The sequence below is a fragment of the Alexandromys fortis genome, unplaced genomic scaffold (genome assembly GCF_014885135.2).
Source record: "Alexandromys fortis isolate MF-2015 unplaced genomic scaffold, M_Fortis_MF-2015_v1.1 scaffold_87, whole genome shotgun sequence".
Taxonomy (NCBI): domain Eukaryota; kingdom Metazoa; phylum Chordata; class Mammalia; order Rodentia; family Cricetidae; genus Alexandromys; species Alexandromys fortis.
In genome coordinates, this window is record NW_026067971.1 from 4,479,921 (window position 1) to 4,552,009 (window position 72,089).

Here is a 72,089-nt window from a genome sequence, read left to right on the forward strand (position 1 = left end):
TGTTTTTGTCATGCTTGACAGGGAAAAAAACGTCCTCAATGGCTATCTGGACATCATGCTAAAGCTTAACCAAAGCAGACAGGTTCATGCACGGCTGCAAGTCAGCTGGGAAAACAATAACAGTCAAGAGGGAGTGAGAGAGGCAACATCTGGAGTTGCCCAGATGCTTCTGCACGACATGCCTCTTTCTGTCATGGCTGTTTCTTGTTTTTGCTATAGCCCTGCACCATAATGCCTGCAGGAGATTAAACTGAAGACAGCCCCCAATACTCTAACCACTGGATGACTGTCCAAAAGCTGTGAATCAAGGGGAGAGGGGCACGATCTTTGAACAACACACATATTCTTTCCCCGGATGTAGGAAGTAGCGTTAGTTGATTGAATGACAAGAAGATGAAATAGATAGTTCTACCTTGCTAGAATTCCCTAGATAATCCTAAATTTAAATGTTCTCTAAGAAGAGGGTATTGAAGAAAACAAAGAAAACCTTTTTAGTGTGACAATGTGCATATAAATCACATCTATGTGGTCTTATATAATAAAGATTTAGCTGAGCAAGCTTTGGGCTAAAAAAAACCCTGGCATCCATGAGAAAGGAGAGAATAAATTGTTTTTTTTTTTGGGAGGGGAGTGCGGACTGTGGGGTCATTTCTAATCCGAGAGGTCAGGGCCTGCTCCAGAGGAGTGGCAGATACAATGTCAAAGTGACATGCTGAACCTCTTTGCAGACAAAGGCAGTGCTCAAGAGACTGTAGCAGGACGTCTCGGGGCACCTTGTCAACTGTACTGCTCTGCAGACAAAAGCAGCGAGCAGCTCTCTCCAGCATGGAGATCTGGACCTGGAGGAATGAGCAAGCGGGGCTCCCAGGAAAATGCTGCATCTGAGAAGAGCCAGATAGGAGAAGCGTCTGGGAGACTGCACGGCTGCTCTTAGCTTTTCACGCTCCTTCTGCATCTGTTTGCCTAACGAAGACATTATCAGTAGTGGGGCAAATTTCCTGTCCCCTTGTGGACATCTTAACTAATGAGAACAGGAGTCGAGAAAAACCTGTTAAACTGGAGAGAGAGAGAGAGAGAGAGAGAGAGAGAGAGAGAGAGAGAGAGAGACCAGGAAAGGGATAACTTGAAAGTAGCAGAAGTAGAATATGCTATCAGAGAGAGTTCCTAACTCTCCAAAAAAACAAAGCTTTCCAGTCCCACATTGCTGTTAAGTTCACCGCAATGATGGATAACTGCAGATAGTTTAAATATAAGAAACATGCATATTGTTTGATTTGAAGTATTTATTTCTGGTGTGGTCATCACTAAAACTATAGGTTATTAGTTTATTAATTTTAGGAGGCAAAGAAAAATGACTACGAAAAGTAAAATTCTCTTTTTAACCTTATAAATTACTCAAAATGGATTTTTAAAATAAGTAAATGGCTTTGAATTATTTAATCAAAATCATTAACCAGCCCTTTCAGATAACAGAAGTCAGTCTAACACATGCAATCAGCCAATATAGGGAATTCATTAACATTTACCTGCGGAGAAGTGGCTGGATCCAGTGCCTTGGTGGCTTCAGCAGATGTTGAATCCCCTCTGTGAACACAGCAGGAAGTAAAAGTCTGACAGCTGCCCAAGAGGAACTCTTTCAACCCCCTTCCTCCTGAGCTTGGCTTCTTTGCCTAGAAGCACATTCAGGTTTATTGGAGTTGAAATTCTGCTGCCCCGCCAGCCAGTCAGGGTCTGAAGTGACAGATGAGAATTTGGAGGTTGGCACCGAGGGCTATTTCAGGCTGTCATCGTTTTTGTTGCAGATTCCTGGATCTCTCTCCCTCGGTGCTGCTGAGCTTTGCAGGCAGAGCAGACCCAGAGGGAGAGAGCTAATTCTGCTACGCTCGGAGTGAACAGCCCTCCCCTAAGCTCTTGTTCTCATAGGCTCCTAACTTGGCCAGAACGTAAGCTCTTGGCTCCTCATGCATTTTTTTTTCTTTTTTCAAACGATCTGAGAGATCCTATGATTGGGGTCCCTTGGGGTGGGGGTGGGGTGCGACTTTAAGAGGCTGCAAAGAGACTCCCCAGAGTTGTTTATTCCCAGGGTGACTGGGAAGTCGGGGTTGAAGGAGAGGAGGACTCTTGTAGCAGATGCATTTTTTATACGCTCGATTGGAAACTGTCCTCCTAGATGCAGCCTGAATGTTAATAGCCAAGCGTTCCGGCTACTTAATGCTGTGCAAGCAGCTCTGGAAATTTAGGCTGCGTGCTCGTCCCCAGCCATCACCTCCTGTAAGTCCACGATGGTAAATAAAGCTAGGTGGACAAGAAGAGGTCTTCCTGGGAGATAGACCTTAGCTGTGCTTACTTTGGACTTTGCATTGTGGTGTTTATTTGTTGAGACAGGGTCTCACTATGGAGCCCTGGCTAATCGGGAACTCACAGAGATTTGTCTGCCTCTGCCTCCAAGGGTTAAGGTAATAATAATACACCAGAAGGCCTGGTCCTGTGTCCTGGCTCTTTATTTATGTGTCTGACTATTTTAGTTATTTTGTCTATATTTATGGCACATTTATTGTAGGTCTGGCCCTATGCTAACGGCTGTCTATGCTTCACGCCTCTTGATTCTGACAGGTCTTCGGAGGTCTCACTATGTTCCTGTTGAAAGGTAGTTCAGCATAATGGATATACCAATAGGCTTGAAGTCCAGGGAGCTTGGGTTTGCAGCTCGACTTCCTCTCACCCTAACTGTGTAGACCTGGGAATGGAGTCATGACATCTCTATGCTTCAGCTTCCTTATCCATAAGATGAGGCTACAGATGCAGATCATAGGATCAGGTAATTGTTCCGAGTTTAAATAATTTAATGCAAATAAAAGACACAAACCTACTCCCATGTAGTGGTCACTCAACAAGCGTTCACTGTTCTGGTTTACGTCAGACAACACAAAGCTTGGGAAGGCTTGTGCTTTCTCCAGGGCCTCCAACTGTAACCAGTGAAGAGGGATTCCCGGCTTCACACCTGTGTTAGTCAACCGAGAAAGCAACTGCGGCATCCCCTGCAGGTGGGGGTGCTGCTCTAGTCTCTAGATGTCCAGAGAAATGCTTTGGATGCTGTGCTTCTTCATTAAAGTTAGATGAGGAGTTGTAACTGAACTTGGGATTTCTGAATGCATGACAGAGTCATCAGGAAAATAAACTCATAAAAACCAAAGCAAAGCAAACAAACAAAGCTCTTAGCTACAATGTGAGCAGACGCCTCAGCCAGTTCTCTCCAAGGACCCCAGAAACATTTGCCTTATTTATTTTCAGAACACTGAGAGAGAAAGGTAACAAAATTTATCTCTGTTTTGCAGTGAGGAAGTCTGGGAGCAGAGGAAGTCCGGCAGTTTGCCCGAGAGCCTGCACAGCTGGGAAGGGGCACACGTGTCCCGGATCAGGATTATTGCTCCTAATGGAAGGCTTAAGGATATGACGCCCTGGTGCCTAGACAATGGGATCTTTTTCCTCAGCCCAGGCCTGGAGTGTGAGCCGCTCAGCAGAGGAAGGAGAAGGGGTGGCTGTGTTAGTCTCTGTTTCTTCCCCTTTCTGTTCACATCTCTCTGGTCTTAGCGGTGTAGACAGCCCCGGCACCATTTTGCAATAGTGTCCTGAGGGACCTGGGAGAGGTGAGACCATTCAGGCTATATCGAAAAGCACTCCTGAGGATTTGACTTTGTTGGTTAAAGAATTTTCTCAGACACTTCAAATATTAACTTATTTGAATTAGCATCTCCCATTTGTTTAAGGTATCTTTATGAGATCAGTTATAGGCAATGGGATTAATCCAATGAGAATAAAGAGAAAGTTTTAGCTAGAGAGCATTAAGAAACTTTCGACCAACTCAAATTTTTTTCTAATTCTAAATTTGACATATTTTGAAAAAATGATAAAAATGAATTTCCTTACGGACAGATTGTTTAAGGCAAACTGGAATTATGCTTTAAGTGTAATTTGTATATGAAGAGAGCTATTTTAGCTTATAAAACTTGAGGGATTTGACTCAGTTTTGTGACTGGAAAGATCTACTGTTCAGTTATAAGAAATTCAGAACACTGTAATATATACAAACTCTTACAATTGAGGTCGAAGGAAAAATGACTGAAAACAATTGAAAAGGGTGTGGAGTCCACGCTGTCTTTAAAGTACGGCTTTGTTTTGGGAATGTTCACTGGCAGACAGCCAAGCTTTCATTGTTTCTGACACTCATTTCTAAAACCGTTTACAGTTTTCCAAGCAGAGGACAATGAACCTACAACAATACCCACCTCACAGATGGAGCCGGAAGCCAGACACAGAAAACATGCCCAATCTCTATAGGAAGCGTCAGAACTTTGACAAAGTAGGCTTTAGGACCGCATATGCCATGTCACCAGGATGTCAACATTGGCCAGGAGACCTGACACAGGCCAACATCTAGTATTCTGTTCAACTGTCAGGGTGAAGCTGGGTATTCTCTTCCCACCTCTTGACCCACTCTGGTCTCTGAGGGGGGCTAAAACCCTATTTTAGGGGAAAGATTGAAGAACACATTTCAGCAAAGGGTTTCATTCCATAACCATGGTTTCTGGATCTGTAAATTTTACAAACCACAAATCAGAAAGAACATTCATAAAATGTGTCATTATTGAGTAGGCATAGTCCTCAGTTCTTCCTCAATCTCTGTGGGTGTCTTTCTCCTGTATGGATGCAAGTCATTAGAGTGAGTTTGTCATAATTTAGTGATGACTAATTTTACCCAGACTCCATTTGTGAAGACCCACTTTCAAGTAAGGTCTTATTAATAGGTTCCAGAGTCAGAGGTTGGAGCACATATTGGGGGGGGTTACAATTCAAGCATAGTCTGCCTTCTGCCCCCCCAATTCACCTCTTTCCCACTTGCCGCGGCAATTCCTGCCACTTCAATATCCTTAATATGTTTCATTTTAATCTCATTTTAAGAATTATTTATTTTATTTTATGTGTATGAGTGTTCTACCTGCACATTTGTATGTGGAACACACACATGCCTGGTGTTCACAGAAGTCAGAAGAGGGCATTGGATTCCCTGGAACTGGAGTTACAGATGGCTGCGAGTCACTGTGTGAGGCTGGGAACTGAACAGCTGCTCTTAACCACTGAGCCACCTCTCCAGGCTCTTTAATATATTTTAAACACTCAGTCCATTTGCTATCAATTTCAAGTCTCTCATCTCACAGAAATATTACCAATTCAAAAACCTCCAACCCTACCCACCTGAGACATTTAGATTAGGGGTATGGAAGGTTTATTCCTGAACAAAAGATATTACCTGCTTTCCAAAATATGATGAAATAAGGAGACATCCTTATTCTGAGAGGGAGAATGGGAGGAACAAAAGGATCATCTGTCCCAAGCAAGTTCAAAACTCAGCAGGACCAAGTGCTGCTCCTTGGCCAGATGGCCTTCAATGGCTCTGTGCTCTGGCCTCTGGACCGCAAAGACATCTTATGCTCCCTGGGCCTACAGAGGTCCCAGCACCCTACGCCACCTTTGAAGCTGCCAGGACTACCATAACAAACATGGCTGCCCAGCTATCTTAAAACAACAAACTTATTTTTGTCATAGTTCTAGAACTCTTGAGATCCAGGTATTGGTCTAGGTAGAGCCCCTTCTTGGTTTGTGGAGATCTGCCCTGTTCTTCAGTTCTCACATGGTCTTTGTTCTATGTGTCAGTGTTATAATCTTCCTTTAAGGAGAGCAGCCACTTTGGATTAGGAATTTTACCTTACTTACCTAACTCCTCATAGAGTTGAATTCTGAGGTGTCTGAACACAGAGATTTTGGGAGGGGACAAACTGATCTCAGCGGGAGTCACTCCCCTTTTCCTTGACATCAGACATGTTGGCAGCTATAAGGAACCTTGGAGGCCCCATAGCCTTCCTTTTGTCTTATGTCTGTCCCTTTCTTCCCAGGCCAGTATATCTGCTGATGTCACAGTCTTAAGAGCTTGCTGATTCTTTGTGTGGGATTCATGGGGCCCAAGTAAGTCCCTTACAAGCTGTGTATAGGATGCACCCATCTGGGCTTCTGATTTCTGCTGAGGAGGTTGTCCAGGTTCCCTGGCCAGGGTCAGCACTCTGTCTCCACTGTGAATGCAGTTGCCCTGCATCTGCCCCGTTCTCTCGAATCTCGTATTTTGCTGAGACTTTTCCAAATCACCAAGTTGCTTAACGGTTTTTGCTCTGTTTATATCTTCCCTCTCACTTCTCACTATAAACAGCAAATGGAAATCAGGCCACACTTCCCACGCCTTGTTTGGAAATATCCTCAGTTAAATAGTGAGGTTTATCACTTAGAAGCCCTGCTTTCTACCCAGCAGTAGAACACAATGTAGATTTCTGATGCCTTCTAGCAAGCCTGGCTTTTCCTCCAGGGTTCAATAACATCATGCTTTTCTTTTTTAGCTCTCCTCAGAAGCACACTGATATTTCTGTAAACATTTGGGTCATAATACAATGTAGCCAAGATAACTAAGAGGACAGATTTTCCTAGGGCTCTAATTCTTTCTGTTTTGAGCCCTTGGTAGACTCTTTAAGGTCCATTGTTAGGTCTCAAAGAAGTTCAGGACAAATGGTGAACTGAGGGGCCTACTTAACATATCACAGCAGACCCTGGCCACCTGGCTCTCAGCAGAATGTTCCTGCTAAAATCCTGACTTCTCTGAGCACTTCTCACCCTACCCCCACCCCCAACCTCTCCAGCCCCTGAGCTTTCCTTTCACCAGCTTCTCCTTACTATATAACTCCAGCCATTTCAGCTATAGTTCCTTAGGTTCTCTTGGTGCTCTTGACTTCCGGTCACCTCCCTTACCTTCTCTTCTCTCTCTCTTCACTACCTCTTTCTCTCTCCCCTACTCTCGTTCCTCTCGTGGTCCATCTATTCTGTTGGCCATGTTCAGTCTGGACTCTTCCAGATGTCTTTGACTATTGTAAGGAGGGCCGCTTGATGGTTCATGGCTGCTCAGTCCCAAAATAATCACACAGAAACTATATTATCTGTCTCCAGCAGCAGCTCCATGGCTTCTCCTTACTCTGCCCCCTTTCTTCCAGCATTCAGCTTAGTTTTCCCCACCTAGCTAAGTTCTGCCCTGCTATAGGTCCAAAGCAATACTTTATTAACCAATGGTATTCACAGCATACAGAGGGGAATCTCACATCACCTGACTGTTCTCTGTCTCATATCTATAATAAAAGCCTTCTCAATCCTACCTAGGAGTGGTCATGTCCTCATTTTCATTCATTCGTATTTTTTTTTAAATAATCCTTCAAGGTCTTCTATGCTTTTCTTATGTTTCCCAAAGCCACTCTAATATCTTTTGAAATTTATGTTGGTAGCTCCTGTGGCGATGTGAATGATAATGGTTCCCTTAGTCACATGTTTGAATACTTGGAGCCTGGTATTGGGTGAAACTGTTTGGGAAGGATTAAGAAGTACGGCCTTGGTGGAAGAGGTATGTCTCTGGGGGCTGGCTTTCAGGTTTCAAAATGCTCTGCATTCCTACTGTGCTCTCTGCTTTCTGTTTGAGGAAGGGTATGTCAGCTCTCCGCTGCTGCTCCAATGCTGTGCCTGCTGCCTAATGCCATGCTCCCTGCCATGATGGTGCTGGACTCTTTAACTGAGAGCCCCAGATGATCCATTCCTTTGATAAGTTACCTTGGTCATGGTGTTTATCACAGAGGCAGAAAAGTACCTAAGATAGTCCACTGTTGTCATTACCAAAGTCAATTTAGCTTGAAAGGCTGAGTAACATCACCATAAGTTTGCCTGGCTTCAAAACTTAAGAAGTTACTTTTGTTTTGTTATGAATCCTGGAGGCTAAATGTAAAAATTTCAAAGCTGTGCTGCTCCCAAGGGTTCCATGGAGTCTTCCGCTACCCCGTCCTTCCTGGCGGCTCCCGGTGGTCTTCTGTGCTGCTCCCAAGGGTTCCATGGAGTCTTCCGCTACCCCGTCCTTCCTGGCGGCTCCCGGTGGTCTTCTGTGCTGCTCCCAAGGGTTCCATGGAGTCTTCCGCTACCCCGTCCTTCCTGGCGGCTCCCGGTGGTCTTCTGTGCTGCTCCCAAGGGTTCCATGGAGTCTTCCGCTACCCCGTCCTTCCTGGCGGCTCCCGGTGGTCTTCTGCAAGCCTTGTTTTCGCAGCGGTGCCAATTCTGTCTCCACGTGGCCTGTTCCCTCTGGGTCTCCTCTAAATCTCTGTGTCCTTTTGATTAGAAATATTTCCTTTTATTTATATGTATGAGGGTATGTCTGTGTGAGTGTGTGCCACATTTGTGCAGTGTCCTTGGAAGCCAGAAGAGGTTGTCAGTCCCCCTGAAGCTGAAGTTACAGGTCACTGTCAGCTGCCCGAGAATGAGCGCCTCGCGCCTCTGAAAGAGCAGGAAGTGGTTTGAACTCTTGAGCCATCTCCCTGTCCTTGTTTTCCTCACCTTTTCAGAGGATGCCAGCCTCTGAATTTAGGGTTTACCCTAATCTAGTAAAACCCCATCTTTGTTTGACAATATCTACAAAATTTTATTTCCATATCAGGCCACATTCGCAAGCCCAGGAACTGCGGCCTGAACACGTATTTTGAGGACACAGCTTAACCTACTACACGATGGGCTGAAAAATCTAACTTTGAAACCTGGCTGCTCTAAATAACAAAGTAAATGATTTATAACACCCTTGCCTTAGTCCCCTGCTCTTGCTCTTGTAACCAAGTCCCTGGCAAGAAGCTGGAGAAGGGAGGGAAGGAAGGTCTATTTTGGCTCAGGTTTGAAGGGTACGGTCCATCATGGTGGGGAGGACATGTGACGGGAACATGAAGTGACCGGACACATGTGTCTATAGTGTGTGGGAGGGACTGGCTCTTAGCTCCCAACCCCTGAGATGGTGCCTCACACATTCATGGTGAATCTTCCTTTCTCATTCGACTTTTCTGGAAACACTCCCACAGCCATGCTCAGAAGTGTGTTTCCATGGTGATTATAAATCTGGCCGAACTGACAAAGAAGGTCAACCGTCTTATATAAACACACAAGCTGCCGTGCCAGCCAGCAGGCCTTTTGGATAGTAAGCTCACTTTCTTGTTTCCTACGATATTCCTGGGAGGTGGTGCCAAGGCTGAAGTCCACAGCTGTGAAGGAATTATCAGTTATGGCTCAGTCTTTATTTTTCAGTTTAGCACTTAGCAAAATGCCAACTGTTAGTTGTATTTGCAGCTAGATTTGAATCTCTACTTTTGGGTCAGTTTGAGCCTTGTGTTACACATTACTGCATGAACTTGGACTGGTCTGAAAGTTGACTGGGATGGTCGTTTAGGAGGAGGCAAGAATTCCTTGGAAAGGTTCCTTGTAAGTGAGCAGGAAGTTAAACAGACACAATTAGCTCCTTAAGGTCATTGCTAGAGTAACTGGTTGTTTAATTCTCCTACATATGACCCAGCCCTAACTCTCGGAGGACTGGCTCCCTGCATCCTTGAAAGAAGGATTCTCCACATAAACAGGACAGCTGTTTTAATGGAATCTCTCGAGGACTTTCAGACATGTGGGACCCGGTGTTGGTTTACACATGACTGAGTGTAGCAGAAACACAGCAAACTTCTGCATGCGGGTGACATAACTGAGTGTAACAGAAACATAGCCAACTACTGCATGCGGGCGACTCCAGAGCTCTTGGAGCCATTTTGGCATTGAAGCTCCATTCTGAGCTTTAACAAGGTCCATCTGTGGATGGGAGGACATGGTGTCAGTGCTGGTGGAGGAATCACTGACTGGCAGTGGCAGAACACAGTGGAGGCAGAGTTCCTGAGGAGGCTGACAGTGGACAGTGAAGGAAACGGTGTCCATTGGAACTGGTGCTGTCTGGAAAGCACTGTGGGACTTGTCAGGTGGGGGTGATGCCTGTTAGTAGGTGGCCCGCGGGGTACCAGACTCATGATCCCCAGAGTGAGTGCAGCGAGAAACCACAAGACACCTCTGAGGGCGTACAAAAAATGATGGTTGAGCGTGACTTGAGGTGGAGGGCTAAAAGCTGAGGAAAACATAAAATTTAACGCAGATTTCCCTTCATGGAATGGCTTAAGGTCATTCTCAGTTGCGTCAAAGTCCACAGCTGCTTTCCTGATGATATTTTGCACCTGTGTGTGAGTGGATTTTTACTAAGTTCTGTTTCTTTTGTTTTCACCGAACTCCTCTATTACAATAGCAAGAAACCATTTCTATCTGAAAGTTTTGGTGACATTTGGTTCAGAACATTCTCTGTCAAATCCACTGCCAGCTTATATCAGTGCAGCCCAGAGACTTATGCAAAGGCATGGATTCCCAGCACCTTGATTTAGAACCTGGGCAATGCTACCTTGAAGGGTATTTGGAGTTGAAGTACAATGTCAGCCACTTTCTTGTCTTTTAGTCCCGGTGACTGCCCTATAAGGAAGGACATCAAAGAGGCCATTGGCTATGGCCAGGTGTGCCAGCTCCCTAGTTGAACCACACAGCATCCCCAAGGGCATGCCCTAGTCATTGTTTTTCTCTGGAAGACATTTAGTAGAAAATGATGAAGCACAGCTAACTTCGCATCCTTCTTCTAATGCTCCTGACCTCTGTGACCTTAGGCAGCTTACACAACTTCCCTGTGCCTAGATGCCTCCGTCTGGCAAATGTGGAGGGTGATGATTTCCAGCCCTTGGCAACTGAGAAGGGAAGGGATGGTATTCCCATAGAGTTCTGCCTGATATGTTATTATAACAAGTCATGAGAACGACAATGGCCATCAGTCAGGAGGCCAAACCTTGCTGGACACTGTCACAGAGGTAATAGGATATAGAACGCCTCCTCTTTTCACACAAATGCCTGGTGCACTCTGCGAGGGAACACTGCTTTCAGGAAGATGAGATGAAATACATCCTTTTTGGCCAGGCTCTGCAGTTGCAGCTGCTCACACAATCCAGGGAGCACCACGCGGTCTCTTCTGAGACAGAACCTCATCGAGTTTGGGAGGGGGTGTTAGCTGTGTGCTGGCAACACAGGCAACAGGAGCTCCATAACTCCCCCCTTGCTCTGAGTTTATGGGACGGACTTACCTATCTAGCCTCATTTATCAACTCACCCGGTGTTTCAACCGTTGGTTCAAGGGAGACGCTGCCGAATTTCACTGTCTCTGTGCATGTGGATAGCAGGGCGTGTTAGACCCATGGAGACAGACGGTTACAGCCTTCTCATGGGTGAGGTCATTATGCTGTTATTAGCCAAACGCTTCCCTCCTCCAAGTCCGTCTGGTGTTTTCTTAGCTGCAGTGTTGGTTCCCACAGCACACTGTTTTAAATAGCAGAAGGCTGCTTGCAGCAGGAACTGGCTCCAGTGAGCGTGGGTTTTTAGGCCTGAGAGAGCTAGGGTGTATAGAGAGTTTTTGCTGGCTTAGCACACGTGGCTTCCCTGCAAATGTTAGGGAAGCTACTTGGTGGCATATGTACTGGCACTAGATGGCTCTTGGCAAGGAGACCAAATGAATGGTTTATGGTGTATCGGGTATTCTAGTGTTTTCCAGAAGTTTATTTTCATCTTTAGTCCCTAAGGGGCTTATGGAACATTTTCCCCAAGTGTACTCCAACTCCTGCCTGATGACATTTGAGGACCTTATCCATCTCAGGTTTATTTTGAAATGCCTGCTCTTCTCCCACCCACTCCTGCCTTTTTGACTAAGAAGCATCAGCAATGAAATGAAATATGTCTCAGGCTTTAGAAATAGAAGATTTAGGCTGGTAACATACATAGTCCAGCTGCTGAAGGTACTTCCTTCACAAGACAGGCAACCCGAGAACTCTCTGGAACTCAGCTCAGGTTGGGGTGGATAGAGGGGACAGTTCCCACAAAATTGTCCTCCGAGATCCACCCTCATGCTATTGCACAAGTACGTACGTACACACACACACACACACACACACACACACACACACACGCAAAACAACCATGCAAATATACAAACATCCACAATAATAATATGTAAAAGTTCCACATTAAAAAGGTCTTTGAAAACACAGTTTGCTGTGGTATCAATTGGCAAGTGAAACTTCTGGTGGGAGAAACTGAGTCACACGTGTCATTCACAGTTCTACAAACTCTTATGAAGGAACAATGCAGAGAAAGATTTTTAAAAAGATCCCAATTGCTTTTCCCCAGGAAACAAAATCAACTTTCTGTAACTACAATCTCTTCTCGTCTCGGCTGAGACTTGGAAATGAGAGGTAGACAGCAGAGAAGACGACTGGGACAGAGTTTAAAGAAATAGAAAGTCTTGGTTACCCGGCCGGCGATCCACAGTGTGTGTGGGGTCTGAGTGGAGTCCCGAGCCTTTCTCGGGGCAAGCTTTTAAGCGCAGAACCACATCTTAGGAAGTCATACTTCAGTTAGCAAGAACAGCCGGGCAAAAGTGGAACCACAGAAGTCAAAGGCAAGGTTAGTACATTCAGGGACCTTCCCAGAACTATGGGCTTGGATGGGTTAGGTCTTTGTTCTCATTTTGGCAAGTTGCTGCTGCTTACGTGCTGGGTTCTAAGGCCTGAAGGGTACCTCCACTATGGTGTCAGTTGTGCTAAGGTCTGGGTTGTGTTATAGAAACAATGAAGGGCAAATGTGTCTTGCAATGCTCCATCACTGCTACCTAGTCCCTGGTGAGAATCCTATCATCTCCCATCCCAGTCTACTCTGGGCTCATGTTCACGAATGCAATTGCTCTTGAGGGGCTGGGAGGTCGTGTGAACTCATGCAGAGGGCCAGAAAGAAGACCACACACACACACACACACACACACACACACACACACACACGGGGTGGGGGGCTATGATAACTGGCAGCCGGCACTGGCCTTCGTGTCAGGGAAGCATGAAGGAGCTCACAGGACTTGGGAATTAGGAAGACGTAGACTGTCTGAAGATGTCAGCTGCCATCATCTTTTGTGGTCATGTTGTCATGGAGAAATCACAGTCTGAGGCTGTGAGGTAATTTTACTGTTCTAAGTGAAGTCAGAATCTGAAAAATCAGTGTGGTGGCTTGAGAGAAAATGACCCTCAAAAGGAGAGACACTATTAGGAGGCGTGACCTTGTGGGAGGAAGTGTGCCACTGTGTGGGTGGGATTTGAGGTTCCCTATTCTCAGGATACCACCTAGTCAGACAGTTGACTTCCTGTCGCCTGTAAGACGTAGCTCTCTCGGCTCCAGGACAGTCAGCTGCCATGCCCCCATCATGATCATAATGGACTGAACCTCTGAAACTGAAGGCCAGCCTCTCCGTTAAATGTTTTCTTTGTAAGAGTCGCTGTGGTTGTGGTGTCTCTTCACGGCAATAGGATCCTTAACTAAGACATTCAGCTATTCAGTTATTGACAGATCCACTCTGGGCCAAAGAAGACAGACCTTAGAGCTGAGGAGGGTCACTGAATGCTGATTTTTGACCACAGTTCCAGGTGCTCTTCCCCACCCCAGATCTAACACATCTGCATGATGTACTGTTCACATTTGTGTGACACAATACCTCCCAAAGACAACGTGAAGAAGGAAGGGAAGGTTTCTTTTGGCCAATAGTTGGGTGCAGTCAGTCACGGTGGGGAGATCCTGCCAGAAGGAGTGTGAGGCAGGGTTAGGATCGAAACCAGCCCCTCACATATGCTAAGCCACAGCCCTCTAAAGTGGATGCAAGGGTCTTTAAAATTTTTGCAGTATCAATCAGTCTTTGTGTGTGCAAGGACTAAAACATTAGTTTAGAACCAAACGTAACAAATCTGAGGAGTTATGGCAGGTAGCCGGCTTCATCATAGCCTTGGTTCTGGAACACAGCAGACAGGGAATTCACTCCACATGCCCTCTCACAGGTAACATCACAGGTAACAACACGCTTCAGCTCAGACATGAGGCTAAGGCATGTTACAGATGGCAGTGTTTCTATTGTGTGTGCAAGGCTTCCTGCTCTTCCTAGTGTATCATGTTCCTTAGCATGTAAGTGCTGTGTCCTAATGTATCATGTTCCTTAGCATGTAAGTGCTGTGTCCTAGTGTATCATGTTCCTTAGCATGTAAGTGCTGTATTTTAGTGTATCATTACTGTTTGAGTTGTTGACTTGAGTTTCACACACACAAAAAAAATCCTTAAATGAATTTCAGGTTGAAATTAAGGCAGAACTTCCAAAATTTTCCTTCTCTAAAAAAGTAATTTTTATTTTTAAAAAGTAAAACATAATTACATCATCTCCCCTTTTTCTCTTTCCCTCTGACCCTTCCTATGCCTCCCCACCCCACCCCTGCCTCCCTCTCATACCCATGGCTGTTTTTCTTTGTCACTGTTACATATAAATGCATAACTACATAAATCACCCTGCTGATTTTGTATAGTGCTGCTTGTGTGTATGATTTCAGGGCTGACCACGTGGTTCAGAATAAACAATTAAGGGGTTCATCCTCGGGAAAGAGGAACTTGCTCTCTCTCAGCAGTCCTTAGCTGCCTGTATTCCAGCAATTTCTAAAATGGTCCTAAGTATACACTTTGCCATTTAGTAGTATGTATTCATGTGAAGTAGTATTCTCAGCACAGGTGACTGTAAAATCAAAGTGAGAATAACCTCTGAAAAACATTGGCAATACTCTATGTCCTGCAGTACCAGATATTCAGCTGAGATTTAATTATTTATGTAAAATAGAGAAGCACACCTATTTCATTACTATGCAAATACTCTCATATTTAATACACGGTAAAATATGCATATCAAAATTATTTTGAATTTATTTATGATTTAATTATTTAATTTAATTATTATTAAATGTTTGACTAATATAGTTATTATATTTTATCTTTTATTTTATATATTATATTTTATTTTTTGCTTATTTAGTTTGTGTGTGTATGTTTGTGGGTGTGCAGCTGTGTTCAGAGGCTCAGTGGTCAACATCAGGGGCCTACTACCTTGTGTTTTGAGATGAGGCCTCTCACTGAGTCCTCGGGCTCACCAACTAGGCTAGGCTGGCTGGCCACCAAGCCCCAGGATCTTCCTGTCTCTGCCTCCCCAGTAGTAGAATTACAACCACACACTGCCATGCCTGGCTTTTATGTGGGGGGTTAAATTCAGATCTTAATGCTTAATTGACCACTACTTCACTGACTGATCCGTCTCCCCACTTCTGCTTGCCTATTCTATAGCCCGTATATGAGGGTTATGTAAAATTCCCTCATGTTGAAGTCAGGCCTGAGGAAGCTCAGATCCCTGTCTTAGGTAAGGGCTCTACAACTCAGCACACCTGCCAAGACATTCTTTCTGATAAAGCGCTGAGATACCCAGCAGAGAGTAGGGCTGTGTCAGTATTTGTCTGCATTTGAGAGTTGGCTCAGGAGAAGCAGTTCATCCATTGGCCACTTCACTTTCCAGTCCAAACCGTGGCAGGTGTCACAGCCGGATGTCATCCCTCTTTCCCCTTGGCTTCCCCACTTTCTGTCCCATGTCATGGTCCTCTGTACAGGCGGCCTCCCTTCCATACTAAATGCTTTCAATCAGTGATTTTCTCTTACAGTCAAGTCCCCTGAGGTGGACCAAGATGACGGAGGCGGAGAGTCAAAGGCTGTGTTCAGGATCAGTGAAAACTTAATACAACTCAGGACCCTTGCTTTAATGTGTTAAACATCCCCAGGTTTTTAAAAGGGTCTGAAATCGTAAAAGGACCAAGGATGGGTAATTGTGACTTACATAAACAAACATGCTTCACATGCCCTCCCATGCACAGGCCAGCATGTGTGCAAGTGGCCACAAGAGGGGAGTATGAGCCTCTGTCTTTCGGAAGGAGTAGGCTGGACTGCTGAGTCATTCATTCTTCCACCTGAGTGGAGGGAGAAAGGCCCTTCCTTCCCTGTATCCATAGCACCCTCCCAGCTAAGGACGAGCAGGGCCTGACCTCTGCGCTCAGAGAGAATATGACCTTCAATTCTTCACTGTGCAGGCCAGCCTAATCCTGACAGGAAAATTGATTTACAAAGAGCTTGAAGGACGTGCAGTTCTTGTCCTAGTTTCTCTGTTATTTTCCATTTGTATTCAGCCAGAATCCTGAGGAGAATCTCCTGTCTCTGGAACCTGAGCTATGACTTAGCATCTTCAATCCAGAAACATTTTTTCTTTTGGGGAACAACACAGGGTTTAAGTAAAGTTTTTTTTATTCCCTTTGTATTCCACGCAGACTGCATCTGGGATGAAATGAAAACACGTTTCACATACTACCACCACCACATCTACCACCACCTCCACCTCCACCACCACCTCCGCCACCACCACCACCTCCACTGCCTCCACCGCCACCACCACCTCCACCACCACCTCCACCACCACCACCTCCACCACCACCACCTCCACCACCACCACCTCCACTGCCTCCACCGCCACCACCAAGGCTCCCTCCGGTGGTCACTCATGGCTGCAGGTGTATTGTTCCGCCCTGGTAAGTCCATGGACTCCTGAGGTGGCCTGGCCTTACTCTGATGGAAGCCCCATCCTCCTTCCTCCGGAGCATCAGTGTACTGGGTTTAGAAAAACAGCAGTCCTTCTGCTCCTGTGAATGGTTCAAATCATTGGCCTAGTCTAGAAAACATGTCAGAAAGGAGCAAGACACAGGCCAACGAGACAATACTTTGTAGCTGCTTACTGGGTCACCAGGCTTTAGTCATGAGTTTCTTGTATTGGTGAAGGGCTGAGGGCAGGGGTGTCTGGGATCAGGTGGTCTTGCCCTTGTCTGCCATCTCTATTTTGGTACTGAGTCCCCCCCTGGGGCCATGATGGAAACAAGTCACGATGAACCTCCTATCTCCCCAGGTCAGGAAAGAGCCTTTCTTGGAGCCCTTACTCATTGTCGCAACACAGTTTCTTTCTACTGAAAAGGGGGAAAGCTGGAAGAGCACCGGAGATGACTTGGAGATGCAGGTGGAATGACGGTGGGTAGGGCTGCTCCTTTATTCAGTCTCAGCCAGACAGAGTCTCCTCCTAACGTGGGAAACACACCAGACATGTCTCTGCCTCAGGACTTTCCCACTTGCCCCTTGAACACTCTATCAGACTTGGTATAAACACAGACCTGATTTTTTCTCACTACTTTTTTCTGGTTTTGGGGAGAATATTCTTCTCTAGTGAGACCCCCAACCTCATTTAAATCTGTGATTTCCTTGAGACCAAGATCTTTTTTTTTTTTTTAACCTTATCTCAGGGTTTAGCAAATTATGACCTAGAGCCATCTGTATCTTCAATTAAAGGTTTCCTAGAACAAAGACATGTTTCTATATTTAGACCTTAGAGATGACTGCAGAGCTGGAAGACTGTTTGGTCCACAAAGCCTAAAATATTTTCCCACTCTGTTTGTAGTAAATTCCCAGTGTCATCCCGCTCAGTTTTCTCTTGGCTTCAATTATCACACATACACACACACACACACACACTGGAGATATTTGTATAACTGCAATCATTTCTATCCCCTTACCTAAATAATTCATTTACTTTTTGAGACAGCGTTTTATGTAGCCCAGTCCGGCCTCAAATTTATTGTGTAGCTGAGGCTGACCTTGAACTCCAGATCCTCCTGTCTCTGCATCCCAAGTGTTGGGATTATAGGAGCGTACTTCTGTGTTTCACTATTTTTACCTTTTCAAGAAATTTCTGCTAAGTCGGGGATTTTTGTTCATTCCTTGGGATATTACAGGGAGCAGCCGTGCCAGGCTGTATCTGCTGAATGGGTACATGCTGACCGGGTGAGTGTCATTTCAGCACAGCCCCAGCTTTGGAGAGGGGGAGGGTGTGTCTCACAGAGCACATGCTCTTGTCCTCCTGTGTGATTGCTGTCACCCTGCTCTCAGCGGGAAGCACGCTCAGACAGCTTCCGCTCAGCCATATATACCTGCTTACCCCTGCCGGACAGACACCTACATAGACCCAAAATTATCCCTAGAGGAAAGGACTTTTTCACGAAAGTAAACATCTTCTTAGCCCTGAAACGTTTGGCTTTTGTTAGGGAAGGGCTATTTTCATGTTCAGACAGAGGAATGCCTATTTTTACACTGCATCCAGACAAGACTTAATTATTGAGCCAAGTGGGCAGGTGTGTTTCCACACGGTGTCTCTATTTCGCAGGAAGGAACAAGCTCACCTTTTGTCTAAGGGCAGGGTTCCTTGATCCTTTCACACACTGATGAAATGGTTTCATCTGGTTAGAACTCTTAATCGCATTAGCAAGACCAGGCTGAGTGGTTCCTTGTCTGTGTAAAACATCTGCACAGTCCCTGCAAAAGCTCGGAAGGCAGAGAATACCCAATCAAACTCTGTCGGTTTTATTTCTCTTTATTATATTTTATTGACACCCTAGTTGTAGTTTTAAAAGCCTAGGTATGTCACCCACCACAGGTGGGTGCCTTTAGACAGAAGATGAGTGCATTCCTTCCTGTGAAATGGAGACACAGGGTGGGAACACACCGCCCACTTAGCTCAATAGTTAGTATTTAAACATTAATAATCGTTTATTTAATTTTGTTTCTATGAATGTGTAACTGTGGTGTATGTGCATAGTGTATGCACAGGCAAACACAATATGCACAAGGGATGGTGTACATGTCTGCACGTAAATGGGGAGGCAGAGGAAGGTGTGCAGTGTCCTCCTTCATCACCCTCTGCCTGATAACTTGGAGGCATAGTCTTGCTGAACATGGCGCTTGCTGGTTCTGGTTACATTGGCAAGCAGAAGGCCCCCTTAACCTTTCTGTCATCGTCTCCCATAAGTGCTGAAGTTACAGGCACGCAGAGCCTTAGACAGCTTGTTGTGTGGGTGCTGCTATTTGCACACAGGTCCTCAGGCTTGGGCAGTGAGGGCTCTTAACCACCGAGCCAGCTCTTACCGGCACAAGAAGATAGATTCTGAGACTGAGAATGAACTTTGTGAAGTATGACCCATTAGGGTCCTTCCAGGACAGCTGGGTCTCAATGAAGGTGGTTTGGTGATGTTTTTGACCATTTTGACTGGGAAGATCCTGCTAGCGTCTCTGCGGACAGAGACCTCTACCTAGGCTGAATTCCCCTCTTACCGCTCCTACCCTGTGCCCAAGACCTTGCTGAGAAACGTTGCCCCGTGATAGAGCCAGTGCTTCCCTTTCAAGCCACTTGCTCTCTCGTTGCTATTATGATGCTATCACAGGGTTGTGGTGACAGTGACCACAAAGCCCTGTGAGCTCCTGCAGTGCCAGTCCCAGTAAGGGATTCTTATCACTGTGTGTTACTCAGAGCTGTGTCTACAGACTGCACGGCTGGACATCAAAACTGCACTTGCAAATGGCTTAGGAGGCAGAGCACCCGCATGTCAGCTGACCTTCAGTGAGCCCAGAGTGGGTCACAGAACACATGGCTGCAGAAATCCACTATGGCATCCTCTGTTCAAATGCTCTTCCCTCTTATTCACATGGCCTATGCTCTTGTGAGCCTCAAGTTGTGACACCCCCTCTCATTGTACTCCAAAGGCTGTGGGATACACCTGTCCCTTCTCCCCTTTCCTCTGTGTGGTGCCCAACTCCACCCCATCTCTCCCCACAGTGCTAACGAGCTCCTAGCAAATTAAACAGCATAGTCATTTATACGATATTGTGTTTACTTCCTGCCTGACCCCACTAGAAGGCCAACTTCTCCAGATGAGGAGTTTTTGTCTGTTTTGTTACTAATGTCTCAAGAACCTAATGGCGCCTGGCTCCTCATAAGCATGAGCTAAGCAGGGACCAAGACCCGGGGCTGGGACTATGAAGAGGGAAGGTGGAAGACATCACCAAGTTGGTTCAGAAGGAACACAGTCCTGGTGCTGACCGGACACATTGCACTTTGTCATCTTTTCTAAGAATTGCCTTGCTGACAAGGGTCCGGAGTGTGGGCACATGTCTGGACATAGGGAGCTCTTTCCAAGTGGGGTCGAGGGTGCGTGCGTGCGTTACAGACACGGCAGGAAGAAGGGAAGGCACTGCACTCGTTTGGCTAAGAAACTTCCTGGCACTCATTTTACTTCTTATGCCCCCCACCTTCATGGGCTCACCTTGCGGACAGGCACCGGCAGCATGCCATTTGGCTTTATTTTTATAGTCAGACAAAGACGAGAAACTCAAGATATCTCTAGATACAACCTTAAATACCACTAAGGGCCACAGAGAGACAAAACAATGTTTTTACCAGACAAGGACAAAGATGACTCATCAGACAAAACAATTCCACTTCCACCCCCTCCACCCATCCCATGGTTCACGGTTGTTGAGTTGTTTTAATTTTATATTGCAAAGCTCTCTTGCTGAATTAGAAGGCAGAATAGGAAGACTGTTCAGAAGAAGAAACAGAATCGAGCTGTCTTGTGCTCTTCGTCTCTGTCTACAGGGTGTTGTGTGTGTAGGTCTGGACTTTGGCTCTGTTTTGGGCTAGGGAGAAGGTGCAAGACCGCCCGGGTTAAAAGCTGTTCTCTGTCACCCACTGGCTATGTGACTTGAGGAAAGTTACTGAATTTATAAAATCCAATTTCCCGCCTGCAAATGTAGCACGAGATTGTCATGAGACGAAAGTGAACGCTCACTCACGGAAAGCCTGTGGTAGGAAGGGCTGGAAGGCTGTGTTCTCTTCAGTGGCCACAGGAACTGCATAGACTAAAAAGCTGACCCTGTGACTTACTTGCTGGAGAACTTCGGGGCAAGAGACTTCACTAAGTTTCACTTTCCGTATTCTTCTAGGCAGGGTCTCCTCTCTCAGCTTCCTTACTTTTGAAAGAGGTCAGTGCCTTGCTGAACTGCCAGGCGCCTCCGAGTGGAAGAGTTTAGAGTTGAGGCTTAGGAGAGCCTGGGTGCCCACAGTGAGCCAGGAAGGCAGCCCCCATCCTTCTTCCTTTCATCCTAGTGGATTGATTGTTCATAACACAAAACAAGCCCCAGAACCATCTTTACGTGTGCAGTCAGTGGTGTTAAAAACATTCAGGTGCCCAGCCCTCAGCAGCAATCTTCAGGACCCAGGAAGCAGAAGGTCTCCACACTGTAAGTGGTGAAGCAAACACCTGTGGTATTGAGTCCTCAGTACAGTTTGGGTCAGGAGCATAAGACTGCATCTTTCTGTGTGTGTTGGCTTATCTCATAGCACAGTGCCCCCAAGGTTTATCCATGCCATAGTGTTTCTCAGAATTCCTTCCCCTTTTAAGGGTAAATTATAAATAATTCCATTGTAGGTGTCTAGCACATTTTGCTTGTCAGTTCACCCGCTGATGGACACTTGGGTTGTTACTAAATGTTAAATATTGTGAATAATGTCACCATGTGCAAGTTTTAAAAACTCTCTTAAATTATTTTGGTTATTTGTTCGTAAATGGGATAGGTCCACCATACAGTGGTTCTATTTTAACTTTCTGAGTGGCTCCCATTCCATTTGCTACAGTAGCAGTGCCTTTCCACATTCACACCACCCAAGAATTGAAATTCTCCTTGAATCTTAGCATTTTCTGCTTTAAAAATATAACAGATATAATAATAAACAGGACATGGTAATTTCTGTGTCACTCACTTCCAATTACAGTTGCTACTCAACAGCAACCATGGCTACTTGCAGATATATCTTCTAGGGAGTGCTAGAAGATAAAAATCACCAAAATCATGACTAGTGATGCCTATTTCTTCTTTCTTCAACCATCAAACTAATGATTTGTGGCTGGGTCTGCTCTCCTGCTGGGAATTATTTTCTGGGTTTACTTGCAGCTGTGTATCCCTGACTAAGAGCTGTGTATCCCTGACTCTCAGCTGTAGATCACTGAATCCCAGCTGCAATGCAATGCCATTAGTTACCAAAGCACTTTGAGTTTGTGCTTATGTACCATTTTGCATGGTTAGAAACACAAGTACTACTGTGATCATCTACATAGCTGACTCTTAGAATTTAAGCATATTCAGTTCATGGAGAGATGATGTATAGACTTTAAAGCATCAGGGACTCTATGAAATTTTGGAGTAAAATGTTCTGTGTTAAATGCTAGTAATATTATACCAGGAAGTTTTATGCTCAAGACTCAACTGGGTGGTGGTGGTGCATGTCTTTAATCCCAGTACTCAGGGAGGCAGAGGCACATGAATCTCCATGAGTTTAAAGTGTGAGTTCCAGGGTGAGTTCCAGGACAGCCAGAGATACACAGAGCAACCTTGTCTTGAAAAACAGAAACAAAAATAACAGCAACAACAAAAAGACTCATGTACTGCTTTTTTTTTTTTTTTTTTTACAGGAAATGTCTTTCTGTCTCCCTGTCTCTTCTCCTCCTCCCCCCTCTGGCTATGAGGCTATGGTAGTAGTTAGTTATTTACAAGTTATTAGATCATATCCAATCCCATAGCAGTGGATCCAAATCACCCTTTGTTGGTTTAAAATGCAGTTAATGGATATTAGTACATTTGGGGGTTAGCATGGTAATAGAACTTGAAAGATGAAGGTTTGTGTTGCAATTCTATGCCCCAAAGGAAGGGAATTAAAGGTGAGTCTTTTTTCCCCCAGCATAGTCATAGCCCAAGAATGATCTAATCTTCTGAACTAGGACTTTGACTCATCACGGTCTATGTAGAAAAAGGATGTTCTCATCCGGTCAGCTTGGCTTCATAAAGATTCCATGAGAAACCACATGCCCTGCACTTTTCTTTGGTAAACACTCACCCTGATGCTAGGGTTGCTGAGAAGACCCAGGAAGTCAGGAGAAATAGGTTCTTCTGTGGGAAGCTGTGTCCAACATTGCTATACTTGATGTTCTAGCTTACAGAGCACTTTGGGAGCTTGGCAGGGTGAATGCCCATGCATCCTTTGGTTTCTAGATTAATATATAAAATAGTTTCTGAATTGCTAAAGTTGAGATCAGATCTGAGATCAGATCATTGACTATCACGTAAGCCATGGGGGAGATTCAGTCTGAAGTACACTATCCCTGGATTCATGTGAGTTCTCTGTGAATTATGTTTTATAAGTACTGATTTTAGTCCCTATGTATGTTCATGTATATATATGTTCAGGGGCACATGTGTGTACATGTATGCCAGCATGTGTATGTACATGAGCAGAAGGACAACTTTGGATGACACCAAATTCAGGAAGCTTGAGATAGGATCTTTTATTGACCTGGAGCTGATGAATTCTCCTGTCTCTGCCTCCATAGCACTGGAGTTGCAAGCCCGTCACACCACTCCTGTCTCTTTATGTGACTTCTCGGGACTGGGGCTAGGTCTTCAAACTTTCAATGCAAGTGTTTTATTGACAGAGCCAGCCCCTCAGCCCAATCAGCACTACTTTTTGAAGGAACACAACATATAATTGTAATCCAAGTTTATTTTCAAACTGATAGATAATTCAAAATAAGTTATTGTAGGTAAAACTATGAAATTTCCTAACATTTGACTCAATTGATACATTGTACTAATTTCTAAAGTTCTAAGGGACCATAACTTATAAAATATAACATAATAGGAAGGGGTTAATTTAAGATGTAAGAGTTAGTTAATAAGAAGCCCAAGCTAATAGACCAAAAAGTAGGTAATTAATATTAAGCCTCAGAGTGGTTATTATATAAGTGACTTTAAGAATAGGAGGGTGGAGAAAACCCTGTCCAGGAAACTATTGTTGTTACATATTGATGGTGGGAAACCCCCTCAAGCACAATGCTACTGTTTGTGGGAACATAGGGACCCAAGACTTCCGAGGCTTGCTGCGTTCTTCTTCCTTGTATCATTGGGTGATGTCCAGTGATACCAAAGGCTATCACCCCAAATGGGGCTTACGGCTTTTTGGCTGCTGACCCTTTTCTTCCTGCATAACAGACTGAGAGGTACCATGTTACAAACAGAACCATTTGGTTCCCAGGATGCTTCTGGTCACCAATGCTCAACAAGCCAGATGTGCAGACTCCAGATGTTGCTTGCCTTTCTACAAGGGCACGACAGGAATAGTCGTTGGAAGAACTACCTTGGCGAGATTAATTCTGTATCTAACCCACGACAAGAATTGCCTGATGGTGGGCTTGTTTTCCCCCACCAACCCTGCCTCTCCAGCTTAGACTCTACTGTCATGGGACTCTTTTGCTTCATTGGACACAGGTGATCCAGTCATTCTGTGATATATGGGTGATTTAGATGATTTCCTAAGCTACTGTCTGTCTGTTTGGCACTCTGGGGGGTGGGGGTGGGGGAATGAGCCACGTGGACAGAATCCATCAGCATCGTAGAAGCCTCCCTGCTGGAGTAGAATTCTTGACCTGTATCCGGAGACACAGTGACACAGCTAAGAGAATGGGAATGCTAGCAGGGGTGAACGTCACTGTCTGAACAGTTTGCTGTTGGAGCCCAGTGATGTCCCGAGGTAGTTCATGTGGGGTGGGGAAGGTAGTTGCTGCTCTGCCGAGCATGTTTTAGAGGTAAGATAGTCTGGGAAGTCATTGCGCAGATCACAAGTTCCAAGGGACCAAGCGGAGGAGTTCCATCTCTAGGATGAGCTTAATTTACAGCTCCATGTCCATGCTCTCTGCCTTGCAGTGGCCGTCAGCAATCTTCAGCAGGGCACTGTAGTACTTATTTGACACTCAGATGACACTTGTCGGACAGGTTTGGTTTTCTTTCTCTTCTCATTGTCTTCATAGTTTTGAAGCTTGTCATCAAAAGGTTTATTTGTTCCACCAGTATTTGTTGGTAAACATCATTTCCCTAAAGGTTATTATTAAGTCTAGTGTACTAGGAAAAAAAATCCTGAATTCAAACCACAGAAGGCAGTGGGAGGGGTCAGGGAGGGGGTGGCCTTTGTTCTCCCAGGCAGCAGTTAGCCTGGGGAATGGAAGGGTGCAAGCCAGGCACTGTTGCAGACCCTCGGCCTCCACCCCAAGTTCCTGCACTCTGTGTCTCCTAGGGCAGAAGCAGGGGAAGCTCCAGAGGACCTCTTTTCCTCAACTGGATACAGGGCAGATCTAGTCAGCACCTTTAAAATTGTTTAGACACTTCTATACTTAGAGAAAGAATCTTAGTATGTAGAGCAGGCTGGCCTTAACTTCATGATTCTCTTGCCCCACTGAGTGCTGGGATTACAGGGGACTGTTCCCATGCCCGACTAAAGTCACATCATAGAAATATGGTATCAGAATTGCTTTCTTTGTTATGAAATTGCAATGCTAGTATAGCTCGTTCCACTGAGGCAGAATGGAGTTGTTGGGTTTGCCTTAGAAGTCATTTAGAAGGAGCAGTTTGCTCAGGGATCAGGGAATCTTTTATATGCTGAGGACTTTGTACATCCTAGGCCATACAAGACATAGAATTACATGTATGCCTAAGTAATATTATTATTATTATTATTATTATTTTACCCAGGACTCGGATAAACAAAATAGGTCTACCCCAGCTCCAGATCAGCGGGCAAATGCACCACCTTTCCGAATACTCATGCCTGTTCCTTCTTCCTCGAGATTCTGCCCTATTCTGATATTCTGAACTGTTGAATGATTTTTGGTGGTCATCAGTCACCCTGTGTAGACATTTTTCTTTTGCAAATACTTTTCTGATGGGATCTGTATTCATAGACAAGCAGTGTGGACCCCTTACTGCTCAAGTCCAGCCTCTTCACCAGAGCACAATATATCTCCTCTTCCGGTGACTGAGGCCTGGGTCTCTGTGGTGTCTAGGCAGGGCCTCTGGGTAATTACAGCATTGGCCTGTGGTCTTTTTCCAGGAAGTGCCAAGTACTGCTTGCCCTAGTGTGTTCTAGCTGTTAAGGGACAACAGGAAACAGATGCCAAATAAGGACATCAGGAAGCAGCTGCTAGTGTCCTGGAATAAGAACAAGCTAGACAGGTTCCTGCTTAGCACTTCTACTGCCCCCTAAGTCTTCTGGAAGCTCAAGGTTGGGAGAGACGTGTGCATCACTGCGGTGAGGCCCGACTGGATTGAACATGTACCTACAGTGTTGGACTCCTGCTAATGCCGTACTCTGACCCCGGAAGTGCTTCTTCAGTTCCTCTGAACTCCTTCTTAAGAGAGAGAGAGTCTCTGCATTTACAATTTATTTGAGAGAACAGTAGCTTTGTTAGCTTCCTGCCAGAAAGGATCTCTAAAACTATAACACAATATCTAGAATTAAGCTTACTGATTGCAGAAATTCAACTCTGCTGTGTAACATGAAAGCAGAAGGAAAGGAGCGGGTGGAACAGGGTCTTTTCCGGTGTCGTCGCATCTGTTTCTCCCGGCTCCCTGTTCCGTTTTCTCAGACAAGTGGAACTTCGTTAAAATGTGAAGGCAGCTTTAGCCACGGAGCATTATGTGACCATTAAAAATTCTGAGTTAGAGCTCATCCCAGTAATTTTTGGGGGGGGGTTGGTAAATGAATGTCAGATGGGGACAGGGAAAGGCAGACAGCGTCTACCGTACCGAGCACTGAACATCGGTTCATAAACTAACTCAGCCCTGGCGAGTGGGAGCGCATATCACATACATTCCCTCCACCTGCCCCAGTGGCTACTCTGTCCCCTTGGTCACAGGCTAGCCGAGTCACTGGCGGCTGAGGCTGGCTGATGGCAGCTTGTCAGGTCATTTTGTCAGGCTGGTTGCTTGGCACAGCTGGGTTTGATGTTGACCCTTTTGACCCAAAGCCTCCTGCTGCTTCTCATTCTCTGTTTTCCGATATGCCGTTTTTTCCTGATAATTGAAACATTTTTCTATTATGCCAGCTCTTTCCCCTCACCTCAGGTACTGTGTACCAGAACCTTAGGATGTGGTCATATTTGGAGACGGTACCTTTGTAGGTGCAATTGTCCAATATCTAGAGACCTATTCAGGAAGGGACCAAAACTGCTCTTGGGGATGAGCCGAGGACACAGAAGTACCCTGGGGAGAGACGTGACGGCAGAGAAAGAGATGAACCCACAACACAAGATCCCCAAGAGCTGCTGGGGACCTGGGATGCACCAACCTCAGGCTACAGTGAGAGCCAACTGTGCTGCTGCTCCCCCTTTGTTCCAGACTTCTCAGTTCCAGGACAGCAAGCTGGTAAAATCCAGGCCACACACCTAGTGCCCATCTATGCGGTGTCTCTTGGAAATGGTCTCTGCCCAGCTGGCTGACGGTTTGCTATTATCCATTTGTTTGTGCATATTCCAGCTATGGCCCCTTCTCTTGTGGCTATCAGACATCCACCCTGAGGGACCACGCTCGGTAATTACTCTTTAAGGTTCACCGGAATGTGGGTGACAACAGGCAGCTCTATGTTTATAGTTAAATCTCATGTCCATCTAGGTGCTAACCAGGCCCACCCCACTTAGCAACCGAGGGAGGTGAGATTGAGTTCATCTGTAGACTAATCAGGAAAGGTTATAAAGACAAATTAAAACATGGACAGAAGCCATGGACAGAGCTGTTTCATAGAAGAGGTAAGATGTCAGGGTCCAGCCTCAATGGGGTTTGCATGTTCCAAGGTAGAGGAGTGTGGATTAGAAATGCCAAGCAGACAACAGAGATACAAAGGAAATAGAGACAAAGAATAGAACTGGAAGGGCAATCCAGTGAATATTAAATTCACCTGTATTTATTTTCCATATGATTACGTACCCCAATCCAAAAAAAGGTGTGTGTGTGTGTGTGTGTGTGTGTGTGTGTGTGAGTGAAGAGGCCAAAAGACTTCTTTAACATGATAAAAAGAACAAACAGGGCAATTACCTCTTCAATACCTGAAGAATCAAGCAGCTATTCCCTGAGTTAGTTAAGTATTCTGTTGTTTAGACAGGACTTGAGTTGACCACACCTTAGGCCAAGTATCCTGTAGGCAGCCACTCCCTGGGTCAAACCTCCTGTCACAACCTTGAAGAGGCAGAACAGCGTCTGAACTCTCTGACCTTTGGTCAAGGTGGAACGGATCCCCCTCTGTGGGTCATCTTAATACCCCAAACACCAAGTAACCACACCCTAGGTCAAGATAGTGCTAGGTGCTAGTGGTGCACCTTAAACCAAACCTCTTTTCAATAGCCTTGAAGGAGCAAGAATAGGCCTGAACTCTGGCCTCCAGTCAAAATGGAACGGACCCACGCATTTCTCTGGGCTCCTACTAGAGACATTTGATGTCACTAGGAGCAAGGAAAGGATGCTGCAATCACACCACAGTGAAAAACTATTTCAAACCCAACTCCAAGTTGTAAATGTCTAGTCCTGCCAGTGACTGGAGAGACAGTTCAGCCCTTAAAAGCACCTGTCACTCTTGCAGAGGACCTTCCCACATAGCAGCTCACATCCATCCATAACTCCATTTCTAGGGGATCTAACACCCTCTCTTGACCTCTATTGATCTTATGTACATCCATGGCTCATGTACATACATTTAGGCAGAATGCTTATACACATAAAATAAATATATCTGAAAATTAAAAAAAGCATTTATTACCATGAAATATCAAAAAGATTGTAGACTGATGGATTAACATATTATGGTAGGTTCAAGCATTTTGAAAATAATTTGGCATTAATTCCTAAACTGAAAGTTCATTGATTTACTTTATGAGAAATAATTCTATGTTTAGGCTTATTCTGTGTTAGAGGGGAGAGGGAGAGCGACAGAGAGAGAGGAGGAGAGAATTAATATAAAGAAGACAGAGAAAAAAGAAAAGAAAACCTCGCACTGTTCATGTACCTTTATGTTAATCTCATAGAGACATTCTGTGATGGTCCGCTCTGTCCCTTTAAGAGACAAAGCACACCCACTCCTTCTCCCACCCATTGAGGCAAGCTGATCTTCAGCTTCCAGCCTGAGCCCCTTCCTTTTCCATCTCCCTCTTGAAGAGGCAGCTTCTGTCTCTCCCTTCTCCCCACTTTTCCCCTTCCCCCTCCTGTTTCTCTTTCTCTCACAGCTCTTCTCCCCTTCTCCCCTTGCCCCTCTATAACCCACTAAATAAATATCCAACCTCACTCTGCATGGTGTGCTTATCCATGTCTCTATCTCTCACCTGCTGTGTGGCTCCCTGCCTAGAAACAGCTGCCATCAGAGACCTGCGGCATGGTCTCATGGTGTGCCCATCAATCTGTCTCTCCTTGTGGGACTGGCTGCCCTGTCGAGGTGTCTCACCCACCACGTGGCTCCCTGCCTGGGACTGGCTGCTCTTGGGACCAGTAGCCTGATGCCTGCAGCAACTTCGGGGACCTGTGGTGTGGTCTTGGGACCCACTGCCTGCTGCAGACACTCAGGAATCTTCAGCATTTTCTTAAACCATGACATATTCTTTCTTGTTTGAAATAGCAACAATTTTGAAAAAAATGAATCCAAGAGTGACAAGAGAGCAGATAAATTGCAGAAGGTTTATATGATGAGGTATCTTACTGTGAGGACAATAAGCAAATAAAATTAAAGATTAAGAATAGAATTTGTGTGAAAATAAAGCCCTGGAAGTTGGGGATATGTTCAAGTGTCTTCCCCCCTTACATGCCGCAGGTCTCTGATGGCAGCTGTCTCTAGCGTCTTCTTGGCTTGCAGGTGGATCCTCTAGTGGTTGTCATATGGTCTTCCTTCTGTCCTGCTCTGTGTGTCCTTCCTCTCTTGGAGAGGACAGCTGTCACAGTAGATCACACCATCCTCTCACAATCCCATTTTAACTTAATTATCTATGTGAAGTTCTTCCAAATGCAGGCCCCGGGAGTCCATGGGGTGAGGACTTTCACATGGGAAGGTCAGAGGGATAATTCATTCAGTCATGACATCAGATTTGGAAAAGGACTTCCTGGATGTTTGATGCCCACAAGCTGAACATTTTCCCCGTGCAGTGATGGATCTGAGATACTTTACATAATTACCTAGTTAGGTGTTCCTGTCCTCATTATATTGGCTTATTGCTACAGCTTTGCTGATGCCATTATCAGTAAAGAGAAAAACGGAATGTTTCCTAATGATTCTTCCTCACTGTTTAGGGTTTCAGACAACCTGTGATGTGTTAGTTGATGCCATGGGAAGATGTGTCCCTGCCTCTCAATGCATTGCTGCCTTTCATAGGATCTGAAAAGGACTTCATAGTCATCCTCTCAATGATAACAATTCCAATTTATCTCAGTCTCATATATATTTTTTCATTTTATATTTAATTAATTTATATTTTAACTTCTCATCAGATATCTAATAAAGAAAGTTGAATGACAAAGAAGCCAAGTTTTATGCAAGACTAAAACAGATGTCTGCAACTTTTTATTGTTTTCAAAGTGTTCTTGAACTTCTTGGGAAACATTGCTGTCAAATTTTATTATGCAATTTTCATAAAGAAAACAAAAAAGATGCCCCTGGTTTCAAAATAAAGTGCTGTATTAGTGAGTATATGATTGACAGGAAAGAGCCTGAGCTTTGACACAGTATGGATGAGAACCCGGTGCAGCATGGCATTTTGAATGCCATTTTGGAATCATTTTTGCAGGCTAAGTCTGTCTCTACATTAGCTGCAGCTCAAGAGCCACACAGAGCGCTCATTGCTTGACTGTCCTTGCAACTTCACCATGACCAGTGTCTAGCTAAAGATGGCGAAGACATTTTTACAAGCTGTTTCTCCACTGGGACGGCAAACATAAAAGGAGTGTGAACCACATAAACACATTCCACTCAAACTGACACGGTTCACACTTACTATACCACAGAAGTGCCCCTGGTCACCCCAGCATCAGCAGAGATGATGTCTGATTGAAGACCACTAGCAGTCTTAGCTGACTGGGGTTAATACACCTTAAAAATACATATGATCCTTTAGGTATGATGCTCAGGGTTGCCAGGGCTTTAGAAGGGGTCGGGGGAGAGAGGGGCCACGGGTCATATTCTTCATCACTAGTGTCTATGTTTTCAGATGGTGTATGTAAACGGCTTCCTATGAGAACAGTGCTCACTTCAAAAAAGGGTTTCCGAAGATGATAATTATCATTTTTGTATCGTCTTTTAGAACCAGACACACTATTTGACTCGAAGTTAGAGGTTTATCTTTTTAGGTAAACACAGACAATGGCCTCTAACCCAGTTGCTTCCTGTGGCTGGTCGTCTGTGTCTCTGCACTGCCCAGCCTATCAGCAGCAAAGAATTTGTTCAACGATTGCCAGTGGCAGTTCGTTACCAGCGGGGGTTTGTTGGTGTTTCCTCAGACTGTTTCAAGTCTATCAATAAAGACTTTTTTCTCTTTCAGTCAGCTTGCACTGAGACAATTTCAGCAACAGAATGTGCGTGTGAAAGCAGCTGAAGCCTCCTCAGCCCAGCCAACCCTCCCCCGGCTGACAGCTCATCACCTCAGCACGGTGCTTCCTTTCCTAGTCTCCTGCGTGATTCGTCTGTTTGCAGGCCTCCCAAGAACAGGTTAAATAAACGGCATTCCATCGTACCTAGATATGGCCAGCGTGTAGCTAAATATAACGATAGCCTTGGTTACAAACAACTTAACAGTTATCCAAATAAACGCATTTGATGGTACAACACAGCCACCAATTTTCCAACAGTGTCCTTCCTGCTTTTGATTCAGTATTCTAACAGGAAAACATGAGGCACAGAGCTTCTTACATGCTAAGACTCTCCATATGGACAACCCCTACCTGTTATCTGCCTCTTCTGGGCTTGACCGTTTTTGAGAATAAAAACCCAAAACCAAGAGAATGATCCTGAGCTCTGGGCCTTCCAAGTGTTCTCACAATTAGACGCAAGCCCCATACCGTCAATGTAGATATTGCCAAAATGATGTTTGAGCGACTTCCCACGCATCTTATGAGAAGGCAGAGGAGCTTAGCATCTGTTAGGCTCTAAACATGGGTGTTCCTCCAAAGACTCCTGTGCTGAAACCTTTGTGGTGTTATGAAGTGACTCAACTGTGAGCTCACCCGCTTCAATGGATGAATTCTTTGAGGAGTTTTCTACTGAATGGGCTTTGAGGAAGCAAGGCCTGGCTGGAGGAGGAAGGTCACTGTGGGGTGTGACTTCCAAGGGTCTATCCCGTCCTGGGCCCCTTCCTCTCTGATGCTTATTGTTCCTGGGTACCATGAATCACTGGCTTTGCTCTTTCCTGTAGCTTAGCTTTGTGTCAGGCCCAGTGAAGCCAGATGACCTCGGATTACAAAAGCTGAACCAGGGCCCAAGGCAGGACAAATTCTGCTTTCTGTACGTTCATCTCAGGCATTTTGTTGTGGGGTGGATGAAAAGTTAGTCCACTGCCTCCTGCTGGTGCTCCACCCTTAGGCTCTTGCTCTCTGCTCGCAACCTCTTGCTCAGCGTTTTCTCTTTGTGTGCTTTGTGTGTATTTGGGGTGTATGTGGCAAGAGTGTGTTGTGTCAATACTTTGTATTGATTCAGTCTTTGCTCACCGAATTGGGTGTCAGTGGCCGGCTTCTGTCTTGATTGGTCTCCTGGAAACAGCTTGCATAGCTTGTTTTCTCTTTCCTGATGGGTTTTTTTTTGCATTAATTAGTTAATTATCAGTATGAGAACTGATTGTTTTCTTTTATTGTGTGCTGTAATTGGTTACTGCCATTATTGATCTTAATTCTTAACTGTTCTCAGGCTGGTCCATGGGAGACCTTCATGCTGATCCCTATGGCTCCATCTGTCCCCGTAATTCTGCTTATAATTCTGTCTGACATAAAAAGTCACTGTCGGCTCACTTTGAGTTTCTTTTGTTATATACATGGGATCAACTTACTCTGGGGACATCTGCTTCTTACTGGAGCACTGGGATCCAAGTGTTTGGTGTACACATTCCTCAGGGGATGCCATAATATAGAGGCTTTCTTAGTTGCCAGAGCAAGGGTACGTTAATATCTACAAACACACACATATCCACATATATATATATTCATACACACCACTGTTTCTATTTGTATATATATGATATATATATATCATATGTACATATTCACATGTTTGCCTCCAATTTCAGTTCCTTTTCTCAATTTTCTTCTCAGCTTTTTCTTATCCACATCTTAAATTCCTTTTTGGCAACAAGATCCTATTTCCCCCAATATGTGATTTCTCATTTGTTTGATGTGAATAAGTTCCTAGATAACACCAGTCATTTCCTCATCCCAAAGCCTGCCTACTCCATATGGAGCTGTATTCTTGGCAAATGTATAGTTTGAACCTTCAAATTTTTTTAATTTCTTGTTTATTAATGTATGTGTGTTTATGAGTGTGCATATGGTAGGGGATCAGAAGACAAGTCTGGGTGCCTTTTCTCTACCCTAACCTTTTTGTGGATTCTGGGGGACTGAACTCAGAGTTTGCACAGCAAGCACCTTTTACCCACTGAGCCATCTCTGTTCCAGTTGTTTTAATCTTAAATATCCTCCAAAGACTATGTGATTGATGCTCTTGGGAGATAGTAGGGTCTTGAAGTGGCAGGGCCTAGTACAAGAGTTAGCATGGTGGCAATGTTTCTGTGAAGGGAATTTTAGGATTCTAGTCTCAACCCTACTGACTTCCCTCTACTTGGGGGAAAAGCAAACAAGCAAACAGATGCGCAGGCAAGACACTGCCTTTAGACTTCATTTAAAGACACCACTTTTATTGAGTCCCAGTTTGGCTCAATCTCAATCAATTGCCATTGACAAAACTGATATTTTTCAGTTAGTCAGGATATTAATGAACACATACTCATTTTTATTATTGATAATTATAATTATGGTTAATCACTGATAGGAATATTTATGGAGAGAGCTCCAGTTTGAGCTTCTACCGACTGCTGTTATTGAGGAAGATTTAAGACAACATAGAAAGTTAGTATATTCAAGGTATTTGGAAAGATCAGGTGAAAGAGGAGGACCAAGGTGGGAGCAGGGAAGAGGAGGACCAAGGCGGGAGCAGGGAATGGGCCGAAGCCTCAGCAAAGAGCCGTTGTCACTGGGTGCCAGTGGAAGTGCATTTCCTAGGTTTCTTGAGATGCAGCCATAAAACATAGTACAATTTCTAATCCATTTTGCTTGGTTTGAATCTTAATTCCACTACTAACCAGGTTAGGTTCTGCCTGGGCAAGACACTTAAATATTCCCTGCCTGTTTCCTCATTGGAAAAACAAGAAAAAAAGGAACTATCTTATTATAGAATTATAAGAATGAAACAAGCTAATCCATAAAAATTGCTTGCCTCAGGAAATCTAAAAAACAAACCAAAGCAACCTTCCCCCAAAGCCAAAACAAAACCAAAAAGTGTTTTACTTGCAAAGTATATTCTTTGATCTAATAGTCCCTTCTAAACAGGCCCTGTGTTTATGAGTGAGATGGAGACATCTGCCTCCTCATCCAGGCTGCTGTGAGAGCAGAGGAGAGCGCTGGTTCCACTGCGATGGCACGTGGTGGCAGGAGAACCAGGGCAACAGGAGAAGGCACACAAAGCCATCAATACAGATATTTATGGTAAGCTCTTGCATGGCACCATCAGTCAAGATATTTACGGTAATTTCTCACAAGGCGGTATCTGACTTGTGAACCATGTCAGCGCTGGACTATTGGGCATGCTTGTACAATTGCCTATTCTGTAGGATAAGAACATTAAATGTCAACACTAAAACACCGACTACTGTATTTGCTGACTCTCACAGTAGCTCCATGAAACAGTCATGAAGGCATTATTATTTGCCTCTGCTGTCAGCAGAGGTCCTGAGGCTCACAAGGGTCAAATGGCTCAGTGCTGAGCTGAGGAGGGTAATTATCATAATAATTGTCATCACAGCTGATTTTTCTCTAGAACTTACCTGTTTATTGGGTTTCCCACCAAGTACTTTATATAAGCAATTCTTTTAAGTTGTCAGGTTGCAAAGAGAAAAGACAAAAACAGCTGAAGTTTGGTGTCATTTCCATGACACCAAACCTCCTTTCTTTCCCCATCAGTGAATCTAAGACACTCAAAAGCAATTATATAGTTTATTTGATGTCAGAAATTCTAATTCAAAAATTACTCACCCTAAAAGTATGGCTCTGTATTAGTTATCCCGGTGCTGTAGGAATCCGACAGAAAGAGTTTACAGGGACGAAGGGCTTAAGTCTGCACTCACAGCATCAGAAGGGCTCGGTCCAGCCCAGCTGGGAAGTGCCAGCGATAGGAACACGTCATCCTGTTCTTACAAGTGCGAGCATTTAGCTGAGCTCGTGACAGAGGACCCCGTTGGGTAGAAAACTGGCTGGAACTGGAAGTGGGAACAGCTTTCAAGGCTCACTTCCACCGGCCTTTTTGTCAGCCAGTCCCAAATCTCAAGACAGGTCAGCCAGTCCTAAATCTCAATGGTCTCACAGTCTCCCAAGACAGTGATACAAGCTAGGGACCAGGTGATCAAGTATCTTGGCTTATGGGGAAAGAGGAATTTTCATATTCAAACCAAAACACAATCCCACAACCAGTCTTATATGCCATGTCAAACAGTCTTTGGCATGGTTGAAGAAATAGTTCAGTTGGGAAAGTGCTTGTCATGCAAGCATGGATACCGGAATTTGAATGCTTGGCATTCACATAAAAATTCTGGCTTGGCAGTGTGTGTTTACCTCTCCAGTGCTGGGAAGGTGTTTGCAGAGGGATCCTTGGGGCTTGTGAGTCAAGTCAATCAAGCTTAGACAGAGAGCTTGTCTCAAAAACAAGGTGGAGAGTGAGAGAGGAACACTTCTGATGCTGACTTCAAGGCGCCACAAGCACCTACACACATGTGCACTTGTGCACACATGTGCACAAACGGACATGCACACACAAAGACTAATGCATACACACAATATAAAATCTTTGGGGGATGCGCTGCCCTTGATCTCCCATTGTGCCTGCTTGTATTTCTGGCATTAGTTCAACAATGGCACACGTGCTCAAACTTAACTAGGGCAGCCTGGCTATCACAGGCGGTCCTTTTAACCACTAGTTACACGTGTTAGAGCCTGACTTTGTGGGGTGAGAGGCAGGCAGTTTTCAGCCCAGACACCAAAGCCTTAGGCCTAGGGAACCATGGACTCAGGTGTACAGTTAGGGTCCCGCGTGCTTGATTTGTTGTCCTTGCTTAAGATACTAGCCATCCTTTGTTGTATGGTCTGTGATGAGTTCAGACTTAGAGGTGTAGTGGGATGGTGGGGAGGGAGGACTTGGCGTTAGGCCTGTAGTGGCTGGCATTGATTGGAACTGACTTGCTGCTGGAGGTGCAAGAACAGAACTTCTGGAGTACAGGTACAGTGTTGACCTGTTTACTAAAACCTTGAAGGCAGGTTGAGCAAGCCAACTGTCAACCACATTCAGAGGGCTGGTTTGTTCCCATGCTTGTTCACTCCCAGTTCAGGAAAACTGTCTCAGTGGATGAACCCCTCATGGTCTTGACTTCCTTGCTCATACTCTCACTCTTTCCACTCTTAAACTGGATCTTGGGAGATCAGCCCAGTGCTCTGATGTGGGTCCTTGGTGTACAGAACTAAACAGAGATTTCTCAAGAGAAGAATTTCAAATGGCCAAAAGATACTTAAGGACATGTTCAACTCCCTAAGCTATCAGGTAATTGGAAATCAAAACAACTCTGAGATACCAACTTACACCTGTCAGAATGGCTAAGATCAAAAACACTAATGATAGCCTATGCTGGATAGGATGTGGAGTAAGGGGAACACACATCCATTGCTGGTGGGAATGCAAACTTGTGCAACCACTTTGGAAATTAGTGTTTTGGTTTCTCAGAAAACTGGGGAACAACCTACCTCAGGATCCAGCAATACCACTCTTGGGAATATATCCAAAAGATGCTCAATAATACTACAAAAGCATTTGTCCAACTATGTTTATAGCAGCAATATTTGTAATAGCCAGAACATGGAAACAACCTAGATGCCCCTCAGGTGAAGAATGGATAAAGAAAGTCTGTCACATCTACACATTAGAGTATTATTCAGCAGTAAAAAAACAATGACATCTTGAATTTTGCATGCAAACGGATGGAATTAGAAAACACTATCCTGAGTGAGGTAACCTGACCCCCCCAAAAAACCAAATATGGTATGTACTCACCTGTAGGGATAGTCCAGCCCCTTAGAGGGCGTGTTCGCCTCGGGCTAATGTTTACATATAAATCTGGCGAGCATGAGCCCCGCTGCTCTCTTCTTTTTTTTGTATCTCCTGCTCATCACTGGATCCCTGGTGCTGTAAGCTATTCCTTTATTAAAATTTGCTGTTTCATATTAAGCTAGCCTGGTTATTACGCTGACTACACTCACCCATTAGTGGATTCTGGCCATAAACAAAGGACATTGAGCCTAGAGAAGCTAAGTAATAAGGTGAATCCGAAGAAAAACATATGTAGACACACCTGGAAATTGGAAACAGACAAGATTGCCTGACAAAATTTGGGAGCAGGGGGGCAGGGGGTAGAAGGAAGGGGAGATGGGGAGGGTTGAGGAGAATTTGAGAAAATGGGATAGTCAAGATGGAGGAAGGACAGATATGAGAGCAAGGAAAGAGATATCTTGATTGAGGGAACCATTATGGGGTTAGCAAGAAACCTGGCTCTAGAAAAATGCTTAGGAATCTACAAGGATGATGCCAGTTAAGACCCTAAGCAATAGAGGAGAGGGTGTCTGAACTGGCCTTACCCTGTAGTCAGACTGATGATTATCTTAACTATCATCATAGAATCTTCGTCCAGCTTTTAATGAAACCAATCCAAGTGAAAAATCTCTGTGGTGCACAAAAGGATTATTCCACAGCAGGTCAAAGCATTTCTAACACTTGGTGTCCACACAGGTTAAAGCATTTAACCTTCTCTCTTGGTGTCCACAGGGGATCAGGCCCAGAATTTCACACACACATAGATTTCTGTGTCACTTAAGTTCCCTATGTAATAATGGCATAGTGTTTGCATACAACCTATGTATCACTGTACCTACTTCAGAATATTTAGAGTAGGTAAAAATTTGTACTGAATTGCTTAAAAAGTAATAACAAGAAGAAAAGCCTTCACGTGTTCAGTGCAAATACAGCACAAATTTGAAACCTGTGATTGGTGGAATCTGTTTGTGGGACATGCAGACACAGACTGTGAAGGACTGGCTACTGTAGTTAAAGAATTAAAAGAAGAGGCAATGACCTCTTCATTTAAAGCCCAGATTCTTAGTTTCCTTTCCTCAGAATAAGCTCATCACGGCACCATGCCACCACACTCCTAAGTGGCTCACTGCTAATTGCTTAAAACACTCACTTCCTCTAAAGCAAGCATACAGCCTCGTCAGCTATCCCTTGTGTTGGTTCCTACAAAAAAAGCCTAATATTTGCTGGGTAAGACTGTGACTGGCAACAAGGAGAGTGTAAACATTATCACTGGGGGAAACTGAGCAAAGGGTATTCAGGTCTCCCCTAATTGGTTCTCACAACTGCTTGTGACTCTGTAATCATCTCAAAGCACAGTGTAGCATTAAAAAGTAATTCTGTCAACTGGAACTGGGGTGCAGTTGAATTAGGATCTCTCTGATGTATTCTTAGAGGGGTCATTTCACCAAACCAAAGGATATTGGAGTACGTAAAATATTGGGTTATATGGTCCACATCTTTTATTTTAAAATGAGGATACAAGATCAAGGGGGAAATATATATATATTTGACATATATTATATATAATATTATGTATATTATATATAATATATGACATATAATATATATACTATTATATAAATACATACACACATATTGCTATCACACACCATGGCTACATATATCATATATAAATCATCTTAAGTAGCAGAAAAGGAAACCTTCACATGTGGGTTTGTTTTGCTTGTTTAGAATTCTCAATAGTTTTATTGTTACTTTACTATTGGAGAAATTCATGTCAAGTCACCAAGCTGACTAGTGATCACGTCAAAGTTCTCTGTACTATACCAACTTTCAAGCTATGCCCACACCTATCCTTTATTCAGAATTAGTATTTTACCACCACCTCCAAGCACACCCAGATTTAAACAAACCTTTTAAAATGTCCTCATTGTGTGTGATGTTCTGCCATAGTCTTTGGGTCTATTCTATTCTTTAATTTTAATATTTTCCTTTTTATTGAAAATAGATTTCTTTCATGCAGTATATTCTGATTGTAATTTTTATTCCCCAACTCTTCCCAGTTTTTTTTCCACCTCCCTCCCTTCCTGGTCCACACCATTTCTGTCTCTCCTTAGAAAACAAACAGGCATATAAGGAAAAATAATAAAACAAAATAGTATAGAAGAAGATACAACAGAAAAACAAGCAAACTGGAATAAATCTAAACAAACAGAAAACAGAGCCAAAGAAAAAGCACAAGAAACACATATAGATACAGACAAGAATGCTATGGAAACACAAAATCAGAAGCCACATTATATTGTCAAAGGAGCTGTAAGAAGAAAAGCTCAGGAAGGCCCTGAGACAACATTATGAGATACAGGCCTTCAAAAACGCCGCTGAGTTTGTTTTGTGGTGGCCTCCTACTGCTGGGCATGGGGCCTGACCTTGAGAGTAGATTGTTTTCCTAGTGAGACTCCCTTAGAGAAAGCTAGTTTTTCATTGGCAGTGGTTATCAACTGGAGATAGCTTCTGGGTTAGGGATGGGGGCATGAGTCCACTTGTCCTTTCAACCCTAGGGGCCATCTGGTGCAGACCTGTCCAGACCTTGTGCGTGCTGCCTCAGTCTCTGTGTGTTCGGAGACTCAGAGCATGCTAGCATTGTTGTTTAGTAAGCCTTGCTTCTATGACATCCTCTATTACCTCTGGTACTTACATTCTCCCCACTTGCTCTTCTGCAGAGTTTCCTGACTCCTGAGGACAGAAATTGGGTGGAGACATGCCATTTAGGGTTGAGTATTTCACGGTTTCTCACTCTCTGTATGTTGTCTGGCTTTGGGGCTCTGTATTAGTTCCACTGTACTTCAGGAGGAAGGTTCTCTGGTGATGGCTGCGCACTGCACAGAACTACGAATGTAACAGAATGTCATTAGGAGTCACTTTGTTGGTATGTTCCGTTAGCAGAATAGAAGTATTTTGTTTTTCCCTAGGTCCATGGGCAAACTAGTCCCAGGTTCTTGATCACCCAAGCAGTGTTGATTGTTGGTTCCATTTTGTGGAGTGCGCCTTAAGTCATCTCAGATCTTGGTTAGTTACTCCCACAGGCTCTGTGCCGCGATTGCCCTAGCATAGCCTGCAGGCAGGATGCTTTTGTAGATAGAAACATTTGTGGCTGGTTGGCATTTTCTTTATATCTTGTAGAACACCTTCAGTACCATGAACACTAGTTCATAGGGGTGAAGGTTCTACTTAGGCATCATCCCAACTGACTTCTTTGTGTAGGTGTTGTCTTCAGTGCTAGGATCTTGTCATCAGTTTGTGGAGAGCCTTGGCAATAGCTTGGGTTATGTGGGGTTTCCAATGGGACCCCTTTAGCCAACAACCTGATTTGAGTTCATCTATTTCCAGTACTGGAAGCTTCATTTGGTGATGAGATATATCCAGTCGGGGCTCCGTTTCTTCCATTATTTGGCAATTTCACTTAGATCAACTTCAAGTATGTGTATATTTAGGAAGCTTTTACTGTATCAGATTTCCAAATGACCCTGCAAAATGGTCATTGGTTTTGACTATCCCCCGCCTGTATTCTCTCCCCTAGCCCATTCTTCCCCCTCCCTCCTTGTTTGAACTTCCTCTTCCAGTTCTTCCCCCTAATCGATCTATAACGAATCTATGTCCGCTTCCTAGGGAGAACCACCTCTCCCACTCCATTCTATTCTTAAAAAATCCACGGAACTTTATTTGATAGTTTATTCATGGCTTGTGACTCAGAAAAACTCAGGATGTTATTTTCCCCTTCGCTTTGTTCCTCTTGGTAATGCTTTGGAGGAGACTTTCTTTTCAGTGCTGTCCAAAAGTCCCCCTCCTTGTTCTGCCAAGATCTTGCATGCCAAACTAAAGGAAACATTGTCCTGGTTAGCTTTGCTTATTTAAATTTATAATGGAGTAAACAGAAGACTCTAACCTGATTTCTCCCATGGCCTTAAGTCATTCAAGGTCCCCTTCCCCCCTCTTCTCTCCCTTTTTCTTCCTGCCCACATTCCCAGGAGGGGGCAAACAGACCCTTCAAATGGAACCCTGTCATTTTCTGAGCTGATGGGTGGTTTTTCAGTTGACGAGACTCCAAGGCCATGTCTATAAGGGGCAAATGTAGACAAGCGGTCGCTGATTTGCATTTGGGTTAAAAACCTTCCCTGGGTGGGTTGCTGTGTGGGAGAAGTTGAGCTCTGTATCATTTATCCTGGCAGTGCTTCACCAGACAGAGTGAGCTTGGGTGGCCCTGCCATTCCTAACTCATTTCCTGGTGGATGTCATGACGTTCCCATAGAGACCATCTGTGTCACCCATCCACAATCTTCCTCGGGTATATAAGTACTCAAGTTCCTGGTCCACAGTGGCATTACTTCTCAATCTCAGACATTCCCTGGGTCTGTTAGTGACGCTTCTGCTCATTGGAGGTATTGACTTAGCTTTTTAGGTTAATGGTGTCACATGTGTTATCTTATTGAATGCTCATAGTAGCCCTGACGATGCCATTGCTAATACTTCATTTTCCATTCAACTAAAGCCTTGGCTGGCTTGCAGGAGGTTTTTGTTCAGTAGGTTCTTTGAAGGGTATGGGAATTAGAATGAGAAGAAAGGACGTGGTAGAGATGAAATTTGCTCTCTGTCTCTGACTCTAACTCTCTGACTATCTCTCTGTCTCTCTTTCTACCTCTATCTCTGTCTCTGTCTCTGTCTCTGTCTCTCTCTCTCTCTCTCTCTCTCTCTCTCTCTCTCTCTCTCTCTCACACACACACACACACACACAGAGTTTCAGTGTCCAAGTCAAGGCTGCCCTGCTTTCATCCTCAAGGATTTGGTCATCTTGGCTCTGTTGTCCTCTGTTGTAGCCCAAATTATGACAAGTGTAAGCGCTAAAATTTTGTCTTTCCTTTGCTCCTTTCAAAATATGGTTGAGTTTGTGTCTGAGATCTGAACTTATTCTGTAATCACAGGATGACTCAGCTTTCCAGTGGAAAATACTTTCTTTCTTGTAGGGCAGTGGTTCTGATGGTTAGTACAACACACACACACACACACACACACACACACACACACACACACCACCTAATCATTTCAAAATGAAATGTCCTAGACATCAGGATTATTTAATACATCAAGAGGCTGGTCTTGAACTCATGACCTTCCTAGTTCAGACTCCTGAGGGCTGATATCACAGGTGTTTGATGTCATACCTTGCCCTGAAGTTATCTTTTTAACATATTTTAGACATAATGGTTTGAATTAAAGTAAGTCATACTATAAAAATGCTAACTGAAGGTATTATAAGGTATATGGAAAAGTAACCTGTATTTTGGTCCACAGATGTAATGTCCATACTGTTAAGTATTTTCTGACCCGGCAACCCTCTCCGCCGATGCAACAATCCAAATTAGACCAAATCAGACCAAATTAGAAGAAGCCCAGTTTTAATGGACACCAGGGCTCCCGGGTGGCTCCTGGAAAAACACGGAGAGGGGGAAAGGAGAACCTGATTGACTATGTGTTCAATCTCTGGGGGGCAGTTTAAATTGCCTGTGGGAGTGGTCTTGATCCTCCCTGGGGAGTGGTCACCATTTGGCGGGCTTTCTCAGAGGTAGAGTTTGGACTGAGGCAATTCCCAGGAGAGGGAGCTTTGACATGGAACTTTCCACCCAATATTCCAAAATGGGTGAAGCCCTCAACTAAACATTCCAGACTCTTTGTATAAAGCGCTGTTAGGGAGCTGAGGTGATGCTTCCAACCAGACACACACTTAGGAAGCCGAAACACAAGAATCTTGAGATGACTGCCAGCCTGGGGTATGTCCTGACTTCTTGGCCAGCCTGGGGTGCATAGTGGAAACTTTGTCTTGAAGAAAAAAGATAATAACCTTAGGAGAAGATTCAATGAGAGGGAACGGTGTTCTCTCAAGCTGAGGGCTCCTTTGTGTTTCTTAACTTCCTCTGGAGATGGGCTGACCTGTGACTAGGTTCAGATCAATGGGATATGGCAAAAGCACTTCTGGACTGATTGCTAAAATCCTTATTATAGCCTTCCATAAGCTGTGTCTTCCTCTCTCCATCTCCTAGACAGATGATGCCAAGTGGCCATGAAGCTGGAAGTTGGTGGAACAAGATGCAAACAGCTGGGCGCTTGAGTCGCTGCCTAGACGGGAGCTGCTTGGCTTGCATTGAATGTTGACATGAGCAACAATAAGCTTGTTGGTGCTAAACCACTAAAAATTGAGGGATTGTTTATTTTGGCTACAAAGTCTATCCTATGTCCATAAATAAATGTTATATTATTATTGTGATGGGAAGTTTTCATTTACTGTAGTAGGAGAGATGAATTGTCACTTAATCCCAGCTGTAACCAACAGCATAACAGGATGAAATATGGAAAATCAGGCCTTTGACTCTTTAAACCAACAACCAAAAACATCTGTGGTATTTAACATGCAAGGAACCAGCTACCTTCCTTTTTTAAATCTAAAAATGGTTTCTGGATTTATTGACTCAAACTTAATCACAAATCAAAAATTTAAATTTCTAGGTTATGAACTCTCTCAATGTCAGAAAGAGACATGATGCCCATGAATTAAATGATTCCTATATGCACAACCACTATGCATTCAATGGGAAAACAGAACGCATAGGATGAAATGGGTGAACAATGATGAAAACCTAAGAATCTGTGGATGCCATTTTTAAAATTTTTTAAGAAGGTAACCATTGAACTGTCCTCTGGCCTTCTTTCCCATGAGTATCTAGTTCTGGCTTTGTCTGCCACTACGATAAAGCCTGATTTCTACTCTATGTATTATGGAGTAGATCAGTGTTTCCCAACTGCCTGCCATGACCCATTTGTGGGTCATAAGACCAGTATTAGGAGGTGAAAACATCACGACCAGAATTGAACAGATGAAGTAGACACTGTCAAAGTGAACAAAGTGGATGCTATTTCTGATGCACAAATATCCATAGTTCTTTCCTGTTGTTGAAATAATCATGTTCTACAGAGTTCAGTGGACTCTGAATCATCGCATGCAGAGAAAGTACAATTAGGTTCATGCTAGTCTCTGCTTGTGACATTACTCATTAACCAATCAAAATGTACACTTGTTCACATGTCTTTCTGTTTGATATGTATGGTTGATCCACCGACACTGAACTCACACCAGGAACTCTGTAACTCATTCATGCCTGAATGAATATTACCTGATACACACACTTCTCTGTACGGCTCATCACAACCTTCTTATGTTTTGAGCCAGGGGACAATACTCTAGTCCTATGCATGCATACTTTTAGACAGTCAACTCACCAAATAAGTTAAACATCCACACCTACCTACGCACACACTTAAAAATGGTACTGAACAGATACAACAAAGGGACAATGGCCCCCAGCCACAAAGCTGAATGAAGTGCTATTCAGGAGTCCTGTGGAGAAACAGTTGTATTAGATAAGGAAAGTATCCACGCAGGAGGTCTGAAGTAATGCTGAGGTTTTCCTCTTGAACTGGGATCATCAGTTTTGGGTAAGCCAATGTCTGGCTGCTGTGTTCGTAAGTACACTCTTGATCGATCAGTGGTAAAATCACAGCCTATACTCAGAGGTTTCCCTAAAAATGTAAGTGTTCAAAACATAGTGATAATGAGGGTTGCATAGAAATGTGTAGACAGCATGTCCATATACATGTAGTATCAGATTGTGGTATAAAACTCTGCCTTAAAAACAAAACAAAGCAAAATCCCATTTCCTATTGCGGTTATGATTTTGATGCATGCTGGGAAAGTACTGTTCCAATTGAGCTAATCCCCAGCCCACCCCAGGCTTATAATTTTTTTAAAAAAATTTATTCTTTCATGTATTACACCCTAACTGCAGTTTCCCCTCCCTTCTTTCCTCCAAGTTCCCCCCCACCTCTTCTCTCCCCCAGATTCACCCCTCTGTTTCCCTTCAGAAAAGGGCAGCCCCCCCAGGGACCTCAACCAAACATGGCATATCAAGTTGCAATAAAACTATACACCTCCCCTCTTATTAAGGCTGGATGGAGGAACCCCCTTGGAGCAATAGGGTCCTAAAAATAGACAAAACAGTCAGACAGCTCCCAGCTCCCGCTGTTAGGAGTCCCATAAGAAGGCCAAGCTACACAGCTGTGACATACATGCAGAGTGCCTAGGTCAGTCCCATGCAGGCTCGCTGGTTGTCTGTTCAGTCTCTGTGAGGCCCTGTGAGCCCAGGTTAGTTGATTCTGGGGTTTTCTTGTGGTGTCCTTTACCCCTCTGGCTTCTACAACCCTTCCTCCCCATTTTCTGCAGAATTCTCTGAGCTCTACCTAATATTTGTGTGTAGGTATCTGTATCTGCTTCCATCTGCTTCTGGATGAAGCTTCTCTGATGACAATTGGGCTAGGCACCAATCTATGAGTGTAGCAGAATATCATTAGAATTATTTCATTGTCTTTATTTTTCCAATGTGTTTGGTTCTATCCTGGGTTTCTGGGCTATCTAGCATCTGGGTCCTGGCCCTCCGAGCAGTATCAGGGGTGGGCTCCCTCTTTTGGCACAGGTCTCAAGCTGGACTAGTCATTGTTTGGTCACTCATACAAGGTCTGCTTCACTTTTACCCCAGCGCATCTTGCAGGAAGGACAAATTGTAGGTCGAAGGTTTTATGGCTGGATTGGTGTTCCAGTCCATCGACTAGAAGTCTTGCCTGGTTTCAGAAGATGGCTGGTTCAAGTTCAGTATCTCTTATTGCTAGGAGTCATAGCTAGGGTCACCCTCATAGATTCCTGGAGTTTCCATTGTGCTAGGTTTCTACCTTACCTCTGAAAGGCTCCCCAATTCCAGTAATCTCTGCCAGTACTATCCCTCCATCCTCCCCCTGCATGGTCCCTCCTGGTTCTTCCAGCTCCATCTGCCCCCAGGCTACCATCTATATCTGTTTGATTTCCTCTTCATCCATGCATCCCCTCTTGACCCCAACCCTGAGCCCCGGTTGAGCTACATCTCCAGCCTACCCTGGGCTTTTGCTTTGTTTTTAAAAAGGAAGTTGGAAAGACACAGCTTTAGTATTTCAGTATCTATCCTACCTTGATAAGTCATTTTTTTTTGTTTAAAATCCATTATGGATTAATGTTTTTCTTTGTGTGTGTGAGGCTGATAATAAAATCTCTTTTCCTTGTTTTGGAAGAAGGATTAAGATCAACAGTGGAAGAAGGATTAAGATAAATTTCCTAATTGTTGCATCAGACCTGATTACATGTTTGTGTTTAGATCATGTACCTTGTTAATGCCAGTTGAGAATCAGCAAGAATACGAGGTTATTTTCTTCTAATATCTTTCATATCAAACATGTTGGAGACTGAGATGTTGTCATTGCTAAAAGCAGAATGATTTGTGGCTTTTAGCTAATATGTACAGTGACGGTTAAGGAAAGAAAAAAATTCTGTACACTGTGTAAAGTCTATCAAATGATAGGTAATCACTACAAATGTCAGGGAGATGGTGGGGATGCAGCTCACGGTAGAGAGCTTACGTAAGACCCTGGGTTCAATTTTATAACTATGAATATTGCATGTGTGTGGCGAGGAAGTGCCAACAATGAGTCCCAGATGGACTTTATGTAAGGGCAAAGACAGGTGGATTTAACCTTAACCTTTGCCCTTCATGGAGCCTAGCATAATTTTTGGCCATGGATTTGCTGACTTAATGATGGTTTGCAAAGTGTGGCCTAGCCAGTCTCAAGGGAGTTCCTCTACAATCTCGAGTAGCTGCCCCTGAGTGTGGGACATCTGACTCTCTGTAGATATGGCACTGTCATTTCTGCAGAGAATAACCACCCAATGACCACCTAAAAGCAGCCTGTGCCTGATGACAGAACCCAGTCCTCAACCACCAAGTATAGCGAATAAAAAGACAAAATGCCCAGGCAAATGTGGGTGGCTTCTAATTGCCTATGCTTATGAACACTGAAGTAAAATCAGCATATTTCCTGAGTCGTATTTACTTTTAAACAATTGTGTGAAATAAACTATAAAGACTGAGTTATGCAAGTTTCCCTTCAGCTCCATTTCCCTAATGATTTGGCTCCCTGTGCAGTTATTGCTTTTGCATAATTCTCCTAGGAAAATCCCTGGCAGTCACAAAGTGTGTTTAATTTGTAGTATAACTTGCTTTCAGCAGTGCCACGGCCAATTCTTCCGTCTACTGAGTATGCGTTAATGAAGATGAACTCTCAATATCAGCATTAGCACTGACCAGGAATCTGCTCAAAGTCAACAGCTCTAGGAGCCCTTCAAATTTGGATTCTTGAAGCACACGAAGTCACATTTCATGGCGTCGCTCGCTTTACTGCTCTTCATGACTCTCCTTGTTTGATCAATGACTTTAAAATGTATCCACCAACCAGAGCTTTGTTGCTACTGTTGTCTTCCAATACAGGGTGGTCTCCAGTGTGAGTCACATGAAGATGTGTGTGTGTGTGTGTGTGTGAGTGTGTGTGTGTGCGTGCACGTGTCCCCTCCCCCCTCACTCACTTTCTCTTTGTATATAATTCTGAGGACACTGTTGTTGGATAGTGCCATGGTGTCTCTGATCTTATGTGTTTCGCACCCCTCAATAGTACCACATAAAAACACGGGCACATCCCTGAGCTACTACACCGAAAGACACCAAATGTGGAGCTCATAAGCTGCAGAAACGGTTCAGGGCTTATCCTGTCCATCCAGGGCTCACGGAAGGATGAGTTCAGACACGTACCTTTTCTTTTCGAGAAGTGCAGCCTGTTTTTTCTGTTTTGTACTCCTTAGTTTATACAACAATGGAGCAGGGACTGAGTCTGGGATGTGTGTGTGTGTGTGTGTGTGTGTATGTATGCATCTTTGCACATCAGGGTAGATACAACATACTTCGCTTTTTGAACAGTTGTTTATAAAATTTAGTGTGAATGCTAAATTAATACATGTTTTAAAAGAAAAAACTTTATGTCACTGTTTAGCTCAGATCAGAAAAGTTTCCTGGCATTACTGTTTATAGAGCCTTTTAAAGATCCCGTAGGCAATGTCAAGCCTGTTGCGTGTGGACAGCTGCTTGAATTACAGCGCATCAACTTTAATATGTACCTCAGGAATGATAGGGGTCTTAAATAGCCGGTCGTATTTACGAGAGAAACCTAGAGTTTTCTTAGATTGCCAACCTTAGCAGGACGAGAACTGCAGGGTGACAGAGTCTAAGTGGCTCTTTTCAGATATATCACGCTGATTATCTATATTTAAGACGCAGAACAGTCTTCCAGGAGCTATTTAATTAAGTGAAAGTTAGTCCTTGTGGAACCGAACAGTTCAGCGAGCAAACAGACACCAGCGAGGCAGGGAGTGGGGCATTATTACAAGCTCGTAGGCCCCGTGACCCACTTTAAACCCCCACATCAGGGATCCTAAACACTGATTGGAGGAGAAAATTATCAAACTGAATTTAAATTTCGGCAGGTACAGAATTGCCATGCAAAAGTCCAGGGCAGTGTAGCCCTCCCAGCCTGGAAAGAGAGATCAGGGAATCTGGATTTCTAAAGTCCCTTTGAAGGCTGTCAAGGTAAGATGGCATCCTCTTGGCAAGAGCTTTCGGCTTCAGGATGAGAGCGACTTGGGTTCAAACTTTTTGTCTCTTAGCTCTTCAAGTCTAGGGCATGTTTGGGAAGAGAGTGGATTACCTGGGGAGGGATGCTCACCCATCTGATGAGATACAGAATCGCCGGAGAGCAGAACTGATTTTTGCCTCCAGACAGTGTTTGAGATATTATTGCTTAATCAAAAAAACCTAAAATGAAAGAGATATTGTAACTGTAATAATCTTAAAAATCAACAACTGTAATGCTTTATGTATAATTCACTATAGCTCTATAACAGCTATTTTTATCCAGAAAAATATACGTAAGAGCTTTAGGTCAAGTCAAAGGCATTTTTCAGCCTCAGCATTGGAATGTAGTGAGTGATGGAATTTAACACAAAAGAACCACATCTGTCTTCCTCTTTGAGAGTGGGATGATGGCTGTGTCCAAACAACAACTCTTCCCGAGAGAAAAGCTGAACTGGGGATTTGATTTAACCGCTGGTCTTTGGCTCCAGGTCTGTCTAGCGCACAGTTAAGCTCTACAGCGAGAAGGGCTATGCTTTCCCAGGGCTCAGTCTCTGGCCGATATTAGTCTTCAGACGCTTGCTAACTAGACTGAGTAAATGATTCTCAGTTGAAATTTAATATCTCAAATCAAAATCAACTTAGTGCCTGAGAAAGTAATTTTCTGGCACTTGATACAAAGATCCTAAAAGCAGACTCTGCTACAATTCTTTGTAGCATACCCACAGATCTGACTTCTGTCCAACTGATTTTTCTGCTTCAGACTTCATGCTGATAGGTTTAGAAAAACAAAGATGTGTTGCCAGGAGGTGGCAAAAACAGAGGTGGAAATTTGATAGTCGTGTGGTCACTTTGAATGGTTTTGATAAAAAAGTTAGCTAACTCAAGTTTTAGATAGCCTTAGACATGTTTTTATTTATCCTTGAGAAATCTGTGCTGTCTGTTTTGATTATATTCCGCCCTCCCCTACTCTTCCCAGATCAACCTCCTTTCTTTACTCGCACAGATGTGTGCCCTTTCTGTAAACAGACAGAAAACATCAAGACCAGTCTTTGATGACCAGATATTCTCAGATGTACACCTCCCATTGGAGCACGGGCACTTACCAGGCCTACAACCTTAGAAAAAAATCACTTTTTTGTTTCCCAACACCTATCAATTGCCAACAGTTCCTTAGCTAGGAACTCCATGCCCTGCTTCCCTCCCCATGCCGGATTTGGTCAGGCTAGTCAGGTCCAGTTCATGTAGGTCATCACACTGCTGGAAGGACAGCTCAAGCCTGCTTTCAGGCATTCCAACAAGGCCCTGATAATTATGTCTTTCCCCCATCTTCTTATTGACATAGTCACATAAACTTGCTAATCTCTACATCTCATTTGATGTGACCATAAATGCAATAACATAAAAGAGGCTCCTCAATCCTAATGAATTGGTCATTTCCATTGGGTCTTCATTGCTGGCCTTGCTTGCCATTGGGTACAAGTATCACATACTGGAGTAGAAAGGTGAGGGAGGGGGCAGCAAGTCTCAGATGGATATATTGATGAACTTACTATCTTTCTTAGACCAGGGACCCTGGGTCATGGGAAGACAGGACCTCTGCAGAGGCATGACTGGGTTTGGACTTGTCTAGGGCAGTCTAAACTTGGTTGATCAGAAGACCTTCACCTCCCTTCACCCCCTGCAAACTCTGTCTCGAGGCATCTTAGCCTTGTTTCAGTCTCTGGAATAATTGAATGAACCCCAGTTCTTCTTAGCACCATTTTGCAGAGGCCCTGGAATTGTGTTCTCACTCCTTTTAAGCAGTGCCAATAATTCATAATATATATATTCATTGAGGTTTTATTGTCATTCACTATGAACCTTGAATTTAATCAAGGCTATTTTATGACATGCAAGATTGCACTCATTAAATCTTGTGGAAGATCATGAAACAGAAGAAAATGATCCTCTCTATAGTAACAATATCATGATGCAAAGAAGTTAACTTTTAGAAAATATGAACCTAAATTTTCAACTCACAAAGTTTTTTGTATTTTTATAGCCTCTATTCTACATATATAAAATATGGATTGACTCTTTGTGAATGTGTGTTGTAACACGGGTGAAAGATTTTGCTCTTAGAAGTCCTCTCGTTCAGTGGGGATGGCAAAGTGACCAGGGAAGTGCCAGGCACTGTTTGTACTCAAGTACGTCTTTCCCAGGAACATTCGCCGGTGTCATTCCTGTACTTTGCACCGGTAGATGATGATAATCAGGGCTATTCCCTGAGCTCCAGGATCTTATGCCAGAGAAGAGGAACAGAGGGGTAGCCAGGCAACTTCCAAACAGTTCTGTGCTGCCAGCGAGCGTGCAGAAGCTGCTGGCTCTGTGCAGCGAGAGCTAGCCACACTCTTGCAAAGCTCAGTGCTGATTCTTCTGCCAGCCCCGGGGATATTCTGAGGTGCAGTGTTATTATTCCAGACTGAAGAAACAGAAGCCCAATAAAGCTATTTAAAGTTCCCAAGCTCTTTCAGCAGATAGCAAGGGAAGAATTTGAATTCAGGGAGTCTAAAACCAAACCCTGTGTTCTTTCTCCTTGCCCAAGCTCCTTCAACTCAGGTATTTCTTCCTCTTACAATATTGATAGCCCAACTCTCTATAGTCAGGTGGGGGATCACAAGTGCTTTGTCATTCAAGTCCACTCATGGGAGAATTAGTTAACATTGCTTAAAGTTAATTCCTAAAAAGAGAGCTGTTGCCCTCATGGATAGCAGCACAGGGCTAACGTCACAGTTATGGACTCACACCTCTATGGCTGTTGTCCCCACTTGTTGACAGAGGTTTCTGTCCTTCCCAGTCCTGCAGCCTTTCAGTTGCAAAGAAACAAACAGAGGTCTACATTAATCATAAACTTGTTGGCCTATTAGCTCAGGCTTCTTAATAACTCTTACATCCTACATTAACCCATAATTCTTGTCTGTGTCAGCCATGTGGCTTGGTACCCTTTATCAACAAGGCATTCTCATCTTGCTTCCTCTGTGTCTGAATGATAACTGCAGATTGACTCTTTCCTCTTCCCAGAATTCTCCTGTTCTGGATGCCCTACCTATACTTCATGTCTGGCTACTGGCCAATCAGTATTTTATTAAAGCAATACAAGACCATTGTCTGACAGCACTCACTGGCATAAAATGTCGGAAGTCATGACAGTGTTGAGCATGCTGAGACCCCCCACATGTCTCCACAACCACCAGGTTTATTCTGCCACCTGGGATGTCTTCTCACCTTAGTTCTCTCTCCTTGTCCCAGGAAACGGCCAATAAAGACTGAAATAACCAACTACTGTGCTTATCATCTTTCACTTTATTTTTTTTGTGTGGTATTCTTTGTTCCAAACAGACACTGACTATTCATAATGAAAATGAAGATAATTATATATATTTGCATTTGGGCAGCTGCATGGGCCATTCCAGTAAGTACTTCTCCATAATCGAGCCTTCTTACTGTATCTTTTAACATGATATTGAAGTGTACATATTTCCTCAAGGTTTTACAGAGAAGTTGAGTCCAAACGCTTAGTTTTGCATCAAAACTATTATGTGATATGGTTTGGGGTCTCAAAAAAAGGCAAACATGTGAACCAATTCATGTTTCCTTTCTTCCAGTTGAAACACATCCCATCAGAAGATGACATACCTTTAAAAATTTAGTCATATTACTTCAATGCCCAGAAGTCATGGAGGCTTTGTCTACTTCTGCTTCGTTCCACGCAGATTTCATTTCAATGTCACCACAACTTATACCATTTGAGAAAAACTGAAGTGAGACCAGGAGGTAAAGGTCAGACTTTTCAACATATGATCACATCAGTATTTTACGTGTGCCCTTTATATGTCTGTGGAAAATCTTGGCAGACGAAGAAGAAAGTCAACCCATTTGTAATTTTATTAGCCAGCCGCCAGGCCTAGCGTTTTCGTATGACTTCACATAACCAGATATGGTATTGTTTCTGTGGCTGAGGGTTTTCGCAAGCACTTCAGGCTGACTTGCAGAGCTAAGTAGAGATTGCTTGATGCTGCTCCAGCAGCTCACACCCACTATTGTTTTAGAGGTTGGGGTCTGACATTGTCTTTGGGGTCGGTAACAGAACAAGGACTCATCTTGTCTTTGTACACATGAGATAAGCGGGCTTGTAATACTCAGTTAAAATGATGACAACATTATAAAAATCCTCATTTGCTCAGCTTGAAATTCTGAATAAGCACCATAATGGGCTGCTTTTCCTACATGCTAGATTATGCTCTGACCTTTGCGTTACATATTTTCTTCATCATAAAACAAGAACCTGTGTAATGCTTATGTTTTTTAACCTCGGCAGCTTCCTCAGATCATACCATTGGAAAGACACATTGTTGAAAAATCTGTGAATGTGTCGTTTTCATCACACTCAGGAACTCCAGCACAGGTAAAGAGATGTAAATATAAATGTTTCTTTCGTTTTCTTCTTTCAACCTACTTTTATACTCTGTGACCTTCCCTAAAATTTTCACCCATTCTTTTTTCCTTTGACTTTATTTGAAAATGATGCTCACAATTGACTTTGAATTGTGTCTCTTTTTCAGAATGAGTTACATGTAAATAACACCACTAAAGAGAGCAGTGACCCCCCTAATGACAGTGAACTAGGAAGACAAGTGTATACCAAGGACACTTACAAAAGAGAAGAGAATGGCTCTGAGTCAACAGACGTAGGAGGGACGAATTCTTCTACACAGACCGTTTTAGCAAACAAGCCGGAGAACATTGCATATGAAAATGAAGACATAGAAACATATGGTCATGATGAGATACATGCAAAAGGAGAGAACAGCACAGCCAATGACATCAGGGGCCAAGCAAGCGTCACTGAAAATGCAGGAGAAGCAAAGGAGGGTAGTGTAAATGGGCAATCCGATCAGGGTAAAAAAATCGGGGGTGCTGGTGATGCGAGTCTGGATGGAGATCCCACCACTGTCCAGGGAAATGGACCTCAAGAAGTTGGCAGCAAGAATAATACAAACCATGAGGTTGGAACCCGTGTGGATGGGGTTGCTATGGATGAAACCATGCCTCAGAGAGAAGAGGAGGGAGGTGGGATCAAGGGGGTTGAGGTAACAGCAAGCACTGAGGGAGAGGCTGGTTTGGATAATTCTGATGGCAGTCCCAGTGGGAATGGGGAGAATGGGGATGAGGACATGGGCTCTGGTGATGATGAGGCTACAGAAGAAGGAGGTAGAAAGGGAGGCCATGATGACAGTGAGGGCCAGGAGGAGCAGTCTCATCAGGGGAAAGATGACAACAGAGGTCAGAGTTCAGTTAGTGGTGAAGATGGTGACTCTAAAGAGAAAGAAGGCTCCCCAAATGGATGTGGAGCAGACGGCGCTGCTAGCAGCGAGGAGAACAAGAACATTGAAGAAGGCAATGGCAGCCAAGCATTGCAGGAAAACCAGAAGCTCAGTCACAAAGGCAACGGAGATCCAGAAGGTGGAATCACTTGCCAGTCAGAAACATGTCCTCTGGGGAAGAGTCAAGACCAGGTCAGCTTTGAAACTGATCCCTTCCTATGGCGGCTTACATTCTCCCCTCCACACTCCAATGGGTGTGCAAGACAACAAACAAACAAATCCAGACAAATCCAAAATAAAACCCCAAACTAACATAAGAAATGTCACAATAAGTGTCTGGGTGCATTTTTTTTTTACCAACATCGAGTATTTTAATGAGAAAGCTAGAGTCCTTATAGACTTTGATGTAGAACAATTTTTAAAAATTCAGAAGTTAGGCCAGGTGGTGGTAACACATCCCCCTAATCCCAGCACTAGTGAAGCAGAATCAGGCAGATCTTTTTGAATTAGAGGCCAGCCTGGTCCATAAGCATTAGTTCCAGGAGAGGCTCCAAAGCTAGAAGTCAAGTCAAATAATAATTCAGTCATGTTTGTGTAAACCATTTTATTATTGTTATATTCATCACACAAAATAATGAGTTTCACTGTGACACTTTCATTATTGTGCACCTGTTTAATCCAAGTTCCCATAAGGTAGAAACCTGGATGGTTATTGCAGGATTCGAACCCTAATACTGACCATCCTCAAGTATTAGATGAGCACATTTTCCCATCACCATTGCACTGGCAGCCAGAGTCCTGGTCTTAAGGCAATTTCCCCAGACAGTTATCCTCGGACCATGGAATTCCACAGGAAATATTTACTAACTACCTATTCTTTTCTCTATTCCATAGGGAACAGAAACTGAAGGTCCCAGCACAGGCAACAAAAGTAACATTACCAAAGAATCTGGGAAACTCGGGGACAATAAAGGCAACAATGGACACCAGGGAATGGAGGAGGACAAGAGGAATAGCCCAAGGCAAGGGCAGTCTGGCCAACCTCAAGGGCCTGCTGAGAAGTCAGACGCCCACAACAAGATGGGACACAGCAAGCTAGGTAGTGGCAGCAACAGCAATGTGCACGACAGCTACGATTTTGATGATGAGTCCATGCAAGGAGACGATCCCAACAGCAGTGACGAGTCAAACGGAAGTGATGATGCTGACTCAGAGAGTGAGAACGAGAGTGGCGGCCATGGAGATGCTTCTCATGACTCTGAGGACTCAAGTGATAACGGCAACGACAGTGACTCAAATGGGGATGATGACAGGAGTGACGATACATCTGATGCTGATGATGGCGATAGTGACAGTGATGGTAACAGCGAGAGCAATGACGAGGATGAGTCAGAAAGCAGTGACAATGACAACGGCAGTGACAGTGAGAGCAAATCAGGCAGCAGTGACAGCAGCGACAGCAGCGACAGCAGCGACAGCAGTGACAGCAGTGACAGCAGTGACAGCAGTGACAGCAGCAGTGATAGCAGTGACAGCAGTGACAGCAGTGATAGCAGTGACAGCAGTGACAGCAGTGACGATAGCAGTGATAGCAGTGACAGCAGTGACAGCAGTGACAGCAGTGACACCAGCAGTGATAGCAGTGACAGCAGCAGTGACAGCAGCAGTGATAGCAGTGACACCAGCAGTGATAGCAGTGACAGCAGTGACAGCAGTGACAGCAGTGACACCAGCAGTGACAGCAGTGATAGCAGTGACAGCAGCAGTGACAGCAGCAGTGATAGCAGTGACAGCAGTGACAGCAGTGACAGCAGTGACAGCAGCAGTGAGAGCAGTGATAGCAGTGAGAGCAGTGACAGCAGTGACAGCAGTGACAGCAGTGATAGCAGTGACAGCAGCAGTGACAGCAGTGACAGCAGTGACAGCAGCAGTGAGAGAAGTGATAGCAGTGATAGCAGTGATAGCAGTGACAGCAGTGACAGCAGTGACAGCAGTGACAGCAGTGATAGCAGTGACAGCAGCAGTGACAGCAGTGACAGCAGTGACAGCAGCAGTGACAGCAGTGACAGCAGTGACAGCAGTGATGATAGCAGTGATAGCAGTGACAGCAGTGACAGCAGTGACAGCAGTGACAGCAGTGACAGCAGTGATAGCAGTGACAGCAGCAGTGACAGCAGTGACAGCAGTGATAGCAGTGATGATAGCAGTGACAGCAGCAGTGACAGCAGTGACAGCAGTGACAGCAGTGACAACAGTGACGATAGCAGTGACAGCAGTGACGATAGCAGTGATAGCAGTGACAGCAGCAGTGACAGCAGTGACAGCAGTGATAGCAGTGATGATAGCAGTGACAGCAGTGACAGCAGTGACAGCAGTGACAGCAGTGACAGCAGTGACAGCAGTGATAGCAGTGACAGCAGTGACAGCAGTGACAGCAGTGACAGCAGTGATAGCAGTGATGATAGCAGTGACAGCAGCAGTGACAGCAGTGACAGCAGTGACAGCAGTGACAACAGTGACGATAGCAGTGACAGCAGTGACGATAGCAGTGATAGCAGTGACAGCAGCAGTGACAGCAGTGACAGCAGTGATAGCAGTGATGATAGCAGTGACAGCAGTGACAGCAGTGACAGCAGTGATAGCAGTGACAGCAGTGACAGCAGTGATAGCAGTGACAGCAGTGACAGCAGTGACAGCAGTGACAGCAGTGATAGCAGTGATAGCAGTGATGATAGCAGTGACAGCAGTGATAGCAGTGACGATAGCAGTGATAGCAGTGACGATAGCAGTGATAGCAGTGACGATAGCAGTGATAGCAGTGACGATAGCAGTGATAGCAGTGACAGCAGTGACAGCAGCAGTGACAGCAGTGACAGCAGCAGTGACAGCAGTGGCAGCAGTGACGATAGCAGCAGTGACAGCGGCAAGAGCAGCAATGGCAGTGACAGCCAGGATAGCACATCTGACAGCAGTGATGATAGTGATAACAAGGCTGGTCACAATGAAAGTGACAGTGACAGTGACAGTGAAGGCAGTGACAGCAACCATTCAACCAGCGATGATTAGGGCAAAGGAAGTCCCATGAGATCCTGTACGTGAACATTTGGTGAGTAATCAAAAGGCAGCAATGACTCCTAACCCACTAGAGACAGGTGAGAAACACAGATTATGTGGAATCCACCGAGATCACAGGGAGTCAAGTTCAACTTGGATACAGAGCCAAGCTCCAGCTCTCTCAGAGACAGTCTGGGCGTACCAACTTTGGTACATGTATGTGAAAATGTATTCATTTTCAGAAAACATTTTTTAAGAGTATAAATCTAAACATAAAATAATTAAACAGAAACTGAAGTCATCGCTGATACGTAGCTTGGATTTGAGTAGCGGGTGCCTTAGAGAGCAGAGCAAGCAAAGTTACAGTCAGCCTGTGACACTGTCTTTGTCCTCCAGTGGTCTCAGTACCAGAGAGCTAGTCTTCATGCTGTGGAGATGAGAGATGCTGACCTGTGACATTCAGCTCAACTACCGTTTCCTTTACATGTTCTAGGGAAAGACATCTGGGACATGAGCAGAATGCTGCAGCAACCGTTGACCCTGTCCAAGGCACTGCGATAATCTTTGTGATGTTAAAATAGCTGATTATGAAAATTCTGAAGAATGAATCACCAAAGAGTTCTGAGGAAGGCTTGAACAAGATCTGACACACGCCATCACATTTCTGCAAGGGGTGGAGATGCAGTACAAAGTCCCTAGCCCCCTGCAGTGCTTGGAGCGGTGTCTCTCTCTCTTCCACCCGCCTCTCTCATATCTTCTGTAAACGAGCAACATAGATGGGTGATTTTAAGAGGCGGGATCATTTTCCGAGTTCTACGTGAACCACTCTGTTATTTGTTATCTACTAGGTTGTCAGTTCAATCAAGAATTGCAAAGGTGTACGAGAACAGAGTGACCTTCTGTGGTCACTAGGGCAGTTTTGAAAGTAAGAGAGGTGATGGGAACGAACCACACCAAGACAGGAGGTGTGAATTAGGATCGCACTAAGGGAACATAAGCCCTAAGCCTAAAGTATATCTTTCAAGATTTGGTGTTGTGCTTTGCAATTTATCTATTTTTCCACATGAGCTGTTATGTCAGATTTGAGTTATAACAAAGCTACTAAGTACATAAAGACTTTAGTTGACTCTACTATTGTTTTAGACAGGTTTTACCCAGAATTCTAGCTTTTTCCTGGGCTCGCTTCCTTCTGCAAGAGTTTCTTAGCTAAGGAATATTGTGAAGGCTTTGAGATGCTGCTGTCTCTAAACCCATTTGTTACTCCTAAGCCTGTAAGGCAGCAGGCTTCTGCTTTGCCATGGCCATGACACAACTCCAGACCTCTTGCCAGAAAATATCAATTTAGGCTTTGACTTCTATTAAACTGCAAACGTGCCTGTATTTGCCTGGTTTAACTTGTGCCTCTGGTACCTGTCACACCTACTCACCAAAGTTGTGATGATGACTAAGCTATGGATAGGAAACTCATTGTAAACTGGACAAGAAATGTAAATGAAGAGATATGAATTTCAGTATTATAATAAACATCTATTTATAAAATTGCTTACAGGAAAAATTCTTCGTTCTACTTAGTTTGAAAATACTTGCCCTCCCTATTATAAAAGCTGGTATATAAGATTATATTTCTTATACATATTAGCCATTCTTATTAAAAATCAGTGTTTGTAAACACAAAATACAAACTTTGCCTTGAATACTATACAAAAGCATACACAGTACTAAATCTTCACAGTTCACCATTCTATTTATTTTCCCCAGAGGCAATTCCTCTTACTAATGTCTTACAAACATTCCAAACATGTTGTATGAATGTTCAAATGACTCTGTGTTGTTCACCATTAAAAATTCTGCAGTCATCTACGACATATGATGCACTCATCTTACACTCTGACTTAGTGATATGCCATGACTATTGGCTCATAGGATGTAGGTCAACTTGTTTCTCGTAGCTCTGTGCACTTCAGGTATTTATCCTGTTATATTATCATATAATCACCTAAGTCACTGTCTTAGCCAGTGTTCTAATGCTGTGAAGGGGCACCATGATCATGGAAACTCTTATAAAGGAAAGCACTTATTTAGAGCTTGCTTGCAGGTTCAGAGGTTTAGTTCATTGTCATCATGGTGGGGAGTATGATGGCTCACAGTCAACACGGAATGGAGAAATAGCTGAAAGTTTTACATTTGGATCCACAGGCAGCAGGAAGGGGACACTAGGCTTGTAATGGGCTTTTGAGGTTTCAAAAGCCCACCCCACAGTGACACAGTCCTCCAACAAGGCCACACCCCCTAATTCTTCTTAAGTAGTGCCACTCCCTGAAGACTAAGCATGTGGGAGCCAGTCTTATTGACACTAGCAAGTTAGATACACAGGTAGCCAGATCTCAGAATGCTTCCTCCCTAAAGTTGGACATTTGTGATCTAGACTTATATTGGAACTCGAAGAACTTGAAGGAAGATTATAACCTTGACTTTCTTATATAAACACAGCTGCATTTGGAATTTCAAAGCAAGAATGTGGGAGATGCATCTAAAATTGTCTCAAGGTTTGATTCTCTGAATCAATACTCAGAAGTGGAGTATTGGGGAAGGTCTTATTTTACTTTCCGGAGTAAAGATTAATAAGCAATCGCCTCATATTACTCATGAGGTTAACTTTTTTAGGTTTATTTTTTTTTTAATTTATAATTTTGTGTGTGTGTGTGTGTGTGTGTGTGTGTGAGAGAGAGAGGGGGGGGGAGAAAGAAAGCATTCATGTGTGTATGCAGGTGTTCATGGAGACCAGAAGAGGGCATACGATCTCCTGAAGTCAAAGTGACAGGCAGTTGAAAGTTGCCCAATGTGGGTGCTGGAATCGAACTTGGGACTTTTCTAAGAGCAGTGTATAATCTTAATTGATGAGTCATCTCTCCAGCCTCTCAGAGCGGTATTTCCTAAACCCCATGTTGTTAATCATAATAACTCATTATATCAATTTAATGAGTTACAAAAATATTTACAGATGAAAGAGTAAAGAAAAATCATAATGCAAGACGGGCATTATGTGTGCCATGAAACTTTCTATACACTAGGACATGTGTGCAATGTCTTTCTTACTGTCTGTTGCAGTTAGAAAAGGTAGAAAGCCATTGGTTTAGAAAGGCATTACTGCTCTGTATTCAGAGGCTGCTTGTTCATTTCCCAGCTGCCCAGACCTGAAATAATCACATAGAAACTATATTAATTAAAACACTGCTTGGCCTATTAGCTCAGGCTTCTTGTTAACTAACTCTTACATCTTAAATTAACCCATTTCTATTATTTTATATTTTACCATGAGGCTCATGGTTTACCAGTAAGGTTTTTGCAGGCAGGTGTCTTTTTCCTTCAGCAGCTACATGACATTTCCCCCGCTCCATCTACTCTATCTCTACATCTCTGGATTTTCTGCCTGGCTTTACTCTGTTAAGCCATTGGCCCAAAGCAGCTTCTTTATTAATCAGTGGCAATAAAACATATTCACAGCATACAGAAAGGAATCCCACATCACCTCCCCTTTTCTGTCTAATTAAAAAAGAAGGTTTTAATTTTAACATAGCAAGATCACATACAAAATAACAGTTATTAAGCAAGAATTATAGTTACAATATTTATATCTACCTTATTTTTATCATAACGAAGGAAAACTATAATTATAACTATTTATTTTTAACTCCATTAAAGACCCCAGAAGAACATAATATTACCTAAGTTAACAGGAAGTTTATTGTAAGCAAATTACAAAATTCTAGAATTGACAGAGACATCACACTGCATGGACAGTCACCCAAAGTTTTTTTGTAATGTTGGGGCATTTATCTTTAGCCTGTAGGCCCAAAATATCTGGCAGACTTTTTCATGAAGCAGGAAATTTGAAGATCTTTTATGCCTTGTATTGGCAAGGTTCATCAGTTTTTTTCTGTGTTTTGTAGAATGTCTGGCAGGCTCTTTCATGAAGCAGAAATCCTGAAGGACTGTCTCACCTTTAGGCAAGTTCAGCAGTCATGTTTTTGTGGGTCCTGAATGTCCAGTTTGTACAGCATACCACCAAGCAGTCGAGGCAAGAGCAGTTTTTTTTTTTTCCCAAATGGCTAACCAACTCCATAAGGAGACTCTTCGATGCCCATCTTCTTCTTGAAGTAATTGATGCTGCCAGGAGGAGACATGTCATACTGAGAAAAGTCCTAAGTTCTTAAACATTTTAAGTGCTGTAAGTCTATGGGTGATGGGAAACCTCCTTCAGCCAATGGTCTTTGAAAGGCTGAACCAGGTTGGGGCATGGCTTTGGGTACCAAAAAGCTGCAGTCCCACCACCTGACCAGTGTTGCTTTTATTGGTCAATAAATAAAGATGTTTTGGCCAGTAGTTTAGCAGAATAGAACTAGGTGAGAAAACAAAACTAAATTCTAGGAGAAAGAAGTTGAAGTCAATGAGAAGCCATATAGCCACCACAGGCAATAGACAGCTCTACTGGAGCTCACCAAAATGTTGCCGGTAGGCCACAACTTCTTGGTGATACACAGATTAATGGAGATGAGTTAGTTTAGGGTATAAGAGCTATCTAGTAATACACTTAAGCTATTGGCCTAACAATACTGCAAATAATATAGTTTCTGTGTGATTATTTCATGTCTGAGCATCCAGGAGAAAATGAGCAGTCTCACCCAACAAATTGACATGTCAACATGGCCCAAAATGTTTGGTGCTGATGCCCACCACCAACTTCAGGTCTGGATGCTTTTGTGCCCACTCAGGGTCCAGAGAAAGTAGCTGAGACCATGCCCAGGACTCAGTGTTCCCCACCTGGGCAGGCAGTGGGATGGGGTCTATTAGGAGTGCAAAGGCAGGAAAGCGTGGCAGATTCCCACTGCCATACACAGAGATATTTCCAGGACACACAGTACACAGCATGGCAGATTTAGCTATTACTCAGATAAAAAAGGGTTTATGTGCTACACACTACTTCTTAGAGTTAAAGTGGTGAGCACAACTCCTATCTGGCAATTCCAGAACTGGTGGTAATGGTCCCTCTGCCATATTAAAAGGCAGAGAAAGGTGGAGCCAGCATCCAGAGTCGCTGCCACCAAACTGCTTGCTTATCATTTTAAAAGTGCTCCTGGTCAAAAGATAATTGCAAATGTGCAATAAAGACAGATTCAGATAAAAAGACCTCTAAATGGGTCAGTGTTAGATAAATGTATGTAGGCTTGGGAGAAAGAAGAAAAAAGAGTATAGACAGTTATAAATAAAAATAAATAGTTCTAAAAAATAAAATGAAGTCCTTAAAGAGACAGAGTACAGATAGTCATAGATTAAAGGAGTTAAAAAAAAAAAGCCATGTAAAGATGACATATAAACAGAGAGTCTGGATTATGTATATTATTGTCTTTTCTTTAATTTTTTGACTATGAATGAGCTAAGTACAGAGAGACATTTCATTCTGTGGGCTACTAAGCTAAATCAACCTATATTTTTTAAAGGTATCTTGATTCCAAAATTTGGGTCTAAGGATTTGTTGCTTGAGGTTATGCTTTTATTTTCACAGAGAATGAGAACCTGTGAATTCCTTTCAGACTAATGTGGTTTGATGGACTAAGACCCCCTGAAAGGTCTCCGCAAATCCCCAAATTACTTTGTCAAACAAAAAGCAGGAAGCAGTTTGGAGAGAACTGTGCCTAAATTCCTAAGTATTCTATAAATGTTTGTTTACATTTAGAGGGGATATGCTATAGAGATTTGTATTGGTATGTATCTTAATCTATTGATACAAGTTTAAGGTCAATTATCTTATATGTATATTTCTGCTCTTGACTAAGATATTGTGTTTGTGTACCTCATTTAAAAAATGTAATGTATAATTAAAAAATAAAGGTTAATAGCTAGTCATCTATACTATTCAAGCTTGTAATCATGTTAGTTAGGCTTTCTAGTTGTATAGTGATATATTTCAGATATATAGATATTCTGCAAACCTTTCAAAGAGGTTTGCATTTAAAACTTAGGACTTTCAATGACAATGAGACAAATCAGATCCTGGCAGCACCATCTACTTCAAGAGGATATGGGTATCAAAGAGGCTCCTTATGGAGTTTATTAGCCATTTGTGCAAGAAACTATTCTTGTCTAGACTGTTTAATGTTATGCTGTACAAATTGGACATGCAGGATTCACAGAAAAATGACTGCTAAACTTGCCTAAAGAAGGTGGGACAGTCTTTTGGGGTTTCTGCTTCATAAAAGAACAAAAAAAGGTCTGTTAGACATCCTGCAGGACACAGAAGAAAGCGATTGACAAACTGTCAATATAGGGAAACTGTCTTTAAAATTTCCTGTTTCATGGAAAAAGTCTGCTGATACCATGGGCTTGTAGACTGAAGATTTGTATCCCAACATTACAAAAGGACTTTGGTTGACTATCTAGGCAGTATGATGTCTCTGTCAATTATAGAATTTTGGAAGTTGCTTACAATGTACTTCCTGTTTACTTAGGTAATATATCCTTTTAGGGTGTTTAATGGAGTTAAAATAGATAGTTATAATTTTCCTTAGTTATGATAAAAAATAAAGTAGGTATAAGTATTGTAAATATAATTCTTGCTTGATACCTGTTTTTTATATGCAATTTTACTATATTAAATTTAAAACCATCTCTTTTATTTAAACAGAAAAGGGGAAGTGATGTGGGAAATCCTTTGGTATATGTGTTGCTTTTATTGTTTAGTGAATAAAGTTGTTTTGGCCAGTGGCTTGGTAGAACAGAGCTAGGTTGGAAAACTACATTGAATACTAGGAGAAAGAAGGCAGAATCAATGAGAAGCCATGTAGCCACCATAGGAGACAGACATCCCACCTGAGCCTACTGAAACTTTGCTGGTAGGCCACAGTCATGTGACAATACACAGATTAATGGAGATGGGTTGATTTAGGATCTAAGAGCTAGCTTAAGTTATTGGCCAAATAATATTGCAAATAATATAGTTTCTGTGTAATTATTTCAGGTCTGAGGGGTCGGGAATGTATGAATAGCTCCACCTACATTTGAAAGGTTTGAAGAATACCTATCCATCAAAAATATATCTCTGTACATCTAGAAAACTAACATGACTACAAGTTTGACTATTATAGATGACTATCTATTAATCTGGATTTCTTAATTATATATTAGATTTTTAAATGAGCCACACAAACACAATATCTTAATCAAGAGTAGAAATATACATATAACAAAGTTGACCTAAATTGCATCAATAAATCAAGATCCATACCAATGCAAAGTATTTATCTCTATAGCATATCCTCCTTTTTTAAATAAAAATTGACTGTGACCATTAATTACTTACAATCAACCCCCTTTAAATGAAAACAATTATTTATAAACATTATTTGTATATTTGGGGTACATTTATCCAATACTGTGGCCCATTTATAGGTGTTTTTTATTTGAATATGCCTTTATTGTGTATGTGTAATTATTTTTTGACCAGGAGTGCCTTTTTAAAAAACGATAAGTGGGTCTAGTTAGGACCAACTCCCTGGCCCTGCCTGTTTGCTCTGCTCAGTCCAACATGGCAGAGAAATGTCTACCACCAGCTCTGTGAGTCATTTTCTCTGCCCCAGCACCAGAGACTCAGCATGTCTATATTTCCACTAAGCAATTTGTAACATGCTACTCACAGATCCCATTTAAGTGCTTAGCCTCCTGAAAGAGCCAGAATTGTTTGTGCAACTAGCACTAACCAGGAAGCCTTGCACTAAAGAAGTCCTGCAGCCTTTGCTGTCAATGCTGAGTCAGGAAGACCTCTCTTAAAGGAGCCATGGTGATCTTGCTTGCCACCAGCGAACAGAGCCCATTTGAAAAAAATGCAGCTATCAAGAAACTATGCTATACTCTGCTTTGTTGTGTCTAGAATTCCTTTTCAAGCTCTTTCAGTTTTTATGTGGTTGTAGTTGCCCCATGTTGGGCACCAATTTGTAGATGGAGGCTGTCTGTTCATTTCCCGGCTTCCCAGACCCCAAATAATCGCACAGAAACTATATTAATTAAAACACGGCTTGGCCTATTAGCCCAGGCTTCTTGTTAACTAACTCTTACATCATAAATTAACCCATTTCTATTATTTTACATTTTTACCATGAGGCCAACAGTTTACCAGTAAGGTTTTTATGGATGGGTGTCTTTTTCCTTTGGCAGCTACATGGTGTCTCTCCAACTCCTCCTACTCTCTCTCTACATCTCTGTTCATATTTTCTATCTGGGTTTACTCTGTTAAGTCACTGGCCAAAAGTAGCTTCTTTATTAAACAATGACAATAAAACATATCCACAGCATATAGAGGGGAACCCCATATCACTGCACTAGTAATTAATATTGACTTTCAGTGCTCCAAACCTCTAATGTTCTTCCCCATTTTGGAGACAGCCATTTAAAAGAAAACAAAAGAGGTCTGGGCATGTAACTGAGCTGTCTAGAAGCCCTGTTCAGTCCCCAGCACCACAAACAACCTAAAACCATACATAGTGTCCCATTCTTGTGATCTTAGCATTCTGCAGGCAGACATACTGGGTTCTAGGGTAGTGTGGGCAGCATAGCATTCTCAAGATCTTGGACATGGGGTGGAGGATGGAGAAAGAGGCGGGGGGGGGGCATACATTCCCTGGGTTTACATTGGTCATGGAAGAAAGGCCATTGTTAACATTGCCCTTCAGGTCTCTAAGCTGTTCTGGGGAATATTGGGAACTTAAGCTGTCTTCTTGGCTGCACCCATAGGCTTCTCTTTGTGTGACTAAAGACAAAATCATATACCAGGCCCTCTCAGCTTGTCTCTCCCACCTGATCTGGAAATTCCTTACATACCTGATCAGAACACCAGTTAGGAAACAGCGACAGTCTTCTGTCATGGCAGTTGAGGCTTTTACATCCAAGCCTAGTACTCACACAGACCCTAGCATTTTGGAAGCCATACGTCACCATCTAAATACATTTAAAACTATTAACTGCCATGGAATTTCCCAGAAGCCAGCCCCGCTTTACGGTTTGCCATGGAAGTTTCTAAAGGCCACTGACCAAAATAACCAGGAACAATTTTCCTCTCCCTAAAAGGAGCAGGGACACAGCAGAGCCTTGGAAAGTCATGGATGAAAATACCATCTTGTTCTCACAGGGATCTCTCACTGCTGTTCAGGAGCAACTCCTCTGGAGAATGAAACAAATAGCTACACGGTGTTCCCACCCTCCACCACCACCAGCTTCCAATTCTAAGCTTCCAATGCCCAGAGGGGGCAGGGAGAGGAGGAGAAAGAGCTACTGTCTGCAGTCACATACCCCAGACCACTGAATGTTTTGCATGAGTTCACACAATCCGATCTCTGGCCGGAAAGCAGGGTTGACAGTCTTCTCTTGGGATGCTTCTCTTACTTCCAGGCACATTATTTTGGGCTTTGGCTTTAACCCTCCTTTTTTTTTAAACCCTGTTTCCTCTTGCCACCCTTAGCCTTTTGCCCTTCACAAAACTTAAGACACTGGGGAGGATGCCTTGAGCTTCACAGAACTGAGTCCTGGGTTCTGGTTTCAGCATGATGGCTCCAGCTCCGTATTCGCTGTACTTTCCTCAGCTAAAGCAGCTGAATCATTGTTGGTTCCTGTAGGTAGAGACGGCTGGTTCTTTTTCTAGCTGCCCAGACCTGGAATAATCAAACAGAAACTATATTAATCACAACATTGTTTGGCTAATAGCTTAAGAATATCTCTAGCTAGCTCTTACATCTTAAATTAAACCTTTCATATTATTTTGTATTTTACCATGAGACTTGTGGTTTACTGGTAACATTCCTGGGCATCTGTCTCCTTTGGTGGCTACATGGCATCTCCCTCACTCCACCTACTCTCCCTCTACATCTCTGTTCTAATTTCCTGCCCGACTTTACTCTGTTAAACCTTTGACAAATGCAGTTTCTTTATTAACCAATAGCAATAAAACATACTTACACCATACATCACTTTTCTGTTTAAATAAAAAGGAAGGTTTTAACTTTAACAGAGTAAACCTACATATAACAAAACAGTTATCAAGAAAGAACTATGGTTACAATACTTAGTTTATTTACATTTGGCAAATTAAGGAAAATAATCTATCATCTATCCTATCTCCGTGAATCTAAAGTTTTATATCTAATTTATTTTTTATAATAACTAAGGAAAACTAAAACTATCTTTCTTCAAAGACCCCAGAAGGATATAATGTTACCTAAGTTAACAGGAAGTGCATTGTAAGCAATTTCTAAAACTCCAGAATTGACAGAGACATCTTGCTGCCTGGACAGTCACCCACAGTTCTTATGTAACATTGCAGCATCCATCTTCAGCCTACAGGCCCATAGTATCTGGAAGACTTGTCCATGGAGCAAGAATTTGAAAATCTCTTATGTCTTGAACTGGCAAAGTTCATCAGTTGCATTTTTCTGTGTCTTGGAAAATGTTTGGCAGTTCTCTCATGAAGCAGGAATCTTGAAGGACTGTCTTACCTTCTTTAAGTTCAGCAGTCATTTTTCTATGAATCCTGCATGTCCAGTTCATACAGCATAACATCAAACAGTCCAGTCCAGAGCAGTTTCTTACCTAAATGGCTAACCAACTCTGTGAGGAACCTCTTCAGTGCCCACCACCTTCTTGAAATAAATGGTGCTGCAAGGAGCAGATATGTCTCATTGTCATGAAAAGTCCTAAGTTCTTAAACATTTTAAATGCCATATTCTGTTAGTCTTTGAATGGTTTGAAGAATATCTATCCATCTGAAATAAATCTTTGTACATCTAGAAAAACCTAACTAACATGGCTACAGGTTTGAATATTATAGATGACTATCTATTAACCTCTATTTCTTAATTATACATTACATCTTTACATGAGGTGCACAAGCACAATACCTTAATAAAGAGCAGAAATATACATATAACAAAATTGACCTTGTTTTTTTTTAATCAATAGACCAAGATCCATATAAATGCAAAGAATCCATCTCTATAGCATACCCCCTTAAATGTAAACAAACATTTATAAGTATGGATATGTCTCTGTGTATGGTGGTGTGAATCCACCATGCTCTCCTGCCTGTGCACACTTAGCAGACCCAATCCTGCAACCTGCCCGGGTGGGGAACACTGAGCCGGGGTCATGGTCTCAGCTACTCTCCTCCTGACCCCGAGGGTGGTGGGCATTGGCCACCACCAAATGTTCGTTGGATGTCATTTTGTAAGTGGGGACTGTTGATTCATTTACCAGTCACCCAGATCCAAAATAATCACACAGAAGCTATATTAATTACAATACTGTTTGGCTAGTAGTTTAAGCGTATTTCTAGCTAGCTCTTACATTTGAAATTAACCCAGTCTTCTTATTTTGAATTTTACCACGAGACTCATTGTTTACCTGTAAGGTTCCTGGGCATCTGTCTCCTTTGCTGGCTACATGGAATCTCCCTCACTCCACCTACTCTCTCTCTACATTTCTGTTTGGATTTCCTGTCTGGATTTACTCTGTTAAGCCGCTGACTGAAAGCAACTTCTTTTTAAACCAATAGCAATAAAACATATTCACAGCATACATCACCTCCCACACCAGGTACCCACTAATTCTGTCTCTGTGTGGTGAGATCAGTACAACCTACAGGAGATGGATGGGACACAGGCAGACCTCATGTACAAGTTACAGTTCTTTCCTGGGACTCTCTATTCTGTTAGCTCATCCGGAGCAATTGAGTCAGCCAAGTCCTTAAAACAAATCTCACTCTTTGTCTCTTACCACCTTTTTATACCCTGGCCACCTTCCTGCCACTTGACAGAGAATGAATCCCTATAGCACTTGTTACTCTGAAAGGTGACGGTCAAAAGAGGTAGCTCTGGGGAGCACCGGTAAATTAATATTATATGTTTTCAGATGAAAAGTTTCCAAATAAAATGGATAACAGAATATTCCATCCCTGCTGTATATTCCATACTAGCCACCAAGGGAATTCAGACTAGTTTTAAGAATTGATATTTTTGTAATGCCACTTTCTTTTGCTCTAAAATTTACATCCATTCCTCTGCTCTCATTTCTCCTCTTCCTGAGCTGGCCCACCTGCATCTTATGTCTCAGCACCTGCCTCGTGGGAACACTTCCCTCTGCAGCTTTCACAAGGCTATTTTGTAGGCAACATAAATGTGGGAAGAAACCTCAGATGACTCGAGTCCTAGCCAGCATCTGAGAGGCATCCTCCTCTAGAACCACCTGCCTGAGTCTAAGAGACTACAAATAGATGTTTTTAGACATTAACTTTGGGAAGCTGATACTGTGCTTCTTTAAACTTCATTTACTACTATTCAATGGATATGATGGGAGTAGGGGTGGCAGTTTCTAGAGATGCAGGTTATGGGGTTGAGGGCTTTATGGACCATAACCTGCAGGAAGGCCCTCTGCAGATGCAAGCAATGTAGCAACCAATCTTTGACTTCTAGCTTTCAGAACTGTGAGAAATTAATCTCTCTTGTTTATAATTCAGTCCATCTATGATAGTTTACTAGCAATGGAAGCTAGGACAGATTGTTGGGAGCAGTGAGACCCCAGGTCCTGAATTTCTTGTAATCCCCTGACCTGAGTGTCTATAGCTGCTCTGTCACGAGACCTTCAGGAGTTCCTGATGGCAGGAGAGTGGTTTCTGGTGGATTTGGCTGGGGCGTGGCTATCTCTATATAATCTGCCCCTGAACACAATAAAGGGGGCATTCCTGGGGAATTCCAAGATGACCCGTGTCGCTGTCTCTCTGTCTGTGTGTGTCTGTGTATTTTAACCTCCAGCTCCCTTGCCCGAAGCTCGCGAACTGGGTAATAGAGCACCAAGTGCAGACACGGGGGCACGGTGTGCGGCAACAGACGGTCCATTAAAAAGCAATAAATACATGGAATACTTGAGTCAGCTCTTCTGTTTCAATGCCCAAAGTACCCCAAGGCTTTGTGCTGCTGTCATTGCTATATTTTGTTATGGTAAGCAGTTTATGTCCCTGCCTAACTTTTGGAAGAACAGACAGTACGATTGATTCTGCTTTGTGTTCCCACAGCAGTGTCTGGAAATCAATTAGATCAATAAATACACACTACACACTGAAGGAAGGATAAATGGTGGGCAGTAGTTTTTATGAGTGGCGATCATAGATTTGAAGAAGAGGCTTTAAAAGATATATAGGTTGCTGATGGGCACAAGCACTTCCAATATGGCGGACTCCTGGTTAGAAGTAGATTCTGTTGAGAGGTAGGATGTCCAGATTAATGTAACCACAGTGCAAATTCACAGAGAAATTGAGAAAAAGAAGAGTTAGGGAAATACAAAGAAAGTAACATACTGCAATTGCTACATCTCATGTGTTATATTTTTAACTTACTAGAAATATCATGTAATATGATATAAAGCAATGATAAATATGATCTCAGACAAACCTAATTGTTCTTTTCAAATTTTGCAAGAAATTATTTGACCTTTCTACAAAGAACCTACAAGGAGTGGGTCTGACTGGTGATTAACATATGCCTATTGAAAGCTTTGAAAAGGTTAACAATTATACATATATATAAATTGTTTTATATACATGTATATATCAGTATTTAAAGATGACAGATCTAATTTAATTCACACAGACTCTCAAACACAGATCAAGCTAAGGACTTAGGACACAGCAATACTCATGAAAATTAATGTGAGCTGTGTGAAACATGTGCCTGTCTGTGCAATAATTGCTGTTGTCAGAGGTGCTATTGGTGATTATGATTCTGCTCATTGATGAACGTGAGAGCTACCACACTGTGGCATGCTACCCAGCTGACTCAGCTGCCAGGTGAGTGGCAAGCCCATTTTATCACGGAATTTCTTATATTCCTCTGGCCTGTTGACGATGCAGTTCATGAATTATTTTTCAGTGATAGAAATTAGATTTATGGTAATATAAATATATGCATAATTTGAGTTTTCAAAATCATAGGCTTTTATTAACAGATAAAACCATAATTTTGTTTTTACAAAACTTGTGAGTGAAGATGTGAAAAAAGAAATTAGGAGAAATATATTCCACCAGATTCATCTGCATGCCAATACTTGACATTCAATGGGCTCCGAGGTGCTACATCAGCTTGTCCCTGTGTCTGTCTGTGTTGCTCTGTTGCTGCCAGTGCAGACAAACAGGCTGAGCCTGTCCTTACTCACATAGTTAATCTGACTCTTGAAGCCCATTCATCAGCTCCAGGAAGGGTAGGAACTAGGGTTGCAGCTATTATCTTCTAGTCTACGTATTATTTAAGGCTGGCAAAGGAAACTCGTGGGTGGACGGCAAACAACATCATCCGCTTTTATTCTGCTAGCAATTTTCTCAAGATCAGAACATTCTGAGGTCTCTAGATTGGAATGGAATCAATTTTTGTGTATATTGAAACTCAACATTTTCAAGCAACCAAGTTGCGGTATTGTAAATTTGAGAATAGACTCTAGGTAGCTGCAGTTTTTAGATGTTTAAAAGAAAATTGGCAAAGTTATTTTTATATACTCCCAAGCCTCAAAACCACCACCACTACCACAAGAGCAAATCCAATCTGAGCACACTACAGAGAAAAGGAAATGCTTTAAACGCTGAGGCTCATGCCACTATCACACTATCGTGGCGGTGTCTTGCTGGCAACCTAGACTCAATGTCTATTGTTGGGTGTGGTTGTTGGTGTCTTTTCTCCCCACTGCATTGTTTGTCAACTCCTGACACTGTGGACGTCACCAGTGCAGAGGACCTTTCCAGCCTCAGTTCCAGTTTGTTTTCTTGACAACACAGTACTTTGACAGACTACCCTTGTTTCATACAGGATTGGATGAATACTACATGCTTTCCATTTATTTGCAAACCTTTGAGTTAATTAGTTGATTACCATCACCTTA

The 72,089-nt window shown here is 43.3% G+C and overlaps 2 protein-coding genes and 1 non-coding gene across 3 annotated transcripts in view; 2 read left to right on the forward strand and 1 right to left on the reverse strand.

Moving 5' to 3' along the window:
* Sparcl1 (SPARC like 1) overlaps positions 1-1,609 on the reverse strand; it is a 30,352-nt gene extending 28,743 nt beyond the window's left edge. The window contains exon 1 of the mRNA XM_050155769.1: positions 1,527-1,609. The gene's annotated coding sequence lies outside the window, so the exon portion shown is untranslated. The remainder of the gene's footprint in view (positions 1-1,526) is intronic.
* Positions 1,610-35,782: 34,173 nt separating this feature from the next.
* Positions 35,783-35,911, forward strand: LOC126509762 (small nucleolar RNA SNORA76). Its single transcript, XR_007594250.1, has one exon. It is a non-coding gene; the product is annotated as a small nucleolar RNA SNORA76 (small nucleolar RNA).
* A 16,194-nt stretch (positions 35,912-52,105) lies between these two features.
* On the forward strand, positions 52,106-57,140 carry Dspp (dentin sialophosphoprotein). Its single transcript, XM_050155606.1, has 6 exons — positions 52,106-52,162; positions 53,069-53,155; positions 53,313-54,266; positions 54,969-55,699; positions 55,847-56,906; positions 57,081-57,140. The coding sequence occupies exons 1-6, from the start codon at positions 52,106-52,108 to the stop codon at positions 57,138-57,140; spliced, it is 2,949 nt and encodes a 982-aa protein (XP_050011563.1).
* The last annotated feature ends 14,949 nt before the right edge of the window (positions 57,141-72,089 follow it).

Coding starts and splice junctions, on each gene's coding strand:
- Dspp (XM_050155606.1), top strand. CDS start 52,106: ATGAAAATGAAGATAATTATATATATTTGCATTTGGGCAGCTGCATGG. Junction 54,267..54,968: donor TGGGGAAGAGTCAAGACCAG/GTCAGCTTTGAA, acceptor TCTATTCCATAG/GGAACAGAAACTGAAGGTCC. Junction 56,907..57,080: donor ATAGCAGTGACGATAGCAGT/GATAGCAGTGAC, acceptor GGTCACAATGAA/AGTGACAGTGACAGTGACAG.